At 48.2% G+C, this 71,201-nt stretch overlaps 1 protein-coding gene across 2 annotated transcripts; it reads left to right on the top strand.

The window, feature by feature from the left end:
• The first annotated feature begins 35,375 nt into the window (after nt 1-35,375).
• FBXO28 (F-box protein 28) lies at nt 35,376-64,724 on the top strand. Of its 2 annotated transcripts, none has more exons than XM_047077181.1 (5): nt 35,376-35,642; nt 46,789-46,898; nt 50,261-50,399; nt 57,656-57,851; nt 60,090-64,724. In XM_047077181.1, the coding sequence occupies exons 1-5, from the start codon at nt 35,376-35,378 to the stop codon at nt 60,482-60,484; spliced, it is 1,107 nt and encodes a 368-aa protein (XP_046933137.1). In that variant the 3' UTR covers nt 60,485-64,724. The 2 variants fall into 2 exon arrangements, with proteins under 2 accessions (XP_046933137.1, XP_046933136.1); XM_047077180.1 differs by lacking the exon at nt 35,376-35,642 and adding an exon at nt 36,001-36,726.
• Nucleotides 64,725-71,201: the final 6,477 nt, after the last annotated feature.

The following is a 71,201-nucleotide window of genomic DNA, read 5'->3' as shown; positions in this document are numbered from 1 at the left end:
CCGCTTTCTGAAAGCTTCGATTCTCACAGCTCGGGCCACCTCTGTTGTTTTCCTTCCCCTCGGCGCCTCTGCCTTTCGGCGACAGACCCTTTCAGCCGCCTCTGGAACCAGGAGCCGTGACAGGAGCCCCATCCCCTCAATCCTGCGCGTGTGAGCCCTCCCCAGCCTTCCCGGGCCGGCCCGGACTTCCTCCATGTGTCCTTTCCGAGTCCTTCGGGCGGGAAGAAGCCGCCCCATCGGGACCCTGCACACCGCATTCATCCCCCCACTGAGACACTCGTCACCGTAACTCTACATGTTTCTGGGACTTGGCTGAACTCCTTTCTAGGGAGGAGAATCCAAGTTTGATAAGCCTGGGTTTTATTTTTAATTTATCTGTGTTTCCCTCCCAGCCCAGAAGCCTAGGACACCGGCCACAACAAATGCTAAGTCTTTTGTTCCATCGAGGAATGATCTTCTCGCTCTGGAGCCGACTCTTGCCGGTCAGAGCCCGGCGTCCCAGCCTTTCAGGCTTTCGGCCAGTTGCTCAGCTCCAATTTTCGCCCCCGAAACACAAGGCTATTTCTGTGAGGTGAGCACATCAGAACGCGGTTAGCAGTCTTGCTTGGGATTTTGCGACCAGAATGGTAATGCAGACCCTCGCTTTTAACAGGTGTCAGTCGTCAGTAGCAAGACACGACCCACGTGAAATGCGTTGTTCGCATAAATACACACGTTTTATACACCCCACGGGACAGACACGCACTCAGGAGCCAGCGGCCGAGGGCCCGTCTCAGGGGTTTCCACCCCGGTCCGCAAAGAGCCACTACAGCTGATGTCTAAAATAAGGTTTGTGTGCAAAGGGCAAGGAATGGACGGGCAAACAGCATCTCCCAGCCGCCCGGCTGCCCAGAGGCCCCAGGCTGAGCCTGTCTTGCAGCCGTGCCGGGGTGACCAGGGATGGCTGGGCTGTCCCTCCCTCTGCTCGACGTGCTGGCTGCTTGTGACAGGCATCCTTTTAGTTGAAAATCATTCATCGTTTTTTGTTTATGTGACAGCTTGATTGGAATTGCTACTTAGGCCTTCGCAGGACCCATAAACAGAAAAAGCGAATCCCTGTGGCCTGGTGGGCGCGGGGGGGGGGGGGGGGTGGTGGGGAGACGAGATCTGATGTTAAACCCAGGCCAGAATTCCGTAAAGCCGGGCCCGGAACCAGTCAGGAGGCACCTCTGGTGGCCTAAACCAAATAACAAAAAGTGAGCAAGGAAGGCCCTAAGCTCTAAACCAGAGTAAAAAATGGTTTTGCCCCAGAACACTTAAAAAAAAAAACTTTCCTGGGGCACCTGGGGGGCTCAGTCGGTTAAGCCACCAACTCTTGGTTTCCGCTCAGGTCATGATCTCGCGGCTCGTGGGTTCGAGTCCCGTGTCGTGCTCTGTGCTCACAGCTCGGAGCCCGGAGCCTGCTTCAGATTCTGTGTCTCCCTCTCTCTCTGCCCCTCCCCTGCCCGCTCTCTCTCTCTCTCTCTCTCTCTCTCAAAAATAAACATTAAGGGGCGCCTGGGTGGCGCAGTCGGTTAAGCGTCCGACTTCAGCCAGGTCACGATCTTGCGGTCTGTGAGTTCGAGCCCCGCGTCGGGCTCTGGGCTGATGGCTCGGAGCCTGGAGCCTGTTTCCGATTCTGTGTCTCCCTCTCTCTCTGCCCCTTGCCCGTTCATGCTCTGTCTCTCTCTGTCCCAGAAATGGATAAACGTTGAAAAAAAAAATTAAAAAATAAATAAATAAATAAATAAACATTAAAAAAAATTTTAATTAAAAAAAAAGCAGGCAAGGTATTACAATGGCGTATATGTAGTTATTCTCAGTGCTTTAAAGCAAATATATAAATACAAAAACACGCACACGTTGTTTATACGATGAACAAATCTGGGGAATAATAAAAAACAACTAATTACTTCTGGGAAAGGAAGTTAGGAGACTTGATGGAGGCGGAGACTTCTTATGTTCTGTTGAGCTTTTTGGATTTTATTAACCTATTTAAGAGTATTTAATTTCAAAACAGCTTCTTCCCAAGAACAATGCAACGTAAAATTTTTAAGGGAAGATTAAAAATTGGGAACGTAAGTGTGAAAAACATAACCTAGCAACACAACATTGAAAATGAATAAGGTTGGCGCTCATTTCCCCCTCCACGGGCGGTCACGGTTGCTGTTGAAGACGGACGGAGACACATAACACAGACAGCTGATGGTTGTAGGGGAGACCGACCCGTCGCTAACGGAAGAAATGCAGGTTCAGGCAACACCAAAGATGAAAACAGATAAAACAGGAGTTTATGAAATGGTTCTACGCGTTCAGATGCTGTCTGAGCCCTTTCCTGCAAACATCACCGGTGTGCACCTGCTGAAAGGCACCGAGGGTCCCACCCCACCTGCCGTTTCAGAAGGAGCAAGGTCGCCTGCCAGCTGCCAACAAAGGAGGGAGCGAGGGGCACCTGGTGAGGGGAGAGGGGGGAGGAGGGACCGTTTGCAGCTCATCAGGAGCCAGCACCAGCAATTTATTTCTTGTTGGGAGTTGGAGCTTTAGGGAAAGTGGCAATTGGAAAAAAAAAAAATGTGGGTTTTTTTTTCCCCCTGTAAAACTACCTGGGAAAATATAACGAGAATTTAAAACTCTTCTTTAATCCTTTATTTGTACTTTGGCGTCAAAAACCTCCATGCTCGTATCAATGCTATTCATAAAAATGGAAACAGGAGAAATCGGTTGAAACTTCATTTTGCTTTTTCTAAAATATATGGAAACGGCTGCTAACGGGGTGTGCGCTAGGTTTGGGGCGAACGGCTGCTTCCGTCCTCAGAAACGAGCCTGTCCGGCCGGCAGGCGCTGTGACAGCACGAGGCAGAGCTGACGACACGGGAGCAGGTCGGCCCTGGCCGAGGAAGGAACGCAGAGGATAGGACCACCGGTGTCCCACCTTCGCACCCAGGCGGCCGGCCGGCCCAGGGCCGGGACTTTGTGCCACACGCAGGAGGGTTGGAGGCCACCTGGTGGCTACATTGGAGAAGCACAGCCCTGAGTCCGGGGGTCAGGTGCACGCCCTGACCACCACTCACCATGGGTCACGCACACAGAAGCATCTTAACGGGCTCCCGGTTCGTCATCACCAGTTCCTGCACGTCCTGTGACTTCCCCTCCGTCTTCGCCGAGGTTCTCGGTCATGCCTTCTCTCGGTCCCAGTCAAGAGAATGTCCTTCTTCCCCGTCTTTCCCCCGAATGCCACGTGCTGGGTATGTCCCCACTCCCCTCCCGGGAGGAAGACCATTGCCGTGCCTTAGCACACCCCTCTTCTTGTCCGGGAACACAGCCATGTATTTCACTCAAAACAACAAAAATCGAAGTGGTGCTTGATTTACAAAGATAAACACACATTATGTTTCAGTGTCTCTCTCTTTTAACGTCTTGTTCAGGGGCTCCTTGGGGGGCTCAGTCAGTTGAGCATCTGACTCTTGATTTTGGCTCAGGTCGTGATCCCAGGGTATGGGATCGAGCCCCGAAGAGATTGAGCCCCAACTTGGGCACCTCACTGAGCACGGAGCCTGCTTGGGGTTCCCTCTTCTCTCTCTCTCTCTCTCTCTCAAAAAAAAAAAAAAGATAAATACAGTTATTGGCTTTTTAAAAAAATAAAACACATAAATGTCTTGTTCATTCCATCTTCAGTCAACTCTTGGTTATCCTTTGGGACAGTTGGGGCAATTCACATAATTTAATCTCAGACAATTTTTGCTAGTTTAAAAAAATTTTTTTTAATGTTTTGAGAGAGAGAGAAACAGAGCACAACTGGGGGAGGGGCAGAGAGAGAGGGAGACACAGAATCCAAAGCAGGCTCCAGATTGTGAGCTGTCGGCACAGAGTCCGACGTGGGGTTTGAACCCGCAAACCACGAGATCATGACCCGAGCCGAGATCAAGAGTCAGACACTTAACCGACTGAGTCCTCCAGGCACCCCTAAGTCATTTTGAACTACAAGGGCGTCAGGGAGGCTCAGCCGGTTAAGCGTCCAACTTTGGCTCAGGTCATGATCCCAAGGTTTGTGAGTTCGAGCCCTGCATCGGGCTCTGTGCTGACAGATCGGAGCCTGGAGCCTGCTTCGGAGTCTGTGTCTCCCTCTTCTTTCTTCCCATTCACACTCTGTCTCTCTCTCTCTCTCTCTCTCTCTCTCTCAAAAATAAACACTAAAAAATAAACACTAAAGACAAAAAGAATCAGGTTTCCCCCTTCTATGTTTTCACATGAGTGAGAGAGGAGGACGTTCGCCTGCATCTCGTGCGTGAGCCATGGCTGTGCGACCATCTGGGTTCCATCATCTGTGTCCGTGGACCTGGTGAGGCCCGTCTCTTCTGAGAAAGAAGGCATCGGTTTGCCTTGGAGGGCATGGGGCAGGTCTGGGGGTCCCTCCTGGGAACCCGGCTCTCACAGCCCAAGGTGGAAAGCAGGGAGGGCCGTTCTGTGCTGTGTAGACAGAGGCCTTCTTTTTTTCAAACACTCTAATCCAAGGTGGTAGGTACGTGACTCAAGAGACAAATTCGCTGACGTTCCCCGGGAATCTAGTGCATCTAGTCAGTGCGCTTACGTCTGCTAACTTCCATGGTCTGTTACGTAATTTTTTCCACAGCTCATATAGGTTTCTCCACCGTGAGCCATCTGGATTTCAATCTTTTGTTTTTGAAAGAGGCAGTTTTGCTTTTTAATCCAATTTCGTTTCTGCAGAAGAATTATAGGGAGTCATTCGGACACTCGTACCAAGGGAAGAGAGTCCTGGAGGCTTTCGAAGCCAGCTCTGTTTTCCAGGAAGCTCGGAGGCAGGAGGCTTGGGAAGGACGAGACGCAGAGTGAGGCGGCCTGGAGTTTAAACCTCATTCCAGCACAGAGCGTCTGATAGTCAATCTACCGAGACAACAAGAGCGGCTCCCGGGGCTTTCCGTCTGAAATGTGCGCTGAGCAGTGTCTTTGAACAGCGACTAGAAAGTCAACCTCGCATTGTTATTCTTACTTTAAGGACAAGACTTTTTGATCATGATTTTTTTTTTTTTTTGATCTCCAATAACGTGCTATGCAGAATGTGGACTAAGACACGAAGGAGAGAGACATTTCCGGACATCTGCTTTTCAAGGTTTTGACTCGTACGAAATTATACTGGTCAAGCAGAGACCCACGGGCTAAGATATAAAAAGGTAACGTGTGGCGACTACTTCAGATCTGAAGGGGAACCTGGGGGCCGTCCGTGAGAGGCTGCCACACAGACAGCGGGTACGTTCTCGCTCCCCAGAGAGCCCGCCGCCGTCTTTTCGGGAGGGCATTGAAGAGGTAGGCGGAGGAACGGGAGGTTATGGGCAAAGCAGTTCCCAAACCACCCAAACTCGGGCAGTTGGTATGGGACAATTCCACTGCTATTCGATCCTTTTTTTTTAATTGTTTAATTTCTTTGTTTATTAAGTAAACTCTCTACGCAACGTGGGCTCGAACTCACGTACCTGAGATCAAGAGCTGTCCGCTCTACTGACTGAGCCAGCTAGACGCCCCGCTATTTGATCATTTTTTTTTTCCAACGTTTATTTATTTTTGGGACAGCGAGAGACAGAGCATGAACGGGGGAGGGGCAGAGAGAGAGGGAGACACAGAATTGGAAACAGGCTCCAGGCTCCGAGCCATCAGCCCAGAGCCTGACGCGGGGCTCGAACTCCCGGACCGCGAGATCGTGACCTGGCTGAAGTTGGACGCTTGACCGACTGCGCCACCCAGGCGCCCCTGATCATTTTTTAATATAATATGTACCTCATTTTATTTTATTTTAAATGTTTATTCATTTATTTATTTTAAGAGAGAGAGAGTGTGTGTGAACAGGGGAGGAGCAGAGAGAGGGTGAGAGAGAGAGAGAGAGAGAGAGAATCCCACGCAGGCTCTGCTCTGTCAGCAAAAGAGCCCAACGTGGGGTTTGATCTCACGAACGATGAGATCATGACCTGAGCTGAAATCAAGAGTCAGACACTTAACAGACTGAGCCCCCCCAACCTTTTTTTTTTTTTTACCTAATTTGTTCAAAGTCAGTGACAAACCTTTCTCCTGAAAAACTCCCTGCAATGTACATGTTTTCCAGGCCACAGCACACGCCCAGCCTCCCTAGTCCCCACCAGCCCCACATCTTACCTTCTGACCATGTGGACAGACGGCGGCTGAGGGCTTCCCTCGACTCATTTTCCATCTGCAAAAGCCACGACCTAGACGAATGGTCACCCAGGGAGGCCCCCATCCTTGGTGGTGAGCCGGAGTGCTCTGTGCCTTGGCTGCCTCGTCTGCACCCGCCATCCGGGCGGTGCGAATGTCCTGGAGCCAGTTTTGGAAGCGTCCCGCGAATATACTGCGACCATATCCGAGTGAGAACTTGAGTGGAGCTTGAGGGGCACAGCCCGCCCCTGCCCCCCCGGGAATGAACATCCCTGTGGATCATCTCCGACTGAAAGGGCTCCACGGGTCACCACTGGGCCTCACCCTTGACCCTGAGGGGTCCCGAAGCCCTTGTCTGAGTGTCTAACACGGTTTAACACGGTCACGAGACATTCTTCCCCGGGGACTCTTCAAGACAAGAAGTCCGTTCCCGAAATAGGCTCGAAGTGAAGCTGTTACTCAGGAGTTAAATAACCTCTGAAAGGTCTTTCCAGTTGTGTTTTGTTAGGGTTTTTTTGTTTTTTTGTTTTTTGTTTTTTAATTCTCTTGGGCTTCCCCGCTCCCTGCTGCCTCCAAAGACAATAGGAGAGGCTCCCAGGGTAAGGTTATTACGTTCAAGTCTTCCCAGAAAACGTAAGAAAAGGACTCTGTTTGGTTGGATCGAAGGAGGAATCTTCTTAAAAATACACCGAGTCTGAGTGAAGAGAATAAGAAGGTTATTAGGGAGCACGGTCAGCAGTTCCCTTCCGTGTCCTTCGTCACCGAGCGATTTGCTTGAACAGCGGCGGCCCCGTGGCTCCGTGGCCTGGCCGTGGGCGACAGAGCATTTCATCTGCGGTCGCCCGTCCTGCCCGAGCAGACGCTGACGTGCGGTGGAGGCTCGCCATGCCCCGAGTATTACTCTCCCCGCGGCGTCCTGACCCTCGCCCGAGCGCGATGACTTCCCTACAGAGAAAGACCACCGAGAGCTGCCACAGGACCTCGCCAGGAGGTTGACGGCCAGCGGTGGGACGCGGGAAGCTGCCGGGAATCCTGCCCCATCAGTTCCTGAGAGCGTCGCCTGGGGATTGATAATCATAGCTGCCTCCTGGCTGTCCCCCGAGAACGAAATTGTCTCTGGTTGGATTTTAAGGGAAGGAATGCATTGGTGTCCTCGGCCGCGTTCTCTGTAATCGCAAAGTACTGCGTATCACCACACCGTGTTTCCCCCACGCGGTCAGGGAGGAGGAAGCGCGACCTTCTGGAAGCTCCCTCCAATTAGGTCAGCAGAACCCACTCCCCTCTCTGCAGTCCGATGCCCTCTCCAACCAGGTATAATCACGGGGACAAGTGGCTTTCAAGCTTACGCCCACCCCACGCGCTCTCAGATTGCTGATTCGCCCCCGAAGGAGGGTCACTAGACAGTGTTGTGAGTGCTGAGTTCTCTGGCTGCCTGGGGTTGGGGACTTGCCTGGCCCTTCGCCGCTGAGGTGCCCCCTGGATTCCTGACCCATCCCCGACCTCTGGCATCACGTGCCCCCTCACACTGTCCTGCCACCCGAGTAGCGATTCCGACTGCTGGGCTCCTGGGCCAGGCCAATCCTCGCCTGCGGAGGGTGGAGCCCTCTTGGATGGAAAGGCCCACGCCCGGGTTCAAGATCAATGAGGACAGACCAGGCGAGGACTCAGGGTCCGTTCAAATGTCCAGACGTGACTTGCCGTAGGGCCTTAGATTTCACACATGACGTACGTGGTTCGTGCCCCTTCAGGACACTAACGAGGGACAGACTTGTCAAACCTAGGTCACAGCACAGCCCAGCCTAGCCCTGGCCAGAGATATGCGGGCCCAGAACAGCCTCTCCCGCCCTGAGGACCACGAGCTGGGTGTCATCTCAGACCCTGTACCGAGAGGCCACACAGGGCGTGTTCATTCTGGGAAGGTCTTTGTCGTTTGCAAACACAAAGGCAGAGGATGTAAAATCCCTTCCGTTTCACAGAGAAGTTGTCATTTTAAATGTTCAAATCTGTCAGGGAACTCGAGGTGACAAGCGTGCGGGCGAGAGGCTGGCGCGGAGGGTCAGGAGGACGCCCCCCCCCGCTCACACACTCTCTTTCAAAAGAAATAAATAAACCTTAAAAAAAAAAGTTACTTAATTCAAGCACTGACCCTTCAGGGGTGCAGAGGACAGTCTGACCCAGACGGCCCACGCCTTCTCTGCGCAGCTCGTGTGGGAGAAGGGTCTTGATCTGAACTGCCAGCCTCCTCTCTACTTTCCATCATCGGTCCACATCCCAAGCTCCTGGACAACGTGTCCAAATGACTCCGTGACCCACGTGGCTGCTCTTTCCTTCTCCCATGCCCCGTCCTCTGTCTCGGGCAGAACTTGGTTGGTTACTTCACATGTCCCTCAAATCTGGGGTCTCAGGGGCACCTGGGTGGCTCAGTCGGTTGAGCGTCGGACTTCGGCTCAGGTCGTGATCTCATGGCTCGTGAGTTCGAGCCCCGCGTCGGGCTCTGTGCTGACGGCTCAGAGCCTGAGCCTGCTTCTGATTCTGTGCCTCCCTCTCTCTCTGCCCCTAACCCTAATCCACTCACAGTCTCTGTCTCTCTCAAAAATAAATAAACATTAAAAAAAATTTTTTTTAAAAACCTGGGGTCTCAAGTCCTGTCTGCTCTGTTCACTGTTGTCTGGTTCTGTTCTGTGCTGTCACCAGCCTTAAAGTGTGGGGGCAGGTGACAGGGCAGGGAGGGACATGGAGGAGAGAGGGAGCATCTGAAGGACAGTCACGTCACATCGTCCAATTGCTTCGACCTCAGATCTCAGCCTTTCCACATACACCTTTTACATTCTGTGTTGTTTAATTCGAATTTTCTTTTTTTTCTTTTTTTAAGTAGGCTCCACGCCCAGTGCAGAGCCCAACGTGGGGTTTGAAGTCACGACCCTGAGATGGAGACCTGAGCTGAGATCAAGAGTCAGACGCTCAACCAGCTGAGTCCCCTGGGCGCCCCTGATTGGAGTTTTCATTTCAAGTATAGGACGTTAGCATTTGTCCCTGTTGGATTTCATCTTGCCGATGTTGGAAGAGCCCATAAGCAAAGCCCAAGGCAAAAGGGGATCGGGACTGGACCTTCAAGGAAGAGGGAATAAGAACTAGGCACGGAGAAGCAGAGACACACTCGGAAGCCTGGCTCGGGATGTGAAATGAAGAGGGCAGACCGAACTCTGCGTTTACTTTTGCTCTTCCTCGAGCCTCAGGAAATCAACATGACGGGGATTTTTTTTTTTTTATTCATCAACTTACAAAGATCAAGAGGAAGGGGAGGCCATAGCAGCAATGAAATTTTGGAATCTGGAAAGCTGATGGACAAGTGGTTACGGACTTAGCCCGTCTGAGAAAGCAGGTTTCTAACCAGCAGTGGGGAAAACCAAGGAACGGTTTGACGTGCAGCCCCGAGGCCTAAAAGGCTCAGAATTGATGGCTTGGGTTCTGTGGGCAATGGAGAGTGAAGGTTGCTGTGAGGAACCAGCTGATCCCCGAGCCCCACCCCCACCCCGTCAGGAGGAGGTACATCGTCCGGACAGCAGGGCTCTGTGGAGGCTTGGCATACTGTTCTCAGGGGACAGAAGGAAATATTTCCACTCAACCTCTTTCCTACTGGGAAAATATTACCGGATTCTTCTGTACAGACTGCAACCAGTGCAAAGAGGACAGACCCAACAATCTGGACTGTATGGTTCCTCAGTGAAATGGCTCCACCTCCATCATCTGAGAAAGCCAACAAACGAGCCTTGTCCAGACCTCAGACTTTCCAGAGAGCCTGCAAGGGTGACCCTCTTTCAATATAAGTAGACACCTAAGGCTCACCAAGCAGCTGAGGAAAATCTCCAGCATGAAAAACAGATCACAACAAACACACAGAAAAAAGAAAGAAAGAAAAAAAACCCGACTTGGAGGACACGGAGACCACAGTGATAGTAAGACATCACAAAACTACAATTAATAATCTCAGAAAGGTAAGAAGATACTCCATTCATGAAGAATATTTAGAGACCATTAGCAGAAATAAAACCCAGAAGTAAAAGGTTTGGAAGACAGAGTTGAAGAAATTTCCCAGGAAGTAGAGCAAAATGACAAAAGGTGGAAATAAGACTGTGGAGAAAAGAAAAGAAAAAGATCGTTCAAGAATGGCTAACATTGAACAGCACACAGGCAGGAATTTCTCTGACATTGGCTGGAGTAACTTCTTCCTAGATCTGTCTCCTGGGGCAAGAGAAACAAAAGTAAAAATGAACTACCGGGACCTCATCAAAACAAAAAGCTTCTGCACATTGAAGGAAACAATCAACAAAACTAAAAGACAACCTACAGAATTGGGAGAAGATATTTACAAATGACAAATCTGATAAAGGGATAGTATCCAAAATCTGTAAAGAACTTATACAGGGGCGCCTGGGTGGTTAAGTCGGTTGAGTGTCTGGCCTTGCTTTTGGGTCAGATCATGCTCCCAGGGTTGTGGAATCAAGCCCTGCATTGGGCTGCACACTGAGCGTGGACTCTGCTTAAGATTCTCTCTCTCTCTCTCTCTCTCTCTCTCTCTCTCTCTGCCCCTCCCCTGCTCATGCATTCATGCCCCCTCTCCCTCTAAAATTAAAATAAATAAATAAATAAATAAGAATTAAAAATAAAGAACATCTACAACTCAACACCCCCAAACCAAATAATCCAATTTAAAAATGGGCAGAAAACACGAACAGATATTTTCCCAAAGAAGACATCCAGATGGCCAACAGACACATGAAAAGATGCTCAACGTCACCATCATCAGGAAAATGCAAATCAAAACCACGATGAGATACCACCTCACACCTGTCAGAACGGCTCAAATCAACAACACAAGAAACAATAGGTGTTGGAGAGGCTGCGGAGAAAAAGGAAACTCATGCACTGTTGGTGGGAATGCAAACTGGTACAGCCACTGTGGAAAACAGTATGGAGGTTCCTCAAAAAGTTAAAAATAGGAATACCCTACAATCCAGTAATTTCACTACTGGGTATTTACCCAAACCATATACAAATACTGGTTCAAACGGTTACCTGCCCCCCGGTGTTTACCGCAGCACTATTTACAATGGACAAGATATGGAAACAGCCCAACTGTTCATCAACTACTGAATGGATAAAGAAGATGTGGACTAGGGGCGCCTGGGCGGTTCAGTCGGTTGAGCGTCTGACTCTTGATTTCAGCTCAGGCCATGATCTCAGGGTGGTGAGATCGAGTCCCTCGTTGGGCTCTGGTCTGAGTGTGGAGCCTGCTTGAGATTCTCTCTCTCCCTCTGCCCCTCCCGCTGCTGACACTCTCTCTCATTCTCTCTCTCAAAAAATTAAAATAAAAAGAATTAAGGTCAGGATTTTATTTGAAAAATAAAAAATAAAAGCTGTCGCCTCTGAGGAAAGAAATACAAAGCAGGGAAGAGCAAACATTTTCTAACAAGCCTTGCAGCATAATATGACTCTTTAAACTAGGGGCATGAAAACTGCAATAAAAATGAAAACCGATGTGAAACACAGGTGAACAAAGGAGGTGAGAAAGCCATCTGGCTTTGCTAAGAAAATCTGCTGAGGGGCGCCTGGGTGGCTCAATCAGTTGAGCGTGGGAAAGAGGAGCCGTGGTCAGTGACCAGGGCCCCCAGACATGTGCTGACTTGGTGGCGGGGTCCCCGAGCACTCCCACTTCCCGGCTAGGGGCTGGCATTGTGCTCTGGGGCCACAGTGGCCTCCCCGCCTCCAGCCTGGGCCCCTGCACCCCACGCCCCACACCCCAGCCACCCAGCCCATTCTAGAACGAAGTCTGATCGTATCACCCCCCTGACAAAATGCTGTAATGGCTTTGGCTGCTTCCAGCACGAGACCAGGTATCGTGACTGGACTCTGCGTGTTTGACCGGCCTCTCCACTCCCATTTGCGTCCGCCTAACAGTATGGAAACAGGGCCTTCGTCCGGGCTGCCCCACTCTCCTGCCGCTGAGCCCCTGCACTCCTGCCCTTGTCACCTGCCTCATTCCCGCACATCCTGGAGGGACTCTGCCGGGCGTCCCCTGACCTCCTAAACCTGGATGGTTCCCTTCCGCGAGCCCCCATGACCACCCCCTCCCCGGGGCCCGCAGCTCATCCCTGTTTCTGGACTGCTCTCACCAGCCAGCGAGCTCTACCAGAGCTGAGCCAAGCTCTGTCTTGAGCCCCTCTTAGCCTTGATCCACTGGTGACGATGACCGCCCTCCAGCTCCAACCAGCAAACGCAAATGGGAACTTATAGGCTGGCGTGTGTCTGCGGGGGAGACAGGTTGCAAACATCGCTGGAGTCCTGGGCTCCGTTCCTTCCCTCTCTTACAGTCTGTCGGCCAGTCTTGCTCTCTCCCAGTGCAGACAGACTTTCCTACCAGCTCACTCCTTCCAACTTTGGGATCCAAATTAGGTAGGCGGTCTTGTCTGCGGGCTCCCGAGGAAAGTCCCGGAAACACTCTGGTTCTCCTTGCCTGGGCAAACGCCAGTCCTGAACGAAGACCAGAGCACCGTGGCCAGGCCCGAGGTCCTGTGGCCAAAGGGACTGGACGCTCCGCATGGCCATCCCCAAATACGGGGAGAATTAACAGTGTCCTCAGAACACCTGCCACGTCACCTCCGTGCTCAGCGCCCAGTAGACACATGGTCAATGTTCAGCGAATGTTTGCAGAATGAACAGACTTTACGCGCTGAGTCCCGGATGCTGCGTCTGCTCTGTCTTCTGACAGCAGTTTAGTAAAAGCTTGTGATTTCCGCAGCCCTTTGATTGGAAGAAGTTGATGACGCAAGGACCTACAGAGCTCTTCGCATTCGAGGCATCGTTCCAAGAGCTTTGTGTACATTAACTCTTTTAATCTTTAAATTTTTTAAATGTTTATTTATTTTTGAGAGATGGGGTGAGCAGGGGAGGGGCAGAGAGAGAGAGAGACACAGAATCCGAAGCAGGCTCCAGGCTCCGAGCTGTCAGCACAGAGCCTGACGTGGGGCTCGAACTCACAAACCGTGAGATCGTGACCTGAGCTGAAGTCGGACGCTTAACCGCCTGGGCCACCCAGGTGACCCCCTTTATAAAAATTTTTCTAATGTTTATTTTAACTTGTTTAATCTCTAAAAAACAATTCTGTGAGGTAGGTATTATTATTAACGGGATGAACCACACCGTAAGAACAATTTCTTCCACCAACACCTTTGGCGGGGGAGCCCGTTCGACCCCAAATCGTGGTTTGAAGTTTGACTTTGCTCTGCAAGCTGCCTGCCGCCTTTGCCGAGAGCGGAACTCACCACCGCTTCCTGCCCGGCCGCCCGGCCCCACGACGCCCGTGGCTGTGGTTTCCTGGCCATCTGCTCAGAGGTCTCGACCGGAGATGTCCTGCAAACCCATCAGACGGGCCGCACGTCGCGTCCTTACTGTGTCCTGAAAGCAGTTTCCCTGCTGACCTCACGTGCCGTCAGACCCCCGCAGCTCACGGTGCAGACTGGCAGCACGTTCTGGGCTGCGTGACCCTCAGGACAGGTTCCAGAGCTCGGGCCACTGACCATGGTGCCAATCAAGAAGCTGAATCCACTCACTGCCAAAGCTCCGTAAACAATTACTCTGAAGCTCCGTGCCCTTGCTTCCGTACTTCGTTTTCTAGCCTCTTGACATTCTGTGCTTCCTCCTTAATTTGATTTTCTTTTTTTTTTCAACGTTTTATTTATTTTTGGGACAGAGAGAGACAGAGCATGAACGGGGGAGGGGCAGAGAGAGAGGGAGACACAGAATCGGAAACAGGCTCCAGGCTCCGAGCCATCAGCCCAGAGCCCGACGCGGGGCTCGAACTCACGGACCGCGAGATTGTGACCTGGCTGAAGTCGGACGCTTGACCGACTGCGCCACCCAGGCGCCCCTAAAAAATCGTTTTTAATGTTTATTTATTCTTGAGAGAGAGAGAGAGAGAGAACGAGCAGGGGAGGGAGGGAGCGGATCCCAAGCACCGGGCTGGACATTGGGCTTGAACTGATGAACCGTGAGACCACAGCCTGAGCCCAAATCCAGAGTCCGATGCTGAATGTACAGAGCCACGCAAGGGCCCCCAGTGAAGATGCTGGAAGACAAATCACCATCCTCGTGAGCCACCCCGACTGTGACCAAAAGCTTCCGCCACGGCTGAGGCATTCTCTGCCTCCTGGCGCCCACGCCCTTGCAGTGTGGGCCAAGCCTTGAGACTCGCTTCTAACCCAGCACAGAGCGTGGGTGGGAACATCACCGCGGGTTGAGGCGTGATGCCACGGTGCCACCTGCCGTGGGCGCAGGCTGTGCAGACCTAAGGCCACAACCCACCAGTACCCCCCGCACCTCAGCTGCAGCCCCAGGTCTGGGGGCCCCGAGCCACCAGCTTGCGCTTCATACCCAGGGGGCTCTCCCTATGTCAGGGTCAGTAGTTCACTAGAGTGACTCACAGAACTCAGAAGTACTGTACCTATAATTACCGTAGTAAGGGTACACGTCGGGACAGGGCAAAGCTGGAGCAGGTCCCAGTGCGGACTCCCCGCGTCCTGTCCCCGTGGAGGAAGGACAGGTTGCTGGGCTCCCCAGACAGAGAGCTCGCCTGAACTGTAGCGTCCAGAGATCTTGCCGGAGCTTCCCTCCATCAGTGTCTGGTGTGACTGGACTCCCTCTCCAGGCTGTTCTCACAGGAGTTCAAGTTCAAGCCAAAGTTGCCCCTCCCTGCCCCGGCACGTGGTTCGTCTGCCAGACTGTGTGCCCTGGGTCACCTCATCGGCAGAAACTCGAAGAAGTTTTGCTTCTACGGGGTTTCGAAGGGGTTTCAAAGATTCAGAGGTCGTCTCCCAGAAGCAGGAGAAAGGACCAGAATCTCTACTGTGCCGCATCGGGCATGAGAGATCGCGGCCTTTGTGATGCTTGAGGAGCATCTCTCTTGCCGGTTTTGAGGGAGCAAACAGCACGGTGTGTCCAACAGCCCTTGCAGCACGGAACGGCATCAACCACACAAGGCTGGAGCCTATCTTCCCCGGTGGAGCCTTCGGATGACACCGTTGCCGGCAGCCCGAACCAGACGACCCGGCGGGGCCCTTGTGGGTTCCTGACTTCCAGGGAATAGTCAACTACGAAATGATGTATGTGCGCTCTTTAATTTGCTGGATTGGGGGATAATTGGTTACACAGCAATATGTATAACAAATACACGGACTCTCTCGGCACTAAAATTCAGGGTAGCGAAGGCAAATGCGTTTCCTGTAGTTACGTGAAGCAGGCGAAGAAATGGGATGGGTCATCGAGCAGCAAACGACCAGCAGGGAGATCAGGTGATGCGTCTTAGCTCAAATGGGAGGTGAGTGATAGACTGAAGACGTGACCCCCAGTGGCCAGAGTCCAGACCCTACACGCTGCACGACACGGCCGCTGGCGAAAACCGGGCCGTGAAGCCACAGGACGCTTGCCCAAGGTCAGCCACTGCCAAAGACTTCGCCCCTGGAGTTTTTAACTGTTTATTCACGTGCCACTGTTTCCAAAGAGGATATCAAGTGTCTTAACAATTCCAGAAAATGCTGCAATGGAAATTAAAGGGAAATCAAGTGAGGCCATCGGCATGAAAAGAATACAGGGTAGGAAGAACTGAAGGAAGCTGGGTGGGCTTATTCCCCAGTAGAGACGGGAGCTACAGACCCTGAACTGAGAGTGGAAGGTTCTAGGGCAGAGGGAAGCGGGTTCGAGCCTAGGACGCACGGCGTGCTCTCGGGAGACTGACGAAGCTCTTCCTGGTTGAGACCAGAGAACGCCTTCGTCGCAGGCGCTCAGGAAGGAAATCCTGTGTCACGAAGTCAGCGTAGTCAGCGACAGTCCCCAAAACATCTGCAGGGGCCCAAATGAGGGGGTTCGGCTTCCTGCTGGGGCCCAACGCACGCACGGATCCCAGACGAACCAGACAGATGGACCCAGCACCCAGCTGCTCTCTTTCTCTCTCAACGTGTTTCCTTCTCAGCATTTTAAAGATTTCTCCGGCCCTCTGACACCTGCTCTCTGGTGTTTTGAGCGTTAGTGGAGAAGCTGTGGTGTCTTGGGCTGAAAACGAAGACGAAGTGTGACATCACTATGACCGTCCCCGCTGTCACAAAGAGGGGGAGGGCTGAAAAGGAGGCTGTCACCCCCTAAGTATGTCAACCGCTTCCTTCCCGTTGACAAACCGACCCTCCTCTGCAGACATGAGCCCACGTTCCGCCATCCCGCTGGTCAAATGCAAACGCTGTCAGGACACATCGATCCCAACACCGTTGTCTTCTCCTGCTGCAGCGACCAGGCGATGCGTTTCTGTTTCTCCGCCATGCGATCTCAGCTCCACGACGCGGCCCTCAGTGGGCCCCCCTGGGGATGTGCTGTCTCACGTGGCTCTTTCAAGTCTCTGCCCAACCCCTCTGGTGTCCTGGACCCCAGTGACCTCATACATGACGCTTTACATGATTGTGGCAGAGCTATTAAAAATAATGTCAGGAAGCCGAGGGCTGTAAAATAAAGACATCAGTAATCACCCGGGTCGTGACTGCTCCATGCTCGGGATCCGCAGTAGGCCAGGCTCCCAGGTCGGGGGGGATGTGCCACTGTCCTGGGTCAGTGCCGATGGCTAGCATCCGAGGTCCTGCAATCGCTCCTGTAGGCAAGTGACTCTCAGGGGCAAGGACCATCCCCAGGACCTCTCGGACCCCGGAGACGTAAACAATATAAGTCAAAATCACACTATAATGTGATGATGTGGTCGTACATTGGGAAAAAGGAAATGACTATTTGTACTTTGTAATTTACATCCAAGTTAGTTAGCATCTAGTGCAACCATGACTTCAGGAGTAGATTCCAGTGATTCATCCCCTACCTACAACACCCAGTGCTCGTCCCAACAAGTGCCCTCCTCAACGCCCCATCACCCATTTAGTCCACCCCCCCACAACCCCTCCAGCAACCCTCAGTTTGTGCTCTGTATTTAAGAGTCTCTTATGTCTTGTCCCCCTTGAAGTTTATTTATTGAAGTCATCTCCACACCCAACGTGAGGCTCAGACTCACAGCTCCCAGATCAAGGGCCACGCGCTCCGCTGACGGAGCCAGCCGGGCGCCCCCATAAAGCCAGTTTTAAAAGGAAATCTAACACCTTCAAAGCGAAGCTCTTGGTCCCCTCCTTCAGACCTGCTCCTGTAAATCTTCCCCATCTCGGGAAATGCTTGCTCCCTTCCTCATTTGCTCAGATCCTGCAGTCACGGACTCCTCTCCATATGGCATCTGTATTTTATTTTCATCGACGTGTGAAGGGTGCCCAAACTCTGCTTTCTCCCACCGCCTTCCACTCCTCTGGCCATCTTCCTCTCTTGCCTGACTCGGGAGCCTCCGGCTGGCCTCCCTGTTTCTGTCCTCGCTGCTCCTCTAACTGTTCTGTCCAGTGACCTGAGACATACATGTGACGTCTCTGCTCAAAACTCCCTACTGTTCCCTTTCTCACACAGCGTATACCCCAAAGTGCTTGTAGGGCCTATAGGACCCCCCAGATCTGCCCCTACCCGCCCCCCACACTCACATATTCTGCCTCAGGACATTTGACTCATTGTTCCTTTGCTTTCAGTGACATGGGTTTTGCCCCAGATATCCCAGGGCCTCACCAGAGGGGCCATCCTTATATAAACAGCATTCCCACTAAACAATTATGATACAAATGAAGGGAGATGGACTTTTAAATCTAAAGACTTGGAGGAAATACATTACAGGTTTGCAAGCATTTTTAAAAACTTTTTCTAATGTTTATTTTTGAGAGAGAGAGAGAGAGAGAGAGCGACAGAGCACGAGCAGGGGAGGGGCAGAGAGAGAGGGAGACACAGAATCGGAAGCAGGCTCCAGGCCCTGAGCTGTCGGCACAGAGCCCGACGCGGAGCTCGAACCCACAAACTGTGAGATCGCGGCCTGAGCTGAGGTCGGATGCTCAACCGACTGAGCCCCCCAGGCGCCCCACAGGTTTGCAAGCATTTTAAACGTGAAAGCAGTAAACCAGGGCGCCGGGGTAGCTCAGCTGAGTAACAGTCCAACTTTTGATTTCGGCTCAAGTCATGATCTCAGGGCCGTGGAATCAAGCCCTGTGTCTGGCTCTGTGCTGACGGTGAGGACGCTGCTTGGGATTCTCTCTCTCTCCTCTCTCTGCCCCTCTCCCTACTCTGTCTCTGTCTCTCTAAATAAATAAACACATAAACTTAAAAAAAAAAAAGTAGTTAGCCAATTTCTACCAATGAGGAAATATTTTATGTTCCAATCTTAATCTTTTTGACTTCAAAATACTCAAACTTGTTAATTCACTACTATCATTCCTGAAAAACTAATTTCAAAAATTTTAATTTTTTTAATGTTTAGTTTATTTTGAGAGAGAAAGAGACAGAGCGTGAGCAGAGAGAGAGTGAGAGACACAGAATCCGAAGCAGGCTCCGGGCTCCGAGCTGTCGGCCCAGAGCCCGACACGGGGCTCGAACTCCCAAACTACCAGATCGTGACCTGAGCCAAAGCCAGACGCTCAACCGACTGACCCACCCAGGCGCCCCACCACTTTCAAAAATTTTAAGGGTAAAACCTACACACCCAAAGTCTTTACCATGTCGTGTGTACTGTAAACAAAAAACTAGCAACAACCCAAACATCCAATACTTTGTAAATAGGTAAATTACAGACATTTAACATTATAATCACCAACCTTATACAACATCAAGGAAAAGATATTTCTGATCGGTTTTCTACATGCAAAAGAAGCAGAATAAAACTTCCCGTGTTTTCACGCGTACAAGCACGTAACCCGGGCTTACAGCATCTGACAACCTGCAGCGAGGTGGACCCACTGTATTCCAACAGCAGAAATAGAGTTCGGGTTTTCAAACCTCTCTTTAATGTTGATTCAGTATGGTTTTACAAGAACATTTTTATAAAAGCAGAATGAGGTACGCACGCTCGGATCCCACGAACGCCAGTGGCAGCACGTTCCTGAAGGCAGAGGATTCCAGACCGGGGGACCCGAGAAATCTGCCAAGTTCTTGTTCGTGAAGGTGCCCTGTGCCAGGTCCCCGGATCCGCACCTCCAGAGGACGTGCCCGGGGAGCCGTCTTTTTAACCAGCACCGATGACGAGGTAGCCACTAGAGCAGGGCAGAGACGGCATCCTCGTGACATACAAGATCCCAGGGTACTTTCCCGGCCACTAACTGCTTTCTTCCCATCTGTACGTATATGTGGCTCACTTTTCCTCAGCCCCTCTCGTTCAACAGCCTCAGAGAACCATCTCAACAAGCCTCCCAAGCTACTTGTTCTTTTTTTTTTTTTAATTTTTTTTTTAAACATCTTATTTATTTTTGAGACAGGGAGAGACAGAGCATGAACAGGGGAGGGTCAGAGAGAGGGAGACACAGAATCTGAAACAGGCTCCAGGCTCTGAGCTGTCAGCACAGAGCCCGATGCGGGGCTCGAAGTCACCGACCGAGAGATCATGACCTGAGCCGAAGTCAGACAACCCGCCGAGCCAGCCAGGCGCCCCCCCCCCCCCAAGCTACTCGTTCTATGAGCTCACGGGGCAGCAACTTTCTCAGGCAATACGTGGTAACAGGAAAGAAAGGGAGCCTGACTTGGGTCACCCAGCAAATTACAGGTGGAGAGTAGACCAGACCTTGTTTATGCGATCTGGAGACAGAGAAAAGGAAGTTGTGTGTTTTGTGTTTTGAGGGGGTTTTCTTGCTTTATTCTGTTTTTCCATATGTGTGTTGTTTTTCAGTTTCTGTTTTAATTCCAGTTAGTTGGCCTACAGTGTACTATGAGTTTCAGATGCACAACCTGCGACTCGACGCTTCCATACATCACCCTGCGCTCCTCACAAGCCAGCGCCCTCCTTAATCCCCGTCCCCCACCACCTCCCCTCTGGGGCCCGGGTTGTGTGTTCTCTGCAGTTAAGAGTCTGTTTCTTGGTTTGTCTCTTTCTCGTGTCTTACATTCCGCGCATCTGCGACATCATACGATATTTGTCTTTCTCTGGTTGACTTATTTCACTTAGCATAATACTCTTTATCTCCATCCACGTCGTTGCAAATGGCAAGATTTCCTTCTGTCTGATGGCTGAGCAGTGTTCCCCCGGGTATACATATGCTGCTTCTTTATCCGGTCATCGGTCCGCGGACACTTGGGCTGTTGCCGATGGTGCTACGGGAAACATCGGGGTGGGGAAGCTGTGGTCTTCAGGAGCATTAAGGTGACCGGGATGGCAGTGTAGGGGGAGGGGGAGGTGACGGAAGAAGGAACCGGATAGGAACACAGAGCCTCCTACGGTTGGAGGGGAAGGCACCCCGAGTCTTCGGTTCCTGCCCACCCTAAGCCCGGGGTGAGGGCGAGAGCCCCGCGTAGGCCCCTATCCAGGGACGCAGCCCAAGTTGTGCTAGGCTCAGTGCCGGGAGTAAGGTCCCAGGGGAGGTGGTGTTCGTGTATTCATGCCCAATGTGTGACCACAAGAGCCTGTCAGATCAACAATGAGGACCTACACAGCAGGGGAGTCAAGAGAAAGAACAAAAGACAAACCAGGGGTGATGGCTCGAGGCCAGGTCCTCGAATGGAACGTACTCTCTTTTCCGGGCAACAGCCTCACCAGACGGTGAGGGCGGCAGGGTTCCTCAACGCCCCATCCGCACTGGACCCCACCTCGTCCTCCGCTCATCGTGTCCACCCAGCCCGTAAGAAAAGGTCCTTGCCTGCTTGCTTCGCCTTGAACTCTGCAAGTGCACACTGCATTAGAGTCCGGCCCAGAAGGTTACTAGCTCAGCCACAGGGTCCAACACAGGCCCGCCTCACATGAGCCCTCCCCGTCCGCCTCCTGTGCTGAGAGGATTTCTTAGAACCACCGTTCTGCCACATCCTGCCCCAACCCATGGGACAAAAACGTCCTGGGATAAGAATGTCACGGTTTGCCAAGCCCCTTTGGGATAACGGGCCACTGGCGGCCCCATCCGAGCGGACGGTTTCTTTACCTCTGATCCCACCTCGTGTCCTCCGTCCCAGCATCTCAGGACAGGGAATCCAAACGATGCTCAAGGACGGTGGCATTTTGTAACACGGCCAAAGATCAAGGCACCTTCAAAGAGGTGACAGTTTCTGATTTCCTCCAGAGGCTCAGCACCTGAACAGGACAGGCATCTCGCTCTTCAGAAGCCCTTCTCTCTGTCCCCCATGTCCTGAGATGCATTTGAACCTAGTGGGGGGCGGGGGTCTGCATCGCAACTGCTTGTTCGGAAGGATCCCCGGGCACCCCGAGCCTGCAGCTCTCGCCGCCTCGTCTTGGCCCCCACTCCGCGCCTCCGGTCCTGCGGTCCAGCCTCCGCTGCTGGGATCTTCTGTTTTGGCACGTGATCACTTGGCTTTGCGCCCTGACCCCCCTCGCTGCCTAACCCGACACCTGCTTCCACTACCAGTGCCCTAAAACATGCCCCCTTCTGTGGAGACGGGACCATGACCAGGGAACAACAAAGACATCCAAAACGCTGCGTGTCGTGCTTCTATACAAAGTTTGCGGGCGTTTCTTCTTTTGAAAGCTGCGGAACCATTCGGCTCGTTGTTTGTGTATGGCTTGGGACTCCAAGCCAGGGTATCGCAGTAGATGAAGGCTAGAGAAACAGGAAGCGGTTATTAATGAGCCCCATCATCCGCAGAACCAGAATTTCCGCCAAAGACCCTAAGGCGGGAGTCTCTGGTTAGTCTGGAGTCAGAACCACTTTTGTCCCTGGAATATGGAGATCGGGATTGATTCAGGGGATGACCTCCCCCCCAGACCTGCCATGGCTCACACTGCCGACGGCTCCACTAGGCACTGCTTGCTGCCTGCCCTGCGGACAGAGCGGTGATGCTGAGCCCTCCACGGTTGATGAGCTGCCCGCGCCCATCCAATGACTAATAAACAAACACCCCTCGCTCTGCATCATTATTACACAATCTAGTCCCTCGGACAGCTGTCAATGTGCCGTGTGAGGACTCAAGGCATCCGGGGATCTAGGAGACAGGTTTTGTCTCGAAAAGAATCGCAGACGCAAATTTAGGAAGAAAATAAAAGTGGAAGTATTTGTCCCCCAAAAGCTGGGTAACCCATTCCCCTCAAAGCTTTATGAAAATCACTAAAGTAGGGGCCAGCGCCTCAAAGTCAGGGGAAAATAAAGAAAAAGCGTTCTTGGTTAACCGACCAGAAAGTCCGAGTTCCAGAAGCACTATGAACTTGAGTCACGATCACGCAATCTGAAAGCCCAGCTCCTCACAGATTAGGGGGGTGGGAGAGTGGGATAAATACAGACGATCCAACCGCGTTCCCGAGAAATGGGTGTGGACACAAATAATAAGACGCCTAGGAATAAACCTACGAAGGGTTAGGGCTAGGGTTAGGGTTAATAAGGGTTGATAATAGGGTTAATAATAAGACACCTAGGAGTGGTGCCTGGGTGGCTCAGTCGGTTGGGCATCCGACTTCGGCTCGGGTCATGATCTCGCGGTCCTTGAGTTCGAGCCCCGTGTCGGGCTCTGTGCTGACAGCTCAGAGCCTGTAGCCTGTTTCGGATTCTGTGTTTCCCTCTCTCTCTGACCTTCCGCCATTCATGCTCTGTGTCTCTCTGTCTCAGAAATGAATAAACATTAAAAAAATTAAAAAAAAAAGACACCTAGGAATAAACCTACAAAGAGGTGAAAAGACCTGTATTCTGAGAACTGTAAAACACGGATGGAAGAAATTGAAGGCAACACAAAGAAATGGAAGACGTCCCATGCCCATGGACTGCAGGAGACACAATGCTGGTCCCCAGAGGGGAGGTGGTGGGGATGGGGATTGAGGAGGGCGCTTGCTGTGATGAGCACAGGGTGAGGCAGGGAAGTGCTGAATCACTCCACTGTGCACCTGAAACTAACATAGCGAACACTGCGTTCGCTATACTGGAATTAAAATAAAACACTTAAAAAAACAAAAACCCAAACAAACAAACAAACAAAAAGAAATAGGTGTAGGACTTATTTACGATAAAGACCCTCAGAGCTTCCGATTTGGTGGCTGCCGGGTGGGAATCTTCGTTATTAACCAATGTTCCAGATGGTTCTGATCCGGGATCCTGACCAGCTTGGGGACGCGCTGAGCCAGGGCGACAGGCAGCAGGGCAGGCTGTGGGTAGCTTTGCCAGGACTCACGCGGAACCTTCAAATAGCAACCTGTCTTGCTGTCTTGCGCGTCAGCTCTCACCGCCCTGCGCCGAAAGCTTCTGTCCAAGGGAGAGCAGCGAGCGGGGGACCCCGAGGCGCACGCTTCAGTTTGGTCTACGGTAGATCCGCCACATGAGGAGGAGAACTATGGGATCACCTACGGGGAAGACGACCATGAGAGGGACAGGGTGGCAGGGGTACAAGAGGCCAGGGTGACGGCGTCCAGGAGTCAGGAGGAGACCGTCAACGGTGAGGTGACAGCTGTCCAGGGCCCACATTTGCCTTTGCAAGGACCTGGGTTTTCCCTGAGTGGGTGGACACAAGCGGAGGGCCGTGGTCGGCCTCAGGCTGGCGACGGCACTGTGGCTGCTGGTTAGGACACCCAGGAAGGACGCCCGGGGAGCGTGGGGGGACCCCCGGCTGAGAGGCTGTCTCAACAAGGCAGGAGGCGATGGGGCAGGGAGGCAGGATCTTCGGAACGGGCCTGCAGGTGGGGCCTACGGGGCTCGCTGACAGATTCCACGTGGGCCGTGAGAGAGAGGAGTCGGGAATGACTTCAGCCAAGGGTGTGGGGTCTCTTTGTCGGGTGTCAGAAGTGCTCCGAGATTGACTGGTGACGGTTGCCCCGCTCTGCGAATCCCCTGAAAGCCACTGTATGTGGGGGAATCGTATGAAATTCAAACCGTATCGTAATAAAATTGTGTCTGTTTTTTGAAAGGATGACTTCAAGTTTGGGGGCCTGAGTGACGGAAGGGTGAGACCTCATTAATGCAGATGAGGACGTCTGTGGAAAGGTCTGGTGGGGCTCAGCGGGGGACACGGCAGTTTGGGGCTCAGGTGCCTGTTAGATGAGATGGAGACGTTCCTCAGGCTGTTGGATATTTGACTCTCAGATTCACAAGAGTGGACTGGGCTGGAGATACACTCGTTTTAAAGGCACTGGGTAAGATCAGCAACTATAGACCATAAAGAGAGGAAGTCCAAGGACTGAGCCCCGAGGAAGCCAATGTTAAGGGATCGGGGGACAAAGAGAGACTGGTGGGTCAACGGAAACCCGGGCGGCAGGTGACCTGAAGGCCGGTGCACAGAGTGTCTTCAAGAGAGCAGAGCAATCAGCAGCCTCAAATGCTGCTGACGAGTCAGGTAAGATGAGGACTGAAAATTGGCGGTTGGGTTCGGTGATGCGTAGGCCCCGAAGAACCTCAGTAAGGCTGGAGTGAAATCCCAATTGGGGCAGGATCGAGAGAGAGCGCGAGAAGCACAGCCACTTTGGAGAGGTTTCGCCGGGAGGGGGTGGCGGGAGGGGGCAGTGGCTGGAAGGGTAGGTGAGGCCCAGAGTCATCTTCTAGGGCGGGAAGAACGGTGCATGAGTGTGTCCGACACACCGGGCGAAGAGAGAAATTGTGAACGTAAGACAGGACGCTTGCCGAGCGAGTGCTTGAGCACCGGAGACAAGGCGGGCGGAGCAGGTGCGAGGTCGGCCACGCTGGGAGCCCGCCACGCTCGGCCAAGGAGCAAAAGAGGGCAGGTGCCGGTCAGCACAGAGAAGACAGGAGCTGCTCAGAGGCCGGGGCGCCACCGATTGGGGAGGGGCTGGGACGGGGCGTTGAAGGTCTGGGAACAGAAGGGAGGGTGTGAAGTAATCACCCAGGAAGACGGAGGAGGGAGGAACCTGGGGACGCACGATGACTGCAGGTGCAGGGCATCGAGAACGAGATGTGGGAATGGTCAGGGGGCGCCCCGCCGGCTCAGCCGGTGGGGCGGGCGTGGGTTTGAGCCCCACGTCGGGGGTAGAGAGGACTTAAATAAATAAAACTTAAAAACAAAGCGAGACCAGTCAGCACAGTTGCTGGCAGCCAGGCTGGCCCTGTAACGCGGGGCAAGGGAAGCAGGGCGTTGGCGCTGTGTGTTAACCCCGTTTTAGCGAGAAGCTCCACAAAGCCTGAGAGTGGAGATGGGCTGCCGGCAGAAGTGGGGTGGGGGGGTGAGGCAGGAGGCTTCCAGAGCAGGACTGGGGAGGGGGGGAGGGTCCTGGGGTCAGAAGATTGTCAGCATCCAGGTAAGAGACACAGCAAACCGCAAAGACGCTTGGGACATGTTTGAAGCACAAAGAGTTGCAGGCAGAGAAAGCGAGTGCCCGCGAGCAGCTAAGACCCAAGGGAGGCTCCTTGAGAGCGAAGCGACGTGAGGTCCTGTTCTTTGTTTCTGTGTCTTACGAAGCTTGGGTGGGGGCGGGGGGGGCTTCTCCAATCTGGGGGAGGGGCTTCCCCTCGCAGGGTCAGCACAGTCCTAGAGAGGACTTTGGGACGCAGACCAGCCCATCCAGACTGCATCTGCACACTTTCGTCAGCCCCCCCGCAGTTCGGAAGACTGTCCCCACGCCCCGAATCACCCCAGAGCCGGTCCTAGATGACTAGTCCGTCCTGTGACCCAGGGCCGCTGAGACTGTTCAAACTGTCCAATCCTACAACCAGCCCATCCTGCTTCACCTGTTCCTCCCCGTGAAGGCTCTGGGCCAGACTCTCTGCTCCCCTGCCCCCCACTCCCCCTGCCCTGCCTCTACCTGGCGCACCCCTTCCTGCAGGTGTGGAGCCTTCCTCCCAGGGGTTGTCTCTGTGTCTGTTGTCCTACTCTACCTGATGAACACAAAATCCTGGGCACATTTAAAAACAGGATGCAGAGGGAATTAGGGCATCTGGAAAAGTCATCGGCCCGTGGTGACCATTCCATAAATTAGAGCTATTGTTATAATTCTCAGGATGCCTCAAATCAGACTCATTTTCTCTTCTCCCATCCCCAACCTGAGCCTCTCCCTGTAACCTTCGCCTCCCTCAATGACGTATCTGTCGTCCCGTTGCTGAGGGTGTGTGACAGTATTATCTTTAACTTCTCCGGTACCTTATTTCTAGCACCCAGTCGTTAAGCACGGCCAGTTTGTTTCAGTCCGGTCAACTTGAACGATTTCTCTTTTCCACCTTGAAAATCACTGTTCTAATTCACATCCAAAACCTTATTTTTCCCTGACCACGATGCCGTCCTCCTAACTGGCATCCTTTCCATACCGACCCTCTGCCTTCCAATCTGTCCCCAGAATTACTGCCCCAGACACACAACTGAGTCATTCCTCTACCGCTGCGGGCTCCCGACGGCCCACGGCGATCGCCCTCAAGTGTTTGCGGACTGGTGGTCAGAGACAGGCTGCCTCAGGGAACAAGAGGGGGCCGTGGGGGGCAAGCCTTGGGCCTTCCCCCTGCTTTGCCAGGAAAGATCTGTTAGGCTGTATTCAGGTTCCCAAAAGATCTTCACTGTAAAAACAGGATTTCCCTACTGTATCAGTCTGAGTCCAACAAAGAGACAGAAGCCAACAGTAACTTGAACAGGGAGAGTCTAATACCCCTCCACGGAGGGAAGGGGTGTACAAAATGGTCTCCGAAGGCAGGAGGAGCCATAGGACAGAATGAAAAGGCCGATAAATCCAGCTTGTGAACCTTTATTTATTTTTGAGAGAGAGACACAGTGCAAGCAGGGGAAGGGCAGAGAGAGAGGGAGACACCGAATCCGAAGCAGGCTCCAGGCTCCGAGCTGTCGGCACAGAGCCTGATGCGGGGCTCGAACCCACTAACCACGACCTCATGACCTGAGCTGAAGTCGGACGCTTAACCGGCTGAACCACCCAGGCGCCCCTGGAGAAATGGTTTATTAAGGCGATTTAAGTTTTGGGCAGTCACCAGTGAGTAGGTCTCCATACCCCACCTCCCTCAGGACCTGCTTTTAGAGCTGGAGGCTGGGAGGACGCCGGGGGGCCACGGGAAGGGGTCGGGGGAGACGGTCACAGTCAGATCTCCAGGCCTCGAGGGTAGACGTAGGGGTGCGGGTGAACAAAAGGAAAGAGTGGGGGCAGGGGCCGGTGCTCTGGACGGTCGCGGTCACCAGAGGGGATTTGTTCGAGACGGCGTTAGTCGGCTTACACAAACACCACAGCGGCAGATCGGAACAAGAAGAGACCGGCTAGCCAGCAGGAAAGAGAACTCTAAAGAATGCAGGAACACAAATGTAAGGAGCGGGCACAGCCCCTGAGCTAAGACACAGCCTCCGAGGAAGGGGATCCCTCAGGGCTGAGCCCCAGAGCTTGCTGGAGGGCACAGCTGTGGCTCGGGGGTCGCAGGGCATCGCCGGGGGGCCGTGCTGACAGGTGGACAGGACTTGCTAGAAATCCGCCTCGCTCTCCAGGATGCCAGGGAAGGCTGCTCTTGGGGAGCTCCCCCCTCCCCAGCTACTTCCCTACAGACCATTCATGGGAGCAGGGGTGCAGGGGAGGCCGCTGACGGACCGGGCCCTGGAGTTGGCATGGCTCCATTGCGCGTTCCAACGGCTCTCCAGAAAGGAAGGATCTTTAAAGGGCCTGAATCTGTCTTCGCAAAGCAGGCGGAAAAAAAAAAAAAAAGTGATTTTGGAGCTCAGAGGCAATACATTGAAAACTGGCACAAGGATTTTAAAAGAATTAAGAACTAAAGCAATCGCCACTGGTCTAGGGAATTAAAGCCCCAAATCCTGGGCACACGTGCAGGTACCTCCCTCATCTTCCAGCCGCTTACACAGTTCATGCCCTTTGCTCCTACCGTCCCTTTTTCTTTGAAATGTCCTCACATCCTCCTTCGCTTTCTCACTGACAAACCCCTGCGAGTTCCCCGACGCCGTCATCCTTCGAGGCCCAGCTCAACCGCCACCGCTTCCGTGAAGCTCTCCCTGATGCTTCGGCTCAGAACTGACGACCGCTACTCCTCACACGTTGTCGTCAGTTTTTGTCTGCACGCTTCACTAGTGGCTGGAGGGCGCAGCTAGCTGAATCACTGGGTCTCAAGAACAGAGAACAGTCTGGGAGACTCAACCTATCTCTCCGAACGTACGATGTTGGGAAGACGGTGTGTGAGGAGCCCCCCTTCCGGCCTGCCAGGTCAGTGGGGCCCGTTCAGCGGATCCGTGGGACGATCACCTCCGCAACCAGGTCACTTCCTCTTGAAGGCGGGCGGCGGGGACACTATCTTGGTGTCTCCCCAGGGCCTTATCCATTTAGTAACCAATATCCACTTGCTGATTTGAACTCGGGTGGGCTATCTTTCCACAGCGGCAAAGCTTTAAATTAAAAAGAGTGCGTCTAGGGGCGCCTGGGTGGCGCAGTCGGTTAAGCGTCCGACTTCAGCCAGGTCACGATCTCGCGGTCCGTGAGTTCGAGCCCCGCGTTGGGCTCTGGGCTGATGGCTCGGAGCCTGGAGCCTGTTTCCGATTCTGTGTCTCCCTCTCTCTCTGCCCCTCCCCCGTTCATGCTCTGTCTCTCTCTGTCCCAAAAATAAATAAAAACGTTGAAAAAAAAATTAAAAAAAAAAAAAAAAAAAAGAGTGCGTCTAATGACAGAATCCCGAGCATTAGCCACGGCAGGAAACTTCCCACGTCATCACATAGTGGGTCTTAAAAAAGATACTTAAAGAAGAACAAAGTTGGAGGCTTCGCAATTCTTGATTTCAAAATGTATTACAAAACTATACTAACCATGACACTGCAGAGTGTGGTCCTCACGTAAAGACAGACATACAGACCGAAGAAATAGAGACAGCCCAGAAATTAACCCTCACATATATGGTCAAAGGATCTCTGCCGAGGGCACCAAGACTAACCACTGGACGGAGGGCAGGGTCTTCAGCAAATGGTTCTGGGAAAACCGGACAAACACAAACACGAGAACGACGCTGGACCCCCGCCTCGCTTTGCTTACAAACATTAACTCAAAACAGATCAAAAACCTAAATGAAAGATCTAAAACTATAACTCCTTCGAGAAAATCATGGAGGAAAGCTTCATGACATTGGATGTGGCAATGATCTCTTGCCTACGACACCAAGAGCACAGGCAACAAAAGGAAAACTAGATAAATGGGACAACATCAAACTGTCAAACTTCTGTGCATCTAAGGACAGTCAACAGGGTGACAAGGTAACCCACAGAATGGGAGAAAAGATTCGCAAATCACATACCTGATGAGGGGCTAAGATCCAGAATATATAAAGAAGTCACACAACTCAACAACAACCATGAAATACACAGACCAATTAAAAACTGGACAAAGTTCCGGAGATGATATACAAATGGCCAATAAACATCTGAAAAGACGCTCACCAACACAAACAGTTCAGGAAATGCAAATCAAAACCACAAGGAGGTATTACCTCACGCTGACGAAAATGGCTACCGTCCAGAAAATTACAAGCGTTGGCAAGGATGGAGAGATACCGGAAACCTGTGCACTGCTGGTGGGAAAGTAAAATTAAAATAGTGTATCCGAGGGGTGTCTGGGTGGCTCAGTCGAGCTCCGCACTGACCGTGCGGGAGCCTGCTTGGGATCCTCTCTCTCTGTGCCCCTCCCCCACGCGTGCTGTCCCTGTCTCTCTCAAAATAAATAAATATACTTTAAAAAATTATAAAAAGAGAAATGGTTAAGATGGTAAATTGTGTTATGTGACTTTTTACTATAATTAAAAAGGAGAGGGGCGCCTGGGTGGCTCAGTCCGGTAAGCATCGGGCTTCGGCTCAGGTCATGATCTCGTGGTTGGTGAGTTCGAGCCCCGCGTCGGGTTCTGTGCTGACAGATCGGAGCCTGGGGCCTGCTTCGGGTTCCGTGTCTCCCCATCTCTCTCTTTGCCCCTCCCCCGCTCACACTCTGTCACTCTCAAAAAATGAATGAACATTAAAAAAACGTTTTTAAAAGGAGAAAAAATAGTTAATTACAATCTACAGAAACACTCAAACCTCTTTCAAGTTGGTCTATGGGCTCACCCTTCTTTCTCCACATTATAAACCTGCTCAAACATAGGAAAAACAACATCTGGTTTTAGTTTCCTCTTTTTCACATATAAAGCCCTTCTTCCCGTGGAGGGGCCATCCCTTAGCTCGCCCGTCACCAAGACCCACTGCACCGGACCCAACACACCCTGACCAGGAAGGCAGACGGAAAAGGGAGGCCAAGATAACGCCCTCTGTCTGCGTTACAGTAAATTGACTCGACCATCTTTAATCTGAGGAATTCGAAACTCCACCCATTTGCTGTATCTGCTCATCCTCATACTTGAGACCACCGGCTTGCAAAGGTCCTCCAGTACTTTGCTGGCATAAAACCTCATTTAGAACCCCTAACTCCTACAAGTTCAAATATTTGTTGTAGTTACAAGTTATTTGTTTTGATTGGAGAGGATCTTCAAAGCGAGCATTGATTTCAATAATTGAAACAAAAAAACCGTATGTTTTGAAATTTTCTCTATTAAAAAAAATGTGGGTGGCTCAGTCTATCGAGCATTGGACTCTGTTTCCGCTCAGCTCACGATCTCAGGGTTCGTGAGTTTGAGCCCCGAGTCGGACTCCGTGCCGACTGTGTGAAACCTGCTTGGGATTCTGTCTCTGTCTCTCTCTGCCCCTTCCCCGTTCACGCTCTCTCTCTCTCTAAAAATAAATTAACTTAAAAAAAATGTATAGGGAATATAAGGCCACCAGATGCAATATACATAAACAGAGGACAGTCTGAATGAGCTTACTGGCAGAAAGTGTTAGATTGTTTGCAAAGTTTTATTCTGTTGTGCTGATCTGTGGTCACCTGCCCCAGGTTAACCAGTTGGCCACAGGTGGAAAGGGAATAGAATGCTTTTCGCACACCCCTTTCAAGCAAAACAAAACTGCATGCAACTAGTGAATTTAAAAAACAGACAAATTAAATTAGGAAGTGATAATTCACTTTTTAAAGAATTTTCTATGCGTTTCCTTTATAATGAGAGTTCCCCCAATGTATTTAAAGCATAATTCTATTTATAGGGGTCCAATTTCAATCCAATCTATTTTTTTAATGTTTACTTATTTTTTTTCTTTTTTTCTTTAAATTTTTTTTTTTAACGTTTATTTATTTTTGAGACAGAGAGAGACAGAGCATGAACGGGGAAGGGTCAGAGAGAGGGAGACACAGAATCCGAAACAGGCTCCAGGCTCTGAGCTGTCAGCACAGAGCCCGACGCGGGGCTCGAACTCACGGACCACGAGATCATGACCCGAACTGCGAGATCATGACCTGAGCCGAAGTCGGCCGCTTAACCAACTGAGCCACCCAGGCGCCCCAATGTCTACTTATTTTTGAGAGAGAGAGAGAGAGAGAGCACACGCGAGCGAGCAGGGGAGTGGCAGAGAGAGACGGAGAGAGAGAATCCCAAGCAGACCCTGTGCTGTCAGTGCAGAGCCCGCCTCGGGGCCAATTCCATGAACTGGGAGATCATGGCCCGAGCCAAGTCAGACGCTTAACCAGGTGCCCCCCAAGCCAACCTATTAACAAAGTATCAAATTTTACTAAAACAGGGTAGAAAATAAATTTCAGACCAATCTGTAATTGGTTCTATGGAGAGCAATACGCCAGGCAAAGTGAAATTATAATCTGTTAGGGGAGATGTAACAAACATCAAAATTTGTAAATGTATCAGAAACATTTTGGCATAAAGCATTCACTGATGCCACCGTGCCCTGGAGGTGGGGCGGGGTGGGGCAGAAAGAAAGAAAGAACTACAAAGGATTTCACAATCTGCAACAAGAGAGGTGCCCACAATGGGGAAAGTGGGCCAAGTCGGCCAGGCCAACCACCACCCCCTCCCGTTAATCTCCTTGCTTTAGTTGACCCCCTTTTCCAAAGCCTGTTTACTCACTTAGCTTTTCCTGCAGTTTCCGCATCTACTACGCAATAGTTAGATTCCAAACCAGAGCTGCAAAACAAAGAACATACTGGAGACTTTTGAGACCCAGAACTAAGATCAGAAAGCTTCAAAAATTAGTCATTTATGCACCCTTATCTTTGTTATAGGATGAGGATACAAAAGTATGGAAATATTAAGTGCTAACCTTAAAAATAGGAGTCATTTACTTTACCAGTGAAAGTAACTGATTGTTACTACCAGTAAAGTAACTGACTGTTGTTATTTGGGAATAACAGAGAATTGCGGTTGGGGACAGGCCCGCTTTGGAAAAAACCATAGGCAGGTCCAACAGAGAGGAGAGGAACGTTATTTTATGGACAAGAAGGAGGAAGCTGGGAGGGGTTGTTGTTGTTGTTGTTTTTTTATAAATTTTTTTTTAACATTTATTTATTTTTGAGAGAGAGAGAGAGCATGAACAGGGGAGGGTCAGAGAAAGAGGGAGCCACAGAATCCGAAACAGGCTCCAGGCTCCGAGCTGTCAGCACAGAGCCCGACGCGGGGCTCGAACCCACGGACCGCGAGATCATGACCTGAGTCAGACGCTTAACCGACTGAGCCACCCAGGCGTCCCTGGGAGGGGTTATTTTGAACCAAAGTCCACTGGAGAAGCAGTGGGGTTGAGGGTGATGGTGGTTTCTCAGTGGCTGAGCTGTGGGGGGGGCGGGCGGGGTGTCTCTTCTCGGAGGAGATGCCCACACATCTTCCCCATGGGGCCTGGAATTCAGGATGCTTTCCTGTTGGGTCTGTAATTGACAGTTCTTCCTGTGATTGACCTTGAGCGGTACAGCTCCCCCTTCCAGCCTCCCCTTCTGCATCCAGAATCCGCTTTAGGCATGTTTCCCTTTATTAATTTCCACACACGCACACACACAACCTTTAAATTTTTTTTTATTTTGAAATAATTGCAAGATAGTACAAGGAACTCTTGTAAACTCTTCATCCAGATTCGCCACTTGTTAACATTTATGGTATTTGCTTTGTTAATCTCCTCTATTGAACCATTTGAGAGCAAGTTGAGATATGGCCCTCTACCCCTAAAACTTCAATGTGTATTTCCTAAGAAGAACATTTTCTTTTTTTTTTTTTTTAATTTTTTTTTCAACGTTTTTTATTTATTTTTGGGACAGAGAGACACAGAGCATGAACGGGGGAGGGGCAGGGAGAGAGGGAGACACAGAATCGGAAACAGGCTCCAGGCTCCGAGCCATCAGCCCAGAGCCTGACGCGGGGCTCGAACTCACGGACCGCGAGATCGTGACCTGGCTGAAGTCGGACGCTTAACCGACTGCGCCACCCAGGCGCCCCAAGAAGAACATTTTCTTACGAGATCACAATTATCCAAATCAAAAAATGAAATATGATTACATTATCTTAATACATAGCCCATATTCAAATTTTGCCAACTGTCACAATAATGTTCTTTAGAGCTATTTTTCCTAATCCAGGATCACCCGTTAATTTAGTTATTTTCTCTCCTTAGTCCCTTTTAATCTGGCACAAATCCTTAGTCTTTGTCTTTCATGACAATACTGTTTTTACAGAGCACTGATCAATTATCCAGATTTGCCTACCTCAGATAAAGGTTATGCCTTTTTTTTCTTTTTTGCAGGAATGTTATGTTGTGTCACATCCTCAGGAGGTACATGATGTCCATTCCTCCCATAACTCCTGATATTAATACTGATGATTTGGATACGGTAGTGGCCACCAAATTTCTCTGTTGTAAACTTCTTTTTTATCTTTGCGATGAACATGTAACTTGTGGGCAATTATTTTGAGACTACCTAAATATTAGATTCCACATCACACCTTTACTTTCTCAGCTTAGTATTTTTTTGATGATTCCCACCTAAATCAACTTAAAATGTTTATTTATTTATTTTCAGAGACAGAGAGCAAGAGAATGAGTCCCAAGCAGCCTCCGCCAACCCAGGGCTCCATCCCACCACCCTGAGACCATGACCTGAGTCAGAGGCTTAACGGATTGAGCCACTCAAGCCCCCTTAAATCAAGTTTTTAATTGAGATATAATTCATATATTCTAAAAATCACTTTAACATTTCAGGGTACTCACAAGGTTGTGCCTCCTCTATTTCAGACTCTGAAGCGCCTTCATCCTCGGCCCCACAGGACGCATCTTCCTCCCCTCTGCCCCCCAAGTCCCCGCTCCTCCCTCCCCCGCTCCTTCTTCCTCACCCCAGCAGGACCCTGGCCGCAGCAGGAAGCAGCTCCCTCCCCCGCATCCCCCCCCAGCCCTGCACACATCTCCCCCAGCCCATTACCCAGCAGGACGGCCCCGCACCCCACCATCACCCAGCAGCACCCCGGCCTTGCACCCCGCCATCACCCAGCAGCACCCCGGCCCCGCACCCCGCCATCACCCAACAGCACCCCGGCCCCGCACCCCCCATCACCCAGCAGTACCCCGGCCCCACAGCCCCCATCACCCAACAGGACGGCCCCGCACCCGCCGTCACCCAGCAGCACCCCGGCCCCGCAATCCCCCCCCCCATCACCCAGCAGGACGGCCCCGCACCCCCCCCATATCACCCAGCAGCACCCCAGCCCCACAGCAGGAAGCAGCTCCCTCTCCTGCATCCCCTCCCGCTTCCCCCTTCCCCGCCCCCTCCGCGCCACGGCCTAGGCTGTGGACTTCCAGAAGAGTGTTGTCCCTTGGACCTGGTTTCTGTCATTTAGCTTGATGTCGTCAAGGTTCTTCCACTTGCTTGTTGCAATCAGTACCTCACTCCTGTTACCTGCCTAAACGAATCACTCCTGGGTCCGCGGAAACCACGACTCTGAGCCGCGTCCCACCTGCACTCAGGCGACACTGTGGCCACCGTCCCGCGTCAGGGGGCGCGCCAAGAAACGCGCTCCGGCGGACAGCACTTCAACCGGCCGGGCTCCCTCGCGCTCCGGCCCTGGGCGGCTTCGGGTCGCCTTCCCGGGGCGGACACGGCCCGACCCCGCCTCCCCGCCGCGAAGACCTGCGACCTCAGCGGCGACCTCCGCGGCTCCCTCCGCGCGTCCCCGCGCAGGCTCCGCCCCTCCGGCGCCCCGCCCCGCCCCGCGCCCAGGCGGAAGTGACGCACCGGAAGCGCCCCTGGGCCCCTTGCAGTGGGGGGAAGGCATCAAACCCCCAAGATGGCGGCGGCGTCGGAGGAGCGGATGGCCGAGGAAGGAGGCGGCGGCCACGGCGACGGCGGCCCCTGTGCGGCCGCCGGCTCTGCCCAGCGCCTGCCGCCCCCGCCCCCGGCCCCGGCCCCGCAGCCGGGCTCCCAGGCGCCCCCGGCCCCGCCGCTGGCTCCCGACCAGCTGCCTCAGAACAACACGCTGGTGGCGCTGCCCATCGTAGCCATCGAGAACATCCTCAGCTTTATGTCCTACGACGAAATTAGCCAGCTCCGCCTGGTGAGGCCCCCGCGGGACCCCCGCCGCCCCCTCCGCCGGCCGCGGTCTGGGGAGGGGGCGGAGAGGCGAGCGCGTCCCCGGGGAGGGAGGCGCAGCCGGCTCCGGGACGCGGAGTCCGGGCGCCGGTCAGCGGGGTCGCCCCCCCTTCCTGCCGCGGGGTCGGGACGGCGGGGCCCGGGAAGCGGGGCGGGAGTTGGGCGTCCCGCCGCCGCCGCGCCCGAGCGCCGACCTCGCGGCTCCGGTCGCCGCCTTTTGTGCCCCACCTTCCAGCCCCCCGGCCGGGCCGCGCCAGGTTCGCCTCGTCCGTGGGGATCACGCACTGTGCCCCCCTCCGCCCCCTAGGTTTCCCTCCTGGTCAGGCCTCCCCCACCCCGGTGGGCGCCCGGAGGGGCGGGAACGCGACCCGGCACCCCCCTCCTCCGGCTGGCCGGTGACGAAGCCCGGCTGGGCCTCGCCCCGACCCTCCCCACCCCCGGGCCGCGCCGGGTCTCCCGGCAGTTTCCTAACTAGTGACCCCGGGCCCCCGGCCGCCGGCTCTGGGGGACGCCGTGCCCCCTCCCCCCCTCCCCCCCGGAGCCGCGGAGGTTCCGCGATCTGTGCCGTCAGGACCCTACCGCGCGCCGAGCTTCGGCCGAGGGCTTGACGAACGGCTCAGTTGAGGGAGAGGTTGTGCTTCCTGTCGGTGGGTTTGTCTCCAAGTGGGAAGGAGGTTGAAGGAGGTGGACATTTTGAAGGGACTGCAGACCGGTTCTGTGTCGACGCGAAATCCGGGCTCGGGGTGGCTTCTGAGAGGACAAAGACGGACTTCTGGATGCGCTGTGCGCGGCAGCTTCCCGTCGACCGGCCGCGTTCACACCTGCAGCTCCGGCTTGGCCATGACCGCGCTGTGGGAGGGAGACCAGACTTCTCAAAGGAAAGTGGACGAATTTTGATTCAGACCGACGGCCGGTGTTCTTTCTCGCCAACCCGGGCTGCAGGGCGGAGAATTCTTCCGCTGGAAAGTGCTGTTTCAAAACTGGTTGTCCCCGAGTTCCCAGAGCATGGCACCCTGGAAGTCCCTGTGGAATCTCCAGCATTCCCTCGGGTTGGTAAAGCATGGTGTCCGATCAGGCTTCCTGCCGTCCTGTCTTGTGTCTGCGGGTCGAGCCTCTGAGCCAGACAATGGCTCTGTAGAGCTTGGCGCGGTCACACTTCTGTAGGTGTGGAGGACACTGGGTTCCTTTCTCAGTCGTTCACTTTTTTAGAAATTAAAAGCATTTTTAAAGGGGGGGGGACTAGCTTCTTACGGGACAGAGTTAAAATGCATCCCAGTTTATTGATAAATGACATCTTTCCAGTGAAATAAATACTGAGCTGCATTCTTAAGCAGTCACCTGTCCCAAGCTTTTATGGATACGATTTGTGGTCTCAAACAAGGATTTTTCATAGGGAGTCCCTTACCATCCCCTGCCCCACCATCACCCCCCACCCCCACCCCAAAAGGTTCTGCAGCCAATTTTATGTCTCAAAGAGGGGTGCTTTTTCCCTCTGGTTTAGTAATGAGGAAATTCCTTTGTTTACTTAAGATCAGTAGATGATTCTTAGATTAAGTGGATAATCTTTTGTGGGGATTTGGAAATGTCTTTGGTTTCAGAGTCATTGGTTTGGTGTCCTAAGGCACAATTCAGGTAGCATTATAAAAGAAAGATGTTCTTTCTTGCCACTAGATGTCAGCATTAATTTAGTTGTGGTCTTTATGAAATTGGCAGCCTAGAAGCTGTGTGTCGGGTGCAGGGGGTGCCTGACGTGCCCTTTCTAGCCAAGTGGCCGTTTGTACCTAAAGAACTGTTTGCCAGAAACTCCAGGAACTTCAGTGTGGGTGCTGTTATCTGGAGCATCAGTTTCTTAGCTCCTTTCATTTCTAAGTGTGTGGGGTTTGTTTGTTTGTTTGTTTGTTTCATGGAATTAAGGCTGGATATGCTTTGAAGAGAGCAGTATTAATTAAGAACAGAATTAGCTTCCGTAAAGCTAAATGTCAACTACCCAGCGGTTGATGTTGGGATGTTTGGGGTTTTTCTTCCTTCCCAGGTTACTTGCCTTACTAGGACCTCAGCTGTAACTGTTAGCACCTAAATTAGGGAACAGGCACAAAAGATTTGCTCTCAAAAGGTTGAAATTGCTAAAATAACATTCTCGAATTCTCTGTGCACTTTGGTTGGTGTAGTCTTTGCTTCCTGTGGCCACGAATAATTTAAATTTGACTCCGCAGTCTGGCTACTTCCAAGGGATTGTGCAAATAGCCTGTTGAATTGTTGGGGCTTCCCTGCCATTGACTGTTACTCCAAAAATATGCCCAGAGCCTGGAAATCCTGGTTACACAGAAATAGTTCTTTAAATATTTAACTCTTCCAACATACTTAAAATTATTTGGCCAAATAGAACTTTTGAAATGACAGAACTTGTACTTTGAGTTGTTTTTCCAGTAGATCAGACAGATTTGTGCTGATGCAGCTTTAGACGGTCACCTAGGCCCCCTTGACAAGTGTGAGAGTTTTTGAAACGAGTAGCAAAGGTTAAGAAGTGAGTTCCTGCCCTGTTAGGGAGCATGTCTAAGCCAGGCTTGAGCGCAGAGCTCCGACTGGTGAGCACGGTGTTCTCACTCACTGAATCATGAATGTGGCAGGCATTTTCAAAGATGTTTTAGCGAGATCCTAGGAGTTTTTTCCTGTGTGGTTTGAGCGTAGCTCCTGTAAATTTAATGGAATCCTATTAGCGGTTCAGGTCATAAGTACGACTAAAGGTTGAATTCAGAAGGCTTGCGCGTTATCTAGAAGGACATTTTTCGGTAGGTAACCAAATGCAGACATACTTTATCCCAAGGTATTGCCTTAGACGCTCTAGCTACTTAAATCTGTTCCCCGTTTATAGTTCCTTTTCCAGCTTGTGTTCAAATATGCTAGAAAAGTGTAGTCACAGAGAAGGTTGATTGGTACAAATACAAAGGAAAATGAGAAACAGTTATTCTTTATTTTTTAATAGCCAAGCTGTTTTCCTCATCTCTGTTGTTCTGTAACATTTTTTTTTTTTTTTAATTCCGGGACAGCTTTACACTCTTAAAAGTTATTGAGAACCTAAGAGCTTACCTTAGAAAACTCTAGAAGACACAGGAACACAGGAATAGACAGTACATACTTCATCAGCTGTCAAAAAAATGTTATCACGTGTCCTGTTGCCTCTGGAAAAGTCCACTATATGTTATAAAAGAACGAGAGTAAAAGCGGCAAGTTACATCTTGGTATTAGGAAAATAGTTTGTCCTCACAGACTCTCAAAAGGATCTTGGGGATCCCAGGGGTCCCTAGAGCACACTTGGAGAACCACTGCTCTTTGTTGCGGTGTTACAGAGAATGTATTCTTTGTATTGCTGATTTGTGGCTCCCCCTCCCCATTTCATCATTAGGTTATTTTTATTACCAGGTACTTAAGTACAGGTACATGATTATAACATGTGGGGGACAATTCATTATTCCTGAAGATTCTAGTCCGAAAGAGGGTTTCAGTCAGTAAGCCTGCCCGCAGGATCATGAAAACAGAAGGAGCATACTTACAAGGCGGCAGATAACAAGTGCAAAGATGATAAATACAAGAATGTTGAGGTTATTCAGGAGAGGCTTCCTCGAGATGAGTTTTTGTCCAGTTAGTAACAGTGAAAGAACGTTCCTGGCGGAAACAAAAATGACATACAGTGTGACGAAGTGCTTGGAGCAGGGTGACTAATCAGAGCAGCAAGAGGATTGTGTGGCGTGTCATATGACCTACGGCGATGGTCAGACTTCCCCTCCCTTTGCCCTTTTTCATGTCACAGACCAGCCAGATTTAAGAAGCTGTTTTGAGAAGCTCCAGTGTGGACAACTTTTGGGTGGGGGGGGGGGGCAGGTGAAGACATCAGGAAACAACCCGCACCCCTTCGTGTCATCATTTCCTGACTGGGGCCAGAGGCACCTGCGCGCCCCGCATGCAGGGTGTGCGGGTTCTCGCGGGGTGGGAGAAGGTGCTAGCTTCAAAGGATGGCCTGTGCGTACGATCCAATCTCTTGACATCTGAGACTAGGAGCAAAAGATCACCTTTGCAAGAGGTTTCTCCCGGGCACCTCCTTCCAGCGTCTTGCACGAAGGTTGATTGAAACCAGCATCGTCGAGCTGTTGGGTTTCCCAGATACCCCGGTCCGCAAGCACACCTCTTCTGTCCGCAGCCGCTCCTGCCTGTCTTCGGGGTACACCGTCCTGTTAGCACCTCGGGAAAGCCTCTGGGATTCTTGCCTGAACTTGACCCCCTCCTGTTCCTCGGAGTTCCCCCTACAACACCGCTGCTCTTGCGTGTTGTGTTGGAATTGTCTCCAGAAGGGCCGGTCGGGCACTGAATTTAGGCTCCTTATACCCTTTCATCAGGGATCCTTCATAGTCTGTGATTCTGTATCGGTATTCAGTATTTGTTGAATAAATGAAATGGTTTTCTCTCTCTCTCTCTCTTTTTTAAGTTTTTTACTTACTTTGAGAGAGAGGGAGGGAGAGAATCCCAAGCAGGCTCTGCACTGTCAGCAAAGGGCCCAATGCGGGGCTCGGCCTCACAGACCGTGAGATCATGACCTGGGCCAAAACCAAGAGCCAGACGCTTAACCAGCTGAGCCATGCAGGCGCCCCTGAATCGTTCTAAAAAGCACTTCGCTGCCCTGTGTGACGAACACAACATAAGTGTTGTTGTGAGGGGAATGTATTTTCTGTACAAATTATAGCAGAGCTGAAACGTGAGCCGCTTTGTATTTACCTCCAACAGACAAGATGAGAAAATGTTTTAATTTAGGAGCATTTTAAGAAGCTTGAGTGAAAAATTGTCTTTTTTTTTTTTTTTTAACGTTTATTTATTTTTTAAAGAGAGAGAGTGCGTAAGCAGGGGAGGGCAGAGAGGGAGGGAGACGCAGAATCCGAAGCAGGCTCCAGGCTCCGAGCTGTCCGCACAGAGCCCGATGCGGGGCTCGAACCCACGAACTGTGAGATCATGACCTGAGCAAAAGCCGGACACTTAACCCGCTGAGCCCCCCAGGCGCCCAGAAAAATACTCTTAATGATAACAAACATTGATAAGATGATATGAAGCTAGTGTATAGTTAGTGAGTAGCTGTCTGCAGGAGAACAAGAGACAGAGCAAGACAGAGTGAGCGGCAGAAGGGCAGAGAGGGAGGGAGAGACAGAATCCCAAGCAGGCTCTGCGCTGTCAGCACAGAACCCGACGCGGGGCTCGATCCCACAAACCTCGAGGTCATGACCTGAGCCAAAATCAACAATTGATTGCTGAACTGACTGAGCCACCCAGGCGCCCCAGAAAAGCTTTTCTCTTTGGCTTTTAGGAGGCATTATAGAAATCCTGGGAACAGGCTTTTCTTCCTAATTGTTTTGCTCAGTCTAATAGTAAATTTATATTTTCTTTCCAAGTGAACATCTACGGGGGATACCCAAAAAATGTAAAAGTTGTGATTCGAGTACATAATTAACTCTGTGTCTCTTTATATGGTATTGTATATTAGATAATCCATACCATGGAAGCACAATTTTTAAGTGATTTGTTACCCATCATTAACTTTTTGCCACATTTGCTTTATCTCTTTCAGTTGTCTGATCATTCTCTCCCTCTCTAAATATACACACAGATTATTTATTTCACTAAACCATTTGAAAGTAAAATGCAAATAAAATGACATTTTTGTCCTTTTTGTAATCACACTGTTATCACTTTCCGGGGATTTAAAATTACATTTTACATTTTAATTTCTCAATTGTCCCCAAAATGTCCCTATAGTGTTTTTTTTGTTTTTTGTTTTTTTTTGGTGGATGATAAGTGCTTTGAATCTAATAAAACATTTGTCTCTTTAGAACATTCTCCCTACTTTTTTCATTCTTCCACGCAGTTGGCATTTTGAAGAATCAGGACAGATGGCTTATAAAATGTTTTACAGTGCAGATTTGTCTCATTGTTTTCTGGTTTTTGAACTTTGGAAGAATTCTAGAAAGATTTTGGTCTAGCGCCATCTCTCTAACTTCAGCACTGTGGGGAGAACACCCACCGATGTCCTTGAGACCTCATGTTGCCTGCTCAAGAAGTCCTACTTGAGGCCGCTGCTGACAGTCCCTGCCGCAGGACAGTGTTAGTGAGACCGCAATCAGTTGAGAGTAATTAGGGTGATTATTTCCATCTCTATGCTGCCGATTGCTAAATTTAAGAAGATACTAATTAGAAGCCTGAATTCTTAATTTTCCTTTTGCCACTGAATGGTGTGGTGACTTTGTGCAAATTACATAATTTCTTAATGTCTCCATGTCCTCGCTGAAGGTTCTGGTGTCTTAAGTTCCTTCCAGTTTGAGGGTTATTAGTAAGCAGCCTAATCTTTGGTAATAGCTTCTGGATTCACTGGAGAAAAACATCAAGTATTCAGTTCACTTGAGAATGTAGACCATGAAATAAGTACATGAAAAATGTGGTTCCATTACAATATTTCCTTGATTCTAAGATACAGCTTCAGGTTTTAACATTTTTGAAATCAGAATGTGTCTTGATCAACTTATATGTAGATTCGTGTAGCAGTGCTATGTCCCCCCCCCCCGAAGAGCTTTTGTTAAATTGGTAGCATCTTAAAGTCTCTATAACATCTTAAACAAAATCAAAGAAGTCCACCATTTTATATTCCAAAGCATTCTAAGACATCTGAAGAAGAAATGCTGCCAGTTATAATTCTAGGACCATTTCCAATGTCAAATGTTAAAATATGCAAAAATGTGCATCTTAGAATCAGCCAAGATTTTGATATTAAGATTAGGTTTAACAGGGAAATTGTGGGTCGCACACATTGATGGCGTACGTGTCTTGCATCGTCAAGGACCGTGGTGGCACGACATGTCAGAAAAGATTTCTAAACAGAGTAAAGAAAAAGTTTCATTACTACTTATGTTAGAAAATGATGAAAAAGATAAACGTGGCATTTTAAATCTTGAAGTACTTAACAAGGAAAAACCACATCTGTTCTCTCAAAGCGGGACAGCAAGAGGGACCCAAACCAAATGTCCCCATTAGAGGCTGATATTCCATCAGCTCCCTTCTATATTGATAGTGTAGTTTTGGCTGATCTATAAATGTCATGGTAGTTTTTGACAGAGTCATCATCTTTGTATATTAGACTTCAGAATTGTATTTTACTGTCTTGGGCAAATGGCTGAATTGCTAGGATTTTTCTTTTGTTTTAATAAACCGGGGAAATAAATACTCTTCCCTTTAGCTTTGGGAAATTCTTAAACTACCCATATGTATAAAGCTATATTTTAAATGAGATAATTTTGCATTGCAAGCTAGCATACATAATCAGGTATCGCAGGGGAAATTAGCGTACAGTTGACCTTTGAACAACGCAAGGGTTAGGGGCACCAACCACGATGCATTTGAAAATCCACGTAGAACTTTTGACCCCCCCCCCCCCCCAAAAGCTCAACTACTAATAGCTTACTGCTGATCAGGAGCCTCACCGGCGACATAAGCAGTCCATTAACACGTTTCAGGTGTCGCACATATCATATGCCTTATTCTTAGGATAAAGGAAGCTAGAGAAAAGAAATTATTTACAGTTAAGTAATCTTTAAAAAAAATCATAAGGAAGAGAACATACATTTACAGAGCTGTACTGAATTTATCCACAAAAAGAAAAAAGGAAAATGCACGTATAGGTGGCCCCGTGCACTTCAAATCTGTGTTGTTCGGGGCCCAACTGTTCAGAGGCCACTTTGTTTCTTTCTGAATTCTCCACAAAGATATATGATCCGTTGTATCTTTGTTTTTGTGCTACTGGTCAGTCCATGCTTATCGAACATCCAGGAAAGAAAGAATACCACTTTAAAGGCTGATCTTTTCCTACAGTATTGACTAATGCTTAAAATATTTTTGACTTCAGCTTTTTTGGTGCGGTTCCAATTTGTCTGTCTTTGTGACTTCCTGTTTTCTCTTTTTACCAGCTTTTTTTTTTTTTCAAGTTTATTTATTTTGATAGGAACACCCTGGAGGGGAAGAGGGAGGAAGGGAGAGAGAGAGAGAGAGAGAGAGAGAGAGAGAGAGAGAGAGAGAGAGAGAGAGAGAGAATGAGAATGAATGAATCCCAAGCAGGCTCCACACTGTCAGCATGGAGCCCAATGCGGGCTTAAACTCACAAACCATGAGATCATGACCCGAGCCGAAACCAAGAGGCGAGACGCTCGACCAATTGAGCTACCCAGATGCCCCATCTTTTTACCAGCTTTTAACATTAAATATTACTTGAGGGGCACCTGGGTGGCTCAGTCCATTAAGCATCTGACTTCTGCCCAGGTCATGATCTCCCGGTTTGTGAGTTCATGCCCTGTGTTGGGATCTCTGCTGTCAGAGCAGAGCCCACTTCGTATCCTCTGTCCCCTTCTCTCTCTCTGCCCCTCCCCTGCTCATGCTCTCTCTCTCAAAAATAAAATAAACACTTTTTTAAAATGTTGAGACTCTGTATATAAGCCTTTATTTCCTTATCTTCCATTTCTTTCTTTGGGGGTTCATCTTCATGGATTTTCTGGACCCACATCTCTGGTCCTAATAGTATAGCTGCTTACAGAAAATGACCATTCTCCATACGAGATCTTTCCCAAAATGGGCAGTCTTTTTAAAGTTCTTTCTCGTTACTGATTTCTCTGCTCCCAAGTATTTCACTCACTCAGCTTTGCCTGCACATCTGCTCTGTCATCACTGTTTGCTCAGTGGCGTAGTCACTCCAGACCCTGTGCCTTCGCACGGGCCACACCTCTATCTTAGGCCCTTTGTCCTCTTGAATGGAGCACTGGTTCTTCAGGTTTAGTCCTGGGATCCCAAAGCGGTTCCCAAGACCCTTTGAAGGAATCTGTAAGATCTAAAATATTTTCGTTATACTACTAAGCTGTGCCCATTTTTTCACTCGCCTTCTTTCACAAGTGGACAGAGCTTTCCAGTAGCTGTTGCGACATTAGATGATGTCAGCAAACCGAGAGTTCATGAAATGTATCCTTGTATATTATGTTTTCTAGGATTTTCCAAGGTAATATCTCAGTAGATTGAATACAGAAGCAGATATGATATTTTACATCCTCTAAAGCCACATATCAAAGAGATTTGCAAAAATGGAACTCACTAGATACTTTTAGAAGAGTTATTTTTCCTTTAAAAGTTATTTATGTTGGGGCACCTGGCTCGCTCAGTCGGGGGAGCATGGGACTCTTGATCTCGGGATCGTGAGTTCAAGCCCCACGTTGGGTGTAGAGATTACAAAAAATAAACGTTAAAAGTTATCTTGATACATATTGTTTTTATTACTGTCATTTTTTTTAATAGACATTGAAGGTATGTTGACAGTTGGTTTATTTTAGTTAGAAACAGATCCCTCCAGGGCAGCTGGGTGGCTCAGTGGGTCAAGCATTAGACTTCAGCTCAGGTCATGATCTTGTGGTTTGTGAGTTCGAGCCCCACATCAGGTGAGCATGAGCCCCGCTTCTCTCTTCCTTCTCTCTATGCCCTTCGCTCACTTGTGCCCTCTTTCTACCAAAAAGGAAGGGGGGGGGTAGAATCCCACCATATTTTAAAATACCATTTATTAAGAATTACTCAGTACTTAAAATTTGCTGTTCTTGTTTTCAAATTGAAAAGCAGTGTTTCTTAACACCTTTCATCTGGCGTGTTGTGAATTAGGAAGCCCATAGTATTTAGTACTAGAGCAGTAAAGCCTTCATTGTCCAGGTTGCCAGAATTTGTGTGTCTGTGTTCTCAGGGGAAAACAGACACCAAGGATTTCATCAGCATTTCCGTTTCAACAAGGGAAACGTTTGTGCAAGCGTTTGTGCTTGGGCACCACGAGAGATGGGAAGAAGCACATGACAAGCCCACCTGCTTGACTTGGCCTTGGTACAGATTTACCTGTGTCGTGCACTCTCAGTGTCCACACTATGCAGTGAGAGCTGGTGTTCAAGTTGATGGCGCCGAGTCACTGCCAAATTCTTAGGGATCAAAGAAGAAAGGGATTTTGTGTAGCAGGTTTTGTTAGGATAACACAGGTGCCGGGATGTCGCAGAAATCTAGCATCTATGGAACAAAGTTTTCAAATTAGTACTAAGTTCAACAAAGTTTATTTAATGTAATCTTTACATAGTACTTTAGAGTTTACCAAGTGATTTTAGCGTCTGTTGTTTCATTTAATCCTAATGATCTCCCTGGGAGTTAGATGCTGCCCACCTTTTACACACGGTAGCTGACTTGCTCAAGAATGTGTAGAAGTCAGGCGTTTAGATGTTCTGACTATGATTTTGTGCTTTTACTCTATAAAAAGCACAGTATTTCTCAAAGATTGAAAATATTCAGGATTCTGCTACATATCTTAAAATATGTCATGGAGACTATGGTAGTCTCGCAGAGACTAACTCTCTGTAGTTAACCCTGACTGGTAGAAATAAATAAGAATTCTCATTCTGATTATAGGTGATATAAACTTTATGAGAGGTTGGACTTAAGTTTGAATACACATTTTTAGCTAAAGGAGAATTTTCTTTTTTCAAACTTGGAAAAACCTTTTGAGAGGCGCCTGGGTGGCTCGGTCAGTTCAGTATCCAGCCTCGGCTCAAGTCATGATCTCACATCTTGTGGGTTCGAGCCCCTCGTCGGGCTCTGTGCTGACAGCTCGGAGCCTGGAGCCTGCTCCCGATTCTGTGTCTCCCTCTCTCTCTACCCCTTGCCCCGCTTGCGCGCGCTCTCAAAAACTTAAAAAAAAAAAAAAAAGTTTAAAAACCTTTTGAATACGTTGATCTTCATGACTATAGTTCTGACCATAGTGGTGGGGATACATTCAGAACATTCAACAAATAGCTAAAGGTGAAATATTCCTTGTCTACACTAATATTAATTTCTTAACGTAACGTTGCAAGAGTTAGAAACTATGCGGCATTCGCCCGTAAATACTGATTCAAAGATTCAGACGGCAAACGAGGGGGCAGCATCAGCACAGAGCACTTGCAGCTGACAGGAGTCTAGGTTAATTGTTATTTATTTGGTTTTTACTTTTTAAAATTCTTTCTCCTTCTTCCTTCCTGTAGGTTTGTAAAAGAATGGACTTGGTCTGCCAGAGAATGTTGAATCAGGGATTTCTAAAAGTGGAGAGATACCACAATCTATGTCAGAAACAAGTTAAAGCACAACTTCCAAGGTACGCTGTGGCTAGTGACGGCAGTAACTTACAAGTGGGGGTTTTTGTTTGTTTCTTGGTTGTTTATGTTTTTGGAATTTATGTCATCTCTACACCCAACATGGGGCTCAAACGCATGATCCTGTGATCAGGCGTCACAGCTAGGCACTCCTGTTTATTTGGGGTTTTGTTTTTTAATCTGGGTAAGTTGACGTGTTACACAGTTTCCAGATTTTTGTAGGGAAGGGTACCCAGATCACAGTAAGTGATTTTGACCCTCGTTTGTCCACCATTTCTGTTCAACATTTTATTGGGGGTTGTAGCCAGGGCCGTTAGGCCAGAAGATGAAATAAGAGGCGTCCAGGTTGGAAGGGAAGAATTGATAACTCTCTTTTCATAGGTGACGTGATCTGACACGTATGTGATCGCGTACATAAGGAGTCCACTAATGGTTAGAGCTAATAAACACGTTCAGCAGGGCCACAAGATGTGAGATCGGTACACAAAAAGGAGTTGTGTAATTGTACATACTAGCAATAGATGATCCAAAAACCAAAGTAAAACCGTTCCAGGGTGCAGGGATGGACAGAGTGGATGAACAGGAGTGGGGGATACAGGCTTCTGGTTACGGAATGAGTAAGTCATGGGGATGAAAAGCACAGCACAGGGACTCTAGTCAAGGGTACTGTCACGGCGCTGTGTGGTGCCAGACGGCAGCTCCACTTGCCACGAGCGTGGCATAAGGTACAGAGACGTTGAATCACCACACTGTGCGCCTGAAGTGAATGTAGCACTGTGTGTCAGCTAGACTCAGAAAGGGGGGTGGCTCCCGGCGGGCTCTGTTGGTAGAACATGTGACTCTCGGTCTTGGGGTTGAGTTCCAGCCCCACATCGGGCGAGAGCTCACTTTAAAGAAAGGACCAATCCCAGGGGCACCTGGGTGACTCAGTCGGTTAAGCATCCAACTCTGGCTCATGTCACGATCTCGCGGTTTGTGGGTTTGAGCCCCCCGTTGGGCTCTGTGCTGACAGCTCGGAGCCTGGGTCCTGCTTCGGATTCTGGGTCTCCCTCTCTCTTTCTCTGCCCCTCCCCCTCTCGTGCTCTGTCTCTGTCTCTCTCAAATATATTTTTAAAAAGGCAGTTCCATTTACAGTACCATCAAAAAGCATAAGATGTATGTAATGACTGTAACAAAAGATGACTTGTCCCCTGAAAACCAGAAGACATTGGTAAAGGGGATTTGAAGAGACTTGAAAGAGACATTTCACGGTCACAGATGGGAAGACTTCATACTGTGAAGACAGCAGTTCTCCCCAAGCTGGTCTGCACATTCACTGCAAGTCCCGTCAAAATCCAAGTTGTCTTGTTTTGCAGAAAATGACCGGTTCGTCTTGCAATTCTTACTCTGAATAACCAAAGCAATCTTGAAAAGGAGGAACAAAGTTGGTAGAGTGCTACCTCTTCCCAGTATCAAAACTGACTGCAAAGCCACAGTAATCGAACCAGTGTGTTGCCGACACAAAGACAGACATATGGACCAACGGAGCGGAACTGAGAGTATGGAAAATAGATCCTGATACGTTTACTCCGTTGATTTTCAACAAGGATGCAAGACCACTCAGTGGGGAAAGTGATGTTTTCCACAGATGACGCTGGGACACTTGGGTGCCTGTGCGCCAAGGAATGAACTTGGACCCCTTCCCCACACCATCTACGAAAATGAAGTCCAAGTAGATTACAGATCTAAGTGTGAGCGTCAGGGCTGGACGATAAACCCTTAGATGGAAACAGAGTCCTGACCTCCATAAACTTAGATTAGGCGGTGGTTTCTTTGCTAGGACACCAAAAGCACAGGTAACAGAAGAAAAAAGTCTGGACTTCATCAAAATTTTAAACTGTGCTGCAAAGGACAACATCAAAAAGTGAAAAAACCACCCACACAAGGGGAGAAAATATTTGCAGCTCATACATCTGATGAGGGACCTGTGTCCAGATTGTGCAAGGAACTCTTAGAGCTCAACAAGAAACATAATTGAGTTAATCCACTGACAAATAACCCAGTTTAAATGTGGGCAAAGGGCTTTAGTAGGTATTTCTCCGGAGACGATACACTGAAGGCCGGCACCCACGTACGGGGGCTCAGCATCATCGGTCAGCAGGGCATTGCCCAGCGGAGGGCTGACATACCACTGAACACCCACTGGGACGGCTGAAACAAAAAAGACAAAACGTCTTGGGAAGGATGTGGACAAACCGGAACCTTCACAGATCGCTGGTGAGCTCGTACACTGGTTCTGCCACTTGCGAAAACACTTCGTCCCTCAAAAGGTTAAACATAGAATTACCATGGGACCCAACGATTTCACTCCTAGGTATATAGTTAAAAGAAATGGAAGCATAGCCACACAAAAAAATTGGGACACGAGCATTCAGTGCAGCATCATTCATAGTAGTCAGGAAGTGGAAACAACCCAAAAGTCATCAGCCGACGACCGGATAATCCAAGTGGTGGCGTGTCTATATGATAGAATATTAGTCGGCCACAGAAAGGAACGAAGCCTGGGTACACGCTACAACGCGGCCGAGCCGGGGGAAGCGTGCTGCGTGAAGGAAGACGCACACGAGATGCTGCAGGCGCTACCACTCCAGATATCTGAAGTGCCCAGAATAGGCGGATCCGGAGAGACAGAAAGGAGACCAGCGGTTGCCAAGGGCTGGGGAGTAGGAGTGACTGATGACCGGTTATGGGCCCTCTTTCTGTGGTGTGAGAAGGTCGAGAAGTTAAATCGTGCTAATGGGGGGCACAAAGGCATTAAATTATACACATTAAAAGCGAATTTTACATGTGAATTACTTCCCAGTGAAACTTTAAAAATTTAAGTGAGCTGATTTTATGGGTAAAAACATACAGTTCACTTGTCTCTGTGTCCCTTTGTAATTCTTTCCTTTACCTGATTTTTCTGATTCAAATGGCCATTCGGCTCGATATAGCCAAAACACAAAGAAACTAACATTTTTTTTCAAGTATTTCACCAGTGTGTACTAGTCTTCGGCAGGGATTTCTGGATATAGCGATTCATTGATCGTTAGTTACAGTTAAATGGTGACCCGACTGTAGAGATCTGAAGTAACACGTAAATGTTCAGACTATTTCAGTAAGGCTTTTTTTTTTTTTTTTTTTTTTAACTTGAGTGAGAGAATCCTAAGCAGGCTCCACACTCAGTGCAGAGCCGAGCACAGGGCTCAGTCCCACAACCTGGGATCAGGACCTGAACCGAAATCAAGAGCTCAACCGACTGAGCCCCCCAGGCGCCCCAAGGCATTTTCATTGCTTAACATTTTGGTCCACAGTACTTCGTTCATGATGCTTTCCTTTATTACAGGAGGGAGTCAGAAAGAAGAAACCACTCGTTAGCTCGCCACGCAGACATTCTTGCCGCCGTCGAAACAAGGCTCTCACTGTTAAATATGACTTTCATGAAGTATGTGGATTCCAATCTCTGTTGCTTCATCCCAGGAAAGGTAAACTAGGATTGCTTACGTAGGACAGCTGGTCGCTCTGCTTAAGCTGAAATTACTAGAAAGCGATTGTTGAAGCGTCCGAGTTGTTCCTGCCTCTCTGGACTGAGTTTCTGTGAATGGATTTGTTTAGCTTCGGTACCGTAACTGATATAAATACGTCCCGTATGTGATCTTCATGTTCAAGGTTCACGTTAGGAAGCGAACAGCAGAAGCCCTGCTGTGCTCTCCAAGCTTGTTAGGAAGTTTATACTGCACCCCAGTTAATACACTGTTTCCGTAAATATGAAGGAAAAAAAGAGTTCATGCTGAAGAACACATCTGTGAGCTTTGTACTCCTTGTTAAGAACAGCAGCGAACAAGATAGGTGTCTTCCCCGCCTTCAACTGTTATAGTTTGGGGGGAGGGGGAGGGGGAGGGACAGGCTAGTGTGGTCGTGTTTGAGAAGTGTTTCCTGAAGACAACTCAGAAACTTCCAGGTTTGGTAAGAATAGATGGGCACTGGATAGCGGCACACACAGGGCTGAGGAAGAGAGTTGTTTAACAGGTATAAGTCTCCTCTGGCATATTTACTGTCCCCAAGGTAGCTGAGACTCCAGCCCTCCATGTGCCACTCCTGCTGCTGCGGACAAGTACTGCGGCGTATATAACTCCGGCATGGCCTCTCGCTGCTGGAGTGGAGAGTAAATTCAGGCGCGGTCTGTATCTGTCGTGTGTGGAAGGCGTGGAGAGTGAATGATAGTAGCAAAAGATGCCCTTACTGTGGTTGGAACCTAGTAAAATTTAAAAAAAAAATTTTTTTTTTCTGTCATTTCCATGGATCATGAACACTGGTAATATTTTCTATATACTTTCTTCAGTTTCAATTTTCTGTGAGTTTATGGGAGGGATTCCGTTTCTTACTTTATTTGAAATAGTCTTTTTTTTAATGTTTATTTATTTTGAGAGAGAGACTGAGTAAGTGGGGGGGGAGCAGCAGAGAGAGAGAATCCCAGGCAGGTTCCACGCCACCTGCACAGAGCCTGACGTGGGGCTCAATCTCACGAACCATGAGATGACCTGAGCCAAACTCGAGAGTCGGATGCTTCACCGACTGAACCATCCAGGCACCCCTGGAATATTCTTCAGTATATCTCACTTCCCACGTGCTAGCTACAGATTCTTTTGTGGGGTACTTAACTGTAGAAGGTGACCAGTCGGAAACATCAGGTTCTGATTCTTACCCCAGATTTTGTCCAGATCTGCTTTATAGGCCTTAACACTGAAGTGTTCTGGGAAGTCCATTGAACTAGCATAGGTTGTCCCCTACAGTCTCCTGGGTTTTTTTTGCATGTCTCAATGTTAAGAATATGGATATTTAAGAAACATCTTACAGTTTTCATAACCTCAAAACCGATTCATTCAATCGTCACCAAGCAGAGTGGAGTAGTTTGTGCTAAGTGCACGTGGCCTGCAGAGCCGAAGCTGGTCGGTGTCTGGCCTTTACCGATGTCTCCGGTCTTGGTTCTGAGTGACCAGGATCACAGAATTGGAATGCTGGTCTTCGCTATCTGAATGAATAAGGTCAGATCCAGATGAGTCCTGCTGGTTTTTGCAAGTTTTTGTTGACTTTTCACTCCGTTTCTATAGCAGAACAGCAGCCGAGGCAGCCACGGCCGAGAAAGTGTGCGGTTTTCAGGTGCAGTAGGCCCTGGGCACCTTTCTGCGCCCCCCGCGGGAGAGCAGGTGCGAAGGAGCCCGGTGCCCGGCTTCCCCTGGGGTACAGCTGTCCGCCCGGCCCTGTCCCCAGCCGTTGCCCTCCTCTTACATTCGCGAACCACTTGGGATTCGCAGAGCGCTCGTCTGTGCACGGACTCATGTTCCGGTGGGAAGAGAACCACGGCCTGGCGAGTGTGCAGGGAGTGTGCAGGGTTTGACAAAAGCTACACTCGAGCCTTCTGATTTCCCGGTTGTGTTCTTTACCATTTTCTCCCATTTTTTCTTAGTAGTGCCCGTGCCCTCACAGAAACTCACCCTGACTACTACTCCTCCTGTAAACCTGACAGACAACCCCACCAGAAAACACAAACGAGTTTTGTTCTTATTATCGCGCTTAACTCATCTCGGGTTATTTTGTTTCTTAAAAGTGCCATCTTGGGGCGCCTGGGTGACTGTTGGTTCAGCGTCCGACTCTTGACTTCAGCTCAGGTCGTGATCTCACAGTTTGTGGGTTTGATCCCCCCTGCTTGGGATTCTCTCCCTCTCCGCCCTTTCCCCACTTGCACTTTCTCTCTCAAAAATTAAAAATTTTAAAAAAGTTCAGGAGTTTTCATACTTTATAAGGGAACTCATTTCTCTGGTTTGTATAGAACATATGCACTTCGTTAGAATTCAGGTCTATAGTAAGCAGTTCATTCGCAAATTACTCTTTCATGAGCTACTTAAGTGAATCTGGGTCATATCAACATTGCAGTTTAAATGAGAACACTTGATTTATATCAGAGTTTTGGGATTTTACACTAACGGCTGGAAAAAAAGCTTTGTTAAAATTATTCTCGAAAGAGCAGATTTACTCTTTACATCAAACGGTAGGTTCAGGATGGCAGACTGGATACATGTTTACCTCTGACCCGTCCCAAAGCTTGCTCAGATAGCGAAGGAGCTAATTTTAAAGAGGAAAAAAAGACCGAGACCCGTGAGAGCGAGGTCAGGAGAGCGGAGCACCAGAAGTCTGGGAGCTGGAAAGTACACGAACCAGTGGCAGCAGGCCTGGCAGAGCGGAGTGCTAGCTCCCCTAGCCGCGCGGTGGGGAGCCGGGAGGCAGCGCTGTCTGCACAGCCAGCCTCTGGAAAGAAAGCTCCAGGCATCGGCGACAGTGGGGCTGACACGGGAGGCTGGGTTGCAAGTCTATATTTAGAAATGATTTAGGGGCTGCTGGGGGCCTCAGTTAAGTGTCTGACTCTTGATCTCGGCTCAGGTCACGAGCTCAAATTAAGCCCCAGTCGGTCTCTGAGCTGACAGCGTGGAACCAGCTTGGGATTCTCTCTCTCCCTCTCTGCCCCTCCCCCGCTCGCACACTCTTGCTCTCTCTTTCTAAAAAATATAAGATAAAAATAAAAATGATTTCAGCCTACAGGTCCCTTCTCCAACTCCTCACAGCTAGGTCATTGCCTTTCTACTGAGCGAAAAACCAGGTCTGACAGAAGGGGGTTGAGATGGCGTCTCTGGACGGGGACGATACTGGTAACGGCGTTAGGAGAAAATCTCTAAAGAGTTCAGAGCAGTTGGGAGTTTGCCACTGTCCTCCCTGGGGAGAGATCCGCAAAGTTTTCCTGTAAAAGGCCAGGCGGTACGTGTTTCTGGCTTTGCAGGCCACATGGTCTGTCACAGCTCCTCCTGTCTGGGGAACAGCCGTGTATGACACTCGGGGAGGACACGTGTGTGCTTGTGTTCCCGTGAGACCGCTGCGGGTCCACCAGGGCCGCAGCTGCCGACCCCAACCGCTCTGTTGGTCCTCCGTTCATCTTCTCTCAGAACTGAGAGCTTGCAGATACCGGGCTTACCCCCGCGTACGGTTTTCAAGCCTTCTGACCTGGAAGTCCCACTTCTTACAGTAAGTTCGTGGTCCGTGTTGGCAGTTCACACATGCTGAGGCACACAAGTGAGCAGAGGCCAGCTAACCGTTCTGGGACATGGAAGGAGAAAGACAGGGACAAGTCCCTGTTCTTAAGCATTACTAGGGGCCCCAGAAACACTTCTGCTGAAACATGCTGGTTCCCCAAAGTCAGGATTTTCAGTGTAAGTGATGATGCGAGGTCATGAGTCTAGATTTCCCCCGAACAAAGTTCAAATCTATGTATTAGGTTTTGTTGGTTTGTTTTTAGTGTTTTGGCCGGAGAGGCGGCGGGGGACTGGTGGGGTAGCGTTTTTAAATCTCTTCTCATTTTGGTAACTTCTTGTCTCGATGCAGTTTCACATTCACACAGAAATTGCAGGAATCGCACACTGAGCTCCTGTGTGTCTCTTTTCCACATCCAGCAATTGTTTACTGTTTGTCCGTCCCGTTTGTTTCACTCTCTCTCTGAATCTGGCTTTTTTTTTTTCCTGAAAATAGTGGAGATACAGTGATCCTTTATTCTGAAATATTTCCATGTATTTCCTGAGAAAGCACATCTCTCTTACTGAGCAGCACAGTCATCAAAATCAGGAAATGTAACTTTGATAAGGTAACACTTCCCCGACAGCCCACATTCAGATTTCATCCCTGATCCAGCGATAACCCTCCCTGCTGCTTTTTCTCCATCCAGAACCCAGCCTGGGGTCACGCGTAAACTTTACCTCCTTAATGTCCCCCCTGGGACAGTAGTGTCCACCCCCCCCCCCATGGGAGTAGTCCCCTGTGCTGCTTCTGTGTTGTCTCGATCTTCACCTTTTTTAAGAACACGGGTCCCTTGTTTTGAGAAATAGCCTTTGAGTTTATCGAATGTTTCCAGAATGTTGTTTTTTTGTTTCTTTTATAATTGATTTTAACACGAAGATACTCTTAAAAATCAGTGTTATTTAGGAGCATTTCTTCCCTTTACTGTACGTGTCCCAAAATAAATATAAACAGTCCCCGAGCCTTTACATTGAAAAAAGAAGAGGGGGTGCCTGGTGGGCTCAGTTGGTTAAGGTCTGACTCTTGATTTTGGCTCAGGTCACGATCTCCCGGTTCGTGAGTTCAAGCCCTGTGTCAGGCTTTACGCTGTCAGTGCAGAGCCTATTTGGGATTCTGTCTCTCCCTCTCTCTCTGCCGCTCCCCTGCTCATGCTCTCTCAAAATAAATAAACTTTAAAAAAGAAGGAAAGAAAAAAAGAAGAATCAGTCTGTTCTCACGTTGACTTTTGTGGCCACCCCACCCGCTGTCTTCGCTGACCAAGGGGTTCCTATGAGCTGTCTGTGTGCTCCGGTCTTAAATGGGAACAGAGAGTAAAGAATCACCAAACTGATACAAAACACAATAAAACAGGGAAAACACCTTTGAGAAAACCATACAAGAATATAAAACTTAAAAAAGAAGTTGTGACTAATATTTTTTTTTAGTGTTTATTTTTGAGAGAGAGGGACAGAGCACAAGTGAGGAACGGGCAGAGAGAGAGAGGGAGACACAGAATCCGAAGCAGGCTCCAGGCTCTGAGCTGCCACCACCGAGCCTGATGCGGGGCTCAAACCCACGACCTGAGCCAAAGTCGGACGCTTAACCAACTGAGCCCCCCCAGGTGCCTCTGAAACTGACTAGTCTTCTAAGAGAAATTTTAAAAGGATACAAACACATGCCACGTACAAATCTTCAGAAAATTTTAAATGCACTTCAGATTTTAAACTATGAACAAAAATGTTTGATTAAAGGGGTAGAAGGGAAAAAGATCTCAAGTACAAAAAGATGGAAAGTGAGAAAAAATGACACAGGAGGTTCAGTTTTCTGATAGGAACTTTGCTGAACAGTGGATTAAACAAGATAGAAATTCTCCCTCACTCACAAGAGTCTGAAGACTTAAATCGTATCCATAATATGTCATTTACTGCTGTGCCAGTGTAAACATGAACATGACTGGATTCTCCCCAAACCAGTATTACGCTATATGTTAACTAGAATTTAAATAAAAATTTGAAAACAAATGAAATGAAGTAAACATGAGCACGACACAGTGAGCTGCATGTTCTAAAAATATGGTGGTCCCTCACCATATCTGGTATGTATCCTACTTTTAAAATATTTTCATTGTTTTTATCATCTCACGCTCAGGTAGGACTCAGCATGTGGCATGTTTGAAAGCTGTAAAAACAGCCAGTAAGAGTTTAAGCGACCGGGGGCGCCTGGCTGGCTCGGTCAGTGGAGCACATGACTCTTAACTTCAGGGTCGTGAATTTGAGCCCCACGTTGGGTGTAGAGATTACTAGAAAAAGAAAAAGAAGATTGAAGGAATGGTCTGCTGAGAAGTAGAAAATCAAAAGTTACTAAAATAAGAGAGTTTAAGTGACCAACCTGTGGCCTGTGATCTCTCCAGGAGACCTCAAGACTCATTCCGCCATTACATTCTTGCTGCTAAAGTAATTAAACCCAATTAGAAAGTGAAATATTGTGAAAACTGGGTAAATACCGTGTTTTCTTAATAAGTGCCATTGCAGCCACTGGTAACCGAATGGGAGAAGCGTTGTGGGGAGGGCGTGCCATGGTCATTCCTGCTTCATCTTGTCCTTTGCATATAATTTTTGGAAAGAGAATGTTCTTAATTTTACTGAAAACATGAATTATCCCACTCGACTAAAATAATCTGTATGTAGTAAAAGTTAGAAATCTTACCTTTTTTAATGTATCTTTATTCACTTATTTTTTTAAATTTTTTAATACTTATTTTTGAGAGAGAACGAGTGGGGGAGGGGCAGGGAGAAAGAAAGAGAATCTGAAGCAGGCTCCACACTGTCAGCACAGAGCCTGATGTAGGGCTCGAACTCACTTGTGAGATCATGACCTGAGCCGAAGTCAGATGCTTAACCGACTGAGCCCCTCAGGCACCCCCAGAGTTTACTTTCCCTAATGGAAGACTTGAGCAAATGGAAAGAGATAGCTCGTGTTCACAATATATTTAAAAGCCCACATACACTAAAGAGAATATGGTACGAATGAGTTGACAGGTGTGATTTATCAGTTCGTTCTAGGGATGAAAGCTGAGGGTGGAAATGCAGGTTCAGCTACGGTTCCAGGAAGAGAATTGGGAGCCAGGGTGGTCGGAACGGTTTCTCCTCCGTGTTTGCCAGGCCTGTGTTTCCCCCACTGGCAATTCCCCGTGAAGGGAGGAGTCTCTTGCTACCCTTTGGGATCGCGGGAAAGTGGGGTCTGGGGACACCTCATTCCGGTCCACAGCCGGTCTTACAGAAACAGAACCCAGAGGATCGAGCCCCTGCCGACAGCGAGAGGAAAGGACTATGGGAGGCACTGGGGCCGGGGTGGGGGGTGGTCTGGGGCCGGAGCGAAGCGGCTCGTGCCCCACCCATGTGTCGCCCGGTTTCACTGCGGTCTCCTTCAGAACAGGAGCTGTATTTTATTCATGCTCGCTCGGCCCCAGCACCTGATACGGAGGATCTGTAGAAACGTGCGAATGAAACGCGGGGAGTGTTAGAGCAAGCCCAGCCCTCTGGTCTCTGTGGGGACCGGAGGAGGGGCCGGCCCTTCTCTCCTTACTCGGCCATTGCCTTTTAAAAGCAAACTTGAAAGTGCTAACGAGAACTCTTTACTTTAGGTGATCGACGAGATTTATCGTGTGTTGAGATACGTCAATTCTACCAGAGCCCCGCAGCGAGCTCATGAAGTACTTCAAGAGTTAAGGGATATTTCCTCCATGGCAATGGAGTACTTCGATGAAAAGATCGTCCCAATTCTAAAGAGGAAATTACCAGGATCAGACGTCTCTGGAAGACTCATGGGCTCTCCTCCAGGTATCCTTGTTTATTATATGTTCGGTTTAAAGTAACACGCGGAGTTTTGTAACTCACTTTTTCCCCCCATTTAATCATACATCTTGACCTTTTCTGTATGTAAATGTGTATCTGTAACATGATCATTAATGATAGATTGATTAGAGACCGTAACTTGTATAACTGATCCACTACCGTTAAGCACATTTGTCTCTGGTTTTTCGGTATTTAAACTACACTTTGAAGAACAATCTCGTGGCTAAATCTTCGTACATATCCATAGCTACTGACTCACAATACATTTGTTAGAATTTCTGGGTGAAGAGCTATAGATATAGGGAGTTTTTTGTTTGTTTGTTTGTTTGTTTCTGACTAGTTAATATCCATTATGCTAAAACAGAATTAAACATACGAGGAAAAAAAACCCAAATTCTTCATGGAATATTCAGGTAATTATTTCAGTCCCCAGGCTGTCTGGCTGCTACTTTAAAAGACAAGGTGCATAAAGGTATTTTAAACACTGTCACTTCTTCTGTGGTAGCTATTTTGCAAAAGTACATCATAGCCTAGAGATTTGTGCCTTTATCTACTGAAAGACCAAATTGTTCAGAATATCTTCAACCCTTGCAGATACTTTAAATCAAGAAAAAACTTTCAGTAAGACATTTTGTTTTGTTTGGATTAGTTAGCTCCCTGGAGTACTCAGTGGGGTAATCGAGTGGCTCTCTGTAATTTAATAATAAAGCCTACAGCATCTCAGCGTTAATACGTCAGTTATTTATCGAGTACCTGTTATGCGCACAGCACTGTACTGTGTCCTGTGGAGACTAAAAGGAAGTGTAATACGTGGAGTCTGCTCTCGAGGATCTTACTATGTCCCCAGGTAAGATATATGCAGACTCAAAATGAAATTATCGCCAGCAAGAGAGATATTTTAAAGAAGTGTCCATTTAAATGCCAAACAATTAGGACAGACAGAATCTTAAGGTCTGATTGAGAGTTCACAAGAGGTAAGGATTGATCGAAGCCTCGATGTGGTTCGTGGAAATCAGATAAAGGTAAGCAGAGAGAGGAGGAGGAGGGATGTGTCAGTCGAGGAAAATATCCTGCTTATGTGTGTGTACAGGAGAAAGAGAGATGAATGCAGGGTATGAATAGATCCACCATTCTTGTAGAAAACAAGAGGTAACATTTTTTTAAAGGTAGATTATAATAGTGGGTTTTTTTTTTTTAAGTTTATTTATTTTGAGAGAGAGGGACAGAGAGTGTGAGCGGGGATGGGGCCAAGAGGGAGGGAGAAAGAGACAGAAGGAGGGGCAGAGAGAGGGGAGAGAATCCTAGGCAGGCTCCTGTCAGTGTAGAACCCTATCTATGCTGGGCTCAAATTACTGAACTGAGATCATGACCTGAGCAGAAACCAAGAGTCACATGGTTAACAACTGAGCCATCCAAGTGCCCCTAGGATAGTGCTTTTTATGCCGATGTTACATTCTATTCCTAAAACAGAGTGATTCCAGATCCTTCCTGCATGTCAGAAATTCTTCATGATCATCACGTGTGATGTAGCCCCCCTTTTTTAATGGCATCTCTGTTTGGCTGAAGTTGAAGCTTTTACATCTAAGTGCACAGAGGACTTACGAACATGATAGGCCTTGGGGCGGATGCCTGGGTGGTTCAGTCGGTTACGTGTCCGACTTCCGCTCAGGTCACGGTCTCGTGGCTCATGAGTTCGAGCCCCGCGTCAGGCTCTGTGCTGACGGCTCAGAGCCTGGAGCTTGCATCAGATTCTGTGTCTCCCTCTCTCTCTGTTCCTCCCCTGCTCACATTCTCTCTCTCTCTCTCAAAAATAAAGATTTTTAAAAAATGTTTTTAAAGAACATGATAGGCCTGTACTTCGAAGTCTAACGTTTGTATTTGCACGTGAGAAATAAGACAGAAAACAATCGTATTCTAATTTTACTACTTTTGTTTTCTTAGTAGGTCTTAAAAACGTTTTATAATACTTAGGACAGGTTTATGTCAGTAAGTGCCCTTCTCCACGTGCTGGCGGTGCGCATCGTGTGGCAGGAACAGGAGGATCAGAAGTCAGATTCCGGTATTGTTAAGTTAACGCAGTAAACCGAGTGGGCTTTCGCGAGGCGACAGCGGGAGTCCTGCTACGATGATACCCCGCTTCAAAATAAGCCTCGTTACTGAAGTGTTGCCAGGAGTGAGACGTTTGAAGTGATTGACTGACCGCTTGAAACTCTCCCTCCACAGTTCCGGGACCTTCTGCGGCCCTCACGACCATGCAGCTCTTCTCCAAGCAAAACCCGTCGCGACAGGAGGTCACCAAGCTCCAGCAGCAGGTCAAGACCAACGGCGCGGGGGTGACTGTGCTCAGGCGGGAGGTGTCGGAGCTGCGCACTAAAGTGCAGGAGCAGCAGAAGCAGCTTCAGGACCAGGACCAGAAGCTGCTGGAACAGACGCAGATCATCGGCGAGCAGAGCGCGCGGCTGGCCGAGCTGGAGCACAAGCTGCGGGAGGTCATGGAGAGCGCCGTCGGGGACGCTGCGGCGTCGGGGCACGGCGAGGAGGCCCCCCGGAAGCGGAAAAAGGCGGCGGAGGCCACGGACTCTCTTAGGAAATCTAAGCGGCTCCGGAACCGGAAGTGAGGCGGGGCGTGCCTGGAGCTGCAGAGGGGGACCAGGCCCGGCAGCGTTGGCGGTGACGACGGTGGCGGGAACGGTGACGCGGACGCGGACCCGGACGCCCAGTCGGCTTCTCGGGCTTTCGGGACACACCTTCCGCTGGAACCCTCCGGGCCGGGACGCCGCGTCCCCGCCTCCTGGTGGGACCGACGCACAGATTCTTTTTACTTTGCAATAGATTTGTACTAACCAGACCTGCTCTATCATGTCGAGGAGTTCACTTTTTTTCTGTGCGGATGGTGTTTAAAGTCGGTTTATTTGTCCTGCGTATATGCACATTACAGAAGGACCTGAAACAAAGTCTGGACAGACTAGAAGTTAAGTCAAATACAGAAAACGTCCTGTTTCACTTGAAAGAAGAGACCTACTTTTTAAATGGACAGTATCTTGTTTAAAAAAAAAAAAAAAGCTGACCTTTTGTTATAAGTGACCTTTGTCTGGAATGTCTGAAAAGTAGTAAATGCTTTTTGGTATTGAAGTAATGGGTAACTAAGACGGACTTCCATAGCGTTGACTGTAGAAGGGGCCTCTACAGTATTGACTATCTATTTTTATAAACTACTGGCAAGGGACTTCTCCAGTTGTTAGATACATGTTTTCAGTTCTCTTTGGGGGCCATGTCCTACATTTGCATGGATGGATGCATGCGTCGCCTAGTCAGCTCACTTAAACAGCTCTTGCACTGGTATTGATCTGGAACCTCTGTACTTCTCCACTTTTTAGAGCAGCAGCGGTTTCTTTCAGCGCCTCACGCCCTCCACCCCGGCAGCTCGCCTCTAGGGAGGAATCTGTTAGTCCATTTGCCCTCCGGTCTTACAGGAACGAGAGGGCTCTGAAGCCCATCGCTTTGTCTGTTCTCTGTAGGGTTCAGGTACACTGGCCAAGGCAGAAGCCCAAACTCCAAGACTCTATTGATGTCGGACTCTGGTGACTACAGGTGTCCCTTACTCACCACCGTGTGTGCTCACGGAGCCGTGTGGCGATCACCACGGCGGTGAGTAGGGGACCTAGCTGTGGGATGCAGTTTTGCCATTGAAAGGAAGCTCATTGAAGAAAATCGTACAGCGAGAAAGCATTTTGATCATTTCGTTTCTGGGGGATGACCCGAGGGAAGCTTCTAAATATTAATTTCAGGCTTTCCTTATCCTACAACTTTAAACAAAAGCTTTAATTTTCGTTTGCACTCCTGTTTTGAGCGTGTAACTGGAAAAGCATGTCTTGCACTGTTCACCCTTCTAAGCGGTCACTTTAACAACCTCCAAATTGTGTGCGGTGGTTATTTCCCCCAGTTGTATATTTTTGAGACATTTCACCTTTTACTGTCCTAGATTTATTTTAATGTACTAAATTATGTAGTTATTATTTGACTGGTGAGTTCTTTTAAACAACTGTTGCCGTGGGCTTCAGTTATTTAAAATAAGTTTAGGTGTAATATAGAAAACTGTCCCTTTCCAGGTGGGAGTCTGACACCTGCATAAAACCTAAGGATTTGGTAAGTCCCTTAGTTGAATAAAAGCACAAGGTTACCACCCTTTTTATCCGTCCAGCACGACATGGTTATGCATCCTTTAACCTCACCAAATGGAACTTTTTCTTATCCATTTTTAATATTGTCCTTACAGAATACTGTCCTTAGATTTTGGTCCATTCTATGTCTGACTTGGAAACTCCATTGACAATGTTGTGTGTTTGCAATGAAACACCATAACATCCAAGTGTTACATGGTTTGTTGGGAAGGTAATTTTAAAATAAAACAATTTCCAAAAAACATTTGTCAGCCAAGGTCATCCATAAAAGTCCCCGTCTGGAACTCATTTTCTCAGCAGGTCTCGTTTTTGTAATCCTAGGATTTAGCCATATTGTCCTAACTTTGGAGCAGGCCCACCGGATACTCCCATGGCCTTTACTAGTCTGCTTTCCTGGTAATAGGAAGACTCTTTAAAGTAACATGTTTACAGGTTTACAAAGTCGGATCCTGATGCATCAAAGGATAGAACCTCAGATGATCAACAGTTGTTAATTGTTTCAACTTTTCCAGGTTCCTTTGTAAACCACATCTAGATACCCTAAATGTATGTGTAGTCTTCCATTAGTTAACATGAGTGTGTGGCTTCCATAACAGGCATTCACACTATCAGAAGGTAGATTTTTCTGTTTCAAAATCCACATTTCCAGAGGACACGCTTGTAACCACGTGTCACGAGGTCAGTGCCCGTAGCGGTCGGGGATGAAGCACAACACATTCATCGGCGGTTTGTTTAAGGCTTAAATCTGGCCGAAGATCTCTCGCTGAAAAGCATGTTAGGATAGCGCCTTGACCAATTTGATGGCTGTTGTACTTGCTTTTGGGTAGCAGTATTTAAGGTTCAGCAGATGACAAGTTATTGGCATCAGCTAAAACTGCCACGTGGCGGCAGGAAAGGTGTAGATGATCCTCCCGCGCTTGGAGCTGCCTCGCCCCGTGTCAGACGGCAGGCGCTTCGGTGCTGCGTGTGAGTTGTGTTGTCCTGGGACCGCACTTCACGAATCACCCTCGGCTGCTTTTCAGGGGAGGCTTCTCTATCGTAATGGGTCGCGCCCACTTGTAAACTGGGTAAGGTGAGCGCCATAGACATAGACACGTGTGGAAAGGCGTAAGAAGGCAATGACGGGGACTTGCCCCTGCCTCACCCTAACGGAGCCATAATCTGAAAGATGGATTATTTCAGAACCCAAGGTTACAGAACCTGCTGCTTTTCAGTTCCTCTTTTATGTTCAGAGCCTGGAAATAATGAGGCAAACACAGATGTGGTCAGAGTAGTTAATCACAGTGTTTTAAAAACTATTGGGTGCCATCTGGTCTAAAGCCACTGGTTTTGGAAGCAGCTTTTTTTTTTTTTTTCTTTTTTTGGGTAAAACGTGTTTTTTGGAGTACTGAACTTTACAGGGGCTTGCCTTAATCTCTAGTAGTTTCAAGATGTATGCGCTGTTATTCTACTTGTTAAAATGTTAAAATGTTCTATGTAGCCCCGAAGGTGGGTAAAACAGTATAAGTAATGCCTAAATAAATAAGCTAAAGGTGTCACTACAGCTGAATTTTTTTTAGAAGAAATGGACACATGAACATAGGTTATGTGTAATAAACAAAAATTATGGCACCTGAAGATTGCACTATTTTATGCATTATTTTATATGCCACGTCATAGCCCGCACTTTAATCTCCAAAGAAACGATGTATGATGTCCCAGTTGTTCCTTATTACTAATAACCTTTTTCCTAAGACAGGGCACTTAACTCTATTTTCCTGAAATAGTTTCTTGGAGGTGGATTCTTTTCTTGAGTTCTCTATTTCCTTAGCCATAATATTTTCTAGGATCTAGGAACTCCCTATCTTGTCTATTTCCAACAGTATATAATTTTAATTTAATGTGATGTAAAATCTCATACTTGGTGATCAGCACACTCTTACGTCCTGCCCTAGCAGTGAGTACCCATTTGTTAGTATTTACCAAACCCTCTAAAAATACCACGCAAGTACGATTTGAAGCCAAGAATAAAGGCATTCTGAAAGGAGCGTCCTCTATGATGCAGTCTCTTGGAAATGACTATTTCTAATCTATAATATAAAGTCCCAATTCGATAATGCCATCCAAGTTCTTGAGATCAGAGTCCCTTTAGTCCGTGAAAGGTTAATTAGTAGGTTAAGACTCCTCTGAGATAACAAACATCTGTAGCCTGCTGTCTGAGGTCGAATCTTTTCAAAAAATACGAACATAAAAAATGAAACTAGCAATTAGTTGACTGCTGCTTACCGTTTTATTTTTAATAGCAGTCCATTGTATTCGTGGTAAGTACAATAGGCTTAAGTAATGTCGGCCTTTTCCAGCTTCCTAAGAATCTGTTAAATTCCTGAAATTCAAGAGTTAAATCCAAATTTTTCCTCTTGTGTCTGAAGAGAATGATGAGATTTACACGCTTACTGGTGATTTATCAGGTCCACTGCCAAAGTGTGTGGTCCATATTCAAAGCTATTACCAAAAGTTGAGAAGTGTTTAAAATTCCTTTATGTGGTACCATGTCTGTTTACTTATGCTCATGAGCAACAATAAATTACTAGTTTACCTTCTGGAATTTTAATTGTTATAACCGAATTCAATTATTGGAAGTGAAAAGCACCTCCCGGTCACACAACAGGGTACGTAAATAAATGTGTTGTAACCAGTGCTACTTGTTTTCTTTGTATTTCATGCACAAAAGGTGGTGGAGCTCTGCTTCCAACAAGCTATATTCCTAGCTATCGCGTCCAGAAGGACTGCTGTGTGTATGTTTTCCGTATGTTCCGACAGGCTTCACAACTGCCTTTGAAAGCAGGGTTTACTCTAGCTGCAGAAGCTAAACACAGGGTAGGCAGCATATCTCTGGGATCATACGAGCAAGTGCCTGAGTGGGATTTGAACACAGACCTGCCTGCCTCCAAAGCTCAGATACTTCCTGCTACACTCTACTACATTCTGAAGCAGCTGGGGGCTTTGAGACTCTAGATTATGTTAACTCTTAAGTTTAATAATAAGTATATATAGATGAACATTCTATACAGCTACTAGAAGCAGCCAGTGGCAAAATCACTAATGTTAAGAGTAACCTACGGAACTTACTATCTCAAAACAGCTGGGCTTGGAGAAGACAACTTTCGTCCTAAAGTTTTTTGGTAATGGGTCCACCCTAGATATACAGGCGAGACATTTTTAAGGCTTCTAGAACCTCTAGTCCTAAGAGGCAGTCCTAACAGTAGATGGGGTCTGAGGCCACTAACACAAGTCCGTAGTTGCCTTACTATATGTTGCCAAACAATTCAAAAGAGTGATCACCACCAGTTCATTTGCCCTGCCAGGGAAGAATATTCGTCCTCTTTTCAAAACTCCCTCCAGCTCTAAAACTACTCAGAATTTCAATGAAATGAACATATACAAATCACTTTCACAAATTGGATTTCATGAAAATTTAAAAGTTTTGTGCATCAAAAGACCCTATCGACAGAATTAAAAGACAATCCACAAAATGGGACAAAATACTTGCAAGTCATAAGTGGTTAATATCCACAATATATAAAGAACTCCTAAACCCCAGTGATAAAAAAACAAAATTAAAACCATGTAAGGACTTGAATAGGCATGTCTCCAAAGAATATGTACAAATGGCCAAGAAGCACATGGAAAGATGCTTATCGCCACCCATTAGGGAAATGCAAATCAAAACAATGAGATACCACCTCACATCCACTATGATGGTTACTATATTTAAAAAACAAAAATCTGGGGCACCTGGGGGGCTCAGTCGGTTGAGCGTCCGGCTTGGCTCAGGTCATGATCTCATGGTTCATGGGTTCGAGCCCTGTGTTGGGCTCTGTGCTGACAGCTTGGAGCCTGGAGCCTACTTCCGATTCTGTGTCTCCCTCTCTCTCTGCCCCTCCCCCACTCATTCTCTCTGGCTCTCTCTCTCAAAAATAAACATAAAAAAAAAAAATAAATGAAGGATGTCTGGGTGGCTCAGTCAATTAAGTGTCTGACTTCAGCTCAGGACATGATCTCACTGCTGGTGGGTTCGAGCCCCACATCGGACTCTTTGTTTCCCTCTTTCTCTGCCCCTTCCCCCCCATTTCTCTCAAAAAGAAACATTTAAAAAAATTAAAAACGAAGTATTGGCAGGGATGTAGAGAACTTGGAACTATCCTGTTTTGTTGGCAGTAGTGTGAAATGATACAGCTGCTGTGGAAAACAGTGTGGTGAACCTGCAAAAAAATAAAAAATAGGTACTTCTGGATTGGTGAACACATGGAGATGTGGAGAGGGTCATGTGCCTGGAGGGGGCACAGAATTCCAAGCCCTTTACCCATACCTCACCCTGTGCATCAATTCCATCTGGCTCTTGGTTCACATCCTTTGTCACATCCTTTAATAAGTTGGCAAACATTAAAAAATTAAAAATAGAATTACCACGTGATCCAGCAATTCCAATTCTGGGCATATAAAAGAATCGGAAAGCAGGGGCTTGGAAAGATATTAGCACACCATGTTCATGGAAGCAATTCACAACAGCAAAAATGTGGAAGCAACCCAAGTGCCCACTGACGGATGCATAAGCAAAACATGGTGTCTGCACACAATGGAATACTATTCAGCCTTCAAAAGGAAGGAGACTCTGACACCGGCTGCAACGTGGATGAACCTCGAGGGCATCATGCTGAGTGAAATAGCCAGTGACATAGCACAAATACTGTGATTCCACTTACATAAGGTACTTGGATGAGGCAAAATCAGACACAGAAAATAGAATGATGGCTGCCAGAACTTGGGGAGGGAGTTTCAGTTTTGCAAGATGGAAAGAAACAGTTCTGAAGTTGGCAGGTGCTGATGGTTGCACAACATGAATGGACTTACTATCACTGAGCTGTACACATAAACCATGGTTAAGGTAGTAAATTTATGTTGTGTGTATTTTACCACAGTAAAGAAAAATAAAATGTTGGGAATAAAAAAAGCATTGACAGCTATAGATCTCCCTCTAAGTACTGAGTTGCTGCGCCTCATCACGTTTGGTGTTCTGTGTCTTAATTTTCATTCAAAGTTTTTTTCTAATTCTCCTTGCGACTGTGTCTTTGACCCATGGGTTATTTAGGACTGTGTTGTTTAATTCCCACATATATGTGAATTTCCCAAATTTCTTTCTATTTTGACTTTCATTCCATTGCTCAGAAACATTGTATCATTGCAATCCTTTTTACTTTTCAAAGCTTAGTTTATGACCTAAGATGTGGTGTATCCAAGAGGATGTTCCGTGTGCATCTGAAAAGAATACATATTCTGCTATTTTTGTATAGAGTGCTCTACAGATACTTTTTAGGTCTAGTGGGTTCATGGAGTTTTCAAGTCTTCTATTCCCGTGTGGATCACGTCTAGTTGTTCTCTCCATTATTCAAGTCTCCAGCTATTACTGTTGAACTACTTGTCCCCTCACTTCTATCAGTTTTGCTAGCATTATAAAATGTCCTTTATGTTTCAAGTCTGTTATGTCTGATATTTGCGAAACCACTCCAGCTTTCTTATGGTTGCTGTTTGCATGATATATCTTTTCCCATTATTTTATTTTCAAGTTATTTGTATCTCTGAATCAGAAGTGTGTCTCTTGTAGTCACTACATACAGATAGTCCCCAACTTAAGATGGTTCGGCTAACGATTTTTCAATGTTATGATGGTGTGAAAGCAATATGCGTTCAGTAGTACTTTGAATTTTGAATTTTTATTTTTTAAGTTTATTTTGAGAGACACAGAGACAGAGTGAGTGGGGGAGGGGTAGAAAGAGAGGGAGAGAGAGAATCCCATGCAGGCTCCACACTGTCAGCACAATAGCTATCAGCACAACTGGACGTGGTACTCAAATCCATGAAACTGTGAGATCGTGACCTGAGCCAAAACTGAGAGTCAGACGTTCAACCAACTCAGCCACCCAGGCGCCCCTTGAATTTTTATTTTTTCCTGTGTGAGGCAACACTGTTTGGTGATGCTTGGAGGCAGCAGTGAGCCACGGCATCCAGGCAGCCCTGTGATCATGAGGGTAAACGACTGATACACTTAAGTATCCTGCTTTTCACTTTCAGTACAGTATATTCGATAAGTTATGTGAGATATTCAACACTTTATTATGAAATAGGTTTTGTGTTAGGTGGTTTTGCCCAACTGTAGGCCAGTGTAAGTGTTCTGAGCACATTTAAAGTATGCAGAGCTAAGCTATGATGTTCTGTAGGTTAGGTGTAACCTACAAAAATGTATTTTGACTTAGAGTTCATATTTTTAACTTACCGTGGGTTTATCAGGACACAACCCTATTGAAAGTCAAGGAAGATCTATAGTTGGAGCTTATTTTTTTATCTAGTCTGTCAATCTCTGCCTTTTGATTTGATTCTTTAATACATTCACACTTAATGTTATTACTGAGATAGCCAGATTTATCGTTGCTATTTTTACTTTTTGTTTCTTATATGTCTCATGTCTTTCCCCCCCTCTATTCCTCCTCACCGCTTTCTTTTGTATTTAGTGAATATTTTCTTGTGTAAAATTTTAATTCCTTTAAAGATTTTTTTTCACTACATGTTTTGGTTATGTTCATGGTGGTTGTTCTGGGGCTTACCATATACAGCTTACTTATCAGAATATTTCAGGGGCGCCTGGGTGGCGCAGTCGGTTAAGCGTCCGACTTCAGCCAGGTCACGATCTCGCGGTCCGTGAGTTCGAGCCCCGCGTCAGGCTCTGGGCTGATGGCTCGGAGCCTGGAGCCTGTTTCCGATTCTGTGTCTCCCTCTCTCTCTGCCCCTCCCCCGTTCATGCTCTGTCTCTCTCTGTCCCAAAAAAAATAAATAAACGTTGAAAAAAAAAAGAAACACAAGCATTCTTAAAAAAAAAAAAAGAATATTTCAAGTTTACTGTAACCTAATTCCAGTGACATGTAAATGTTACTCCTATATAGTTCCATTTTTTTCCCTCCACTTTGTGCTATTATCGTTAAACATATTACATCTGTGTATGTTACAGGTCCCAAATACACCCTTATAGTTGTTAGTTTATATGATTTTATGCCTCAGAAAGAAACTGAGAGGAGAGAAACTGTATACAGAGTTTGTTATACTAGCCTTCTCACTTACCATTTTCATTTCTCTTCATTGGTTTCTGTGGATTTGAGTTACCATCTGGTGTCATTTCCTTGATCCCAGGCAGCTTTGCTCCCATCACATCTTTTGTGCTGTTATTGCTAAATATTTTATGTTTCTATATGCTATAGGGCCAACAATACAATTATATACATATTGCTTTATAGGATTGCTTTTTAAAAAACATTTTTATTTTACTTTTTTAAAGTTTATCTATTTTGAGAGAGAGAGAAAGAGAGAGCAAGCCTGCAAGCGGGGGAGGAGCAAAGAGAAGGAGAGAGAATCCCAAGTACACACTGTTAGTGTGGATCCTGATGTGGGGCTAGAACTCATGGACCGTGAGACCGAGACCTGAGCCAAAACCAAGGGCCAGACGCTTAACCAACTGAGCCGCCCAGGTGCTCCTACACAACTGCTTTTTAAGTCAGTTAAGAGAAGAAAGTAGAAGAAAAAAAGTGTTTATGCCGTCTTTTATATTACTTAGCTTTTCTGATGCTCTTTATTTTTTCACGTGGACTCAAGTTACATTCTGGGGTCACTTACTCTCAGCCTGAAGAACTTCCTTTAGTATTTCTTATCAAGTGACTCTTTGAGCAACAAATTCTCTCAGTTTGTGTTTATCTGGAAATGTACTTTACCTTCATATTGGAAAGATAGTTTCGCCAGATGTAAGATTCTTAGTTGCCAGGGTGTTTTCCCCCAGTACTTTGAATATGCCATCCCACTGCCTTCTGGTCTCCACTGTTTCTGATGAAGAGTCAACTGTTAATGCTGTGGAGTCTCCTTGAATGTATTGAGCCACTTCTCTCTTGCTCTTTCCAGATTTTCTCCTTGTCCTTCGGCGTTTACCATGATGTGTCTGGGTGTTGATCTCCTGTTTTGTCCATTGAGCTCGTGAGCTTGGAGTCCATTGTGCTGCTTGGATGTAATAATGTTTTTCATCAAATTTGTGTAGTTTTCAACTATTCTTCATTTGAAAAATTTTCCTACATTCCCATTACATGTGTATAGATTATCTCGATGTTGTTGTCTCACACTCCTCTTAAGTCTCTACTCTTTATGTATATGTGTGTGTTAAAATGTACATAATTTACCATTTAACCATCTTTAAGTGTATAATTAAGTGGCATTGAGTATATTCACAATGTGGTACAACCATCGCCACTATCCATTTCCAGAACTTTTTTTTATCACCCCAAACAGAAACTCTGAATCCATTAAATGATAGCTCCCCTTTCCCTTCTTCCTCCAGCCTTTGTTAATGTCTATTATTTTTTCTTTGTCTATGTCTGGCCAACTTTTATACTTTAACCACAGCAGCTCCCTTTTTATCAGGCTTTCAAGAAGTTGTGGGGGGGGGGTGGGGTTGGGAGCAACTATTTAGCTTAAATATATCATTTGAAGAAAATTACTGCCTGGGGAAAAAATAGAAAAATATAAGCCAGGTGGGGATGAGAATGGTGATGAATTTCATTCAAAAGGATTTTTTGAGTAACTCTGTGGTTGGAAATTGTCCAAATTGAAATTTGATATTCAGAACCTGATAGGACAAAGAAGACATACATTCATGCCGATAGGCACATGAAAAGATGTTCAACAGGGGCACCTGGGTGCCTCAGTAGGTTAAGCGTCCAACTCTTGGTTTCAGCTCAGGTCACGGTTTGTGGGTTTGAGCCCCACATCGGGCTCTGTGCTGACCGTGTGGAGCCTGCTTGGGATTCTCTCTCTCCCTCTCTCCCTGCCCCACCCACACTGTCTCTGTGTCTCTCAAAATAAATAAATAAACAAAGAAAGAAATAAATAAAACCAAACACACACACACACACACACACACACACACACACACACAAAGGTGCTCAACATCACTCACCATCAGCAAAATGCAAATCAAATCTACAATGGAATAACACCTTACACCTGTCAGAATGGCTATTATTAAAAAAGCTGTTTTCTTGTTTTATTTTGATACTTTTGCAAAAGCATTCCTGCAAAATGCTTC

This window comes from Lynx rufus, unplaced genomic scaffold, assembly GCF_022079265.1.
Source record: "Lynx rufus isolate CCGP_SWC_20201006 ecotype Redwood Valley unplaced genomic scaffold, mLynRuf1.p SCAF_15, whole genome shotgun sequence".
Taxonomy (NCBI): Eukaryota; Metazoa; Chordata; class Mammalia; order Carnivora; family Felidae; genus Lynx; species Lynx rufus.
This window is presented reverse-complemented; position numbering and strand designations above follow the sequence as displayed.

Coding starts and splice junctions, on each gene's coding strand:
- FBXO28 (XM_047077180.1), top strand. CDS start 36,454: ATGCGCTGTGCGCGGCAGCTTCCCGTCGACCGGCCGCGTTCACACCTG. Junction 46,899..50,260: donor GTTAAAGCACAACTTCCAAG/GTACGCTGTGGC, acceptor CCTTTATTACAG/GAGGGAGTCAGAAAGAAGAA. Junction 57,852..60,089: donor ACTCATGGGCTCTCCTCCAG/GTATCCTTGTTT, acceptor CTCCCTCCACAG/TTCCGGGACCTTCTGCGGCC.